This window comes from Pyrus communis, chromosome 10, assembly GCF_963583255.1.
Source record: "Pyrus communis chromosome 10, drPyrComm1.1, whole genome shotgun sequence".
In the NCBI taxonomy this organism is placed as follows: Eukaryota; Viridiplantae; Streptophyta; class Magnoliopsida; order Rosales; family Rosaceae; genus Pyrus; species Pyrus communis.
The window spans coordinates 16,148,683-16,220,771 of record NC_084812.1 but is presented as its reverse complement, the minus strand read 5'-3'; the positions used below and the strand labels follow the sequence as shown (position 1 = coordinate 16,220,771).

The following is a 72,089-nucleotide window of genomic DNA, read 5'->3' as shown; positions in this document are numbered from 1 at the left end:
AAGTCAACAACGTGCTCAACGCGATATCAACGAATTTTACTCCTCGGCTGGGCTCGGCCGACGAGTTGGCATGCCTCGCATTCAACCGAATGACGTAGTTAGCTTATTAGTTACTTGGCCTGCGCACCACGTAGGTTTTGTAATTTTTAGAGTCAACAGGTCGTCATTTCAATCAGGTTAAGGAATGGCACTATCTTAATTGATTAAAAAAATTTAAGTAATTTTGATCAAGGAATTTCGAGTTCGATCTTTCTACATGATGAGGATCAAGGAACTTCAAGTCCAATCTCTTTATATGATGAAGATCAAGGATCTCACGTCCCATCTTTTTATATGATGAAGATCAAGGAACATCACGTCCGATCTTTTTATATTTTCATCATAACAAAATGTAGTACAATAAATAAATCATTGCAAAGGGAGATATATTTTACCCATTGTAAATAAATTGCTTCAGATAAATAAAACTTGTGAGAAGGGTTTTAATTCAGCACCCTTCACATAAATACCAAGCTTAAAGCAAATGAAGATAATTTCACCCAATGTACATATTTAAATAAATAAAACTTGTGACAAGGGCCTTAATTTAGCACCATTCACTTAAAATCAAAACTTAAAGATAATGACTCTTGTTATGAGAATGGCAACAATACCATTCCATTCACCTACATAGGAAGGGCAATGAATCTGCATCAATCATATTATAAAAATATTTAGTATATTGTATAGAATTGGTGATTTTATCACACCAATTATATTAGTAACAAAATTAAAGAAAAAATAAATATTAACTTACTATATTGCATTTCTTCTTTCTAACCGTGGTCATGTATAGGATCATAATCTTTGTAAAATCCTATTATTTGCTCAGGAGGTAGCAGTAATGGTTCTAACAAGTTTTGGAGTTAAGAGTAGTGTTTGAGAATTATGGGAAGATCAAACCGTTGGATCTGACCCAAATTTTAGCACCATTTACTTAAACATCAAAACTTAAAGATAATGACCATTATTATGAGAAGGGTGACAATATCGCACTATTCACCTACATAGTAAGGCAATGAATCTGCACCAATCATATTATAATAATATATAGTATATCGTATAGGATTGGCAATTTTATCACACCAATCATATTAGTAACAAAATTAATGAAAATAAAGAAAAGTAAATATTAACTTACTATATTCCGTCCCTTCTTTCTAACCATGGACATGTATAGAACCATAATCTCTGTAAGATCGTATTAGTTGCTCAGGAGGTAGTAGTAATGGTTCTAGCAAGTTTTGGAGTTAAGAGTATTGTTTGAGAATTATGGGAAGATAAAACTGTTGGATTTGACCCAAATTTTGGTATGGTATGGATGAGAGGATAATAACAATTTCAATCAATGAAGGGTTTCCTTCCGAGGTTAGAAAGTTGGAGTGTAAAAGTTGCTAACATGGTTGTTACTTTTTTTGCGGATTTCAAATTTGTATTTTTTTTGCTTCTGCCAATAATAGTATACAATCATTTGACAAGATGTATATTTTCTTTAAGAACAAAACAAAGGTATGCAATTAAATAAAAGGTTTTCTTATCTGCGAGATTCCAGTCGACAGAGGTGAGAGGTGGGTAGTGCTTCATCGAATTCATTGCGTTGTGCTTTCCACTGACCCGAGAGCTTCTCGTGCTAATAATGTGTTTTGAAATACATGATATATGTGTAGAAGTATATAAAGTAAATAAGGCATAATATTTACGAGGTTTGGCAAATATGCTTACGTTCTCGAGCCAGCAGCAGTAGTTTCTTTCATTATCTGAAATAATAGGAGTACAGAGGTAACTCTCTCACTGTTTTTGTCTCTTCTCTCTAGTCTTGGCATAGCTTCTTACTCTCTCATGGCGATGACGAGAATTCTGTGCTTACAAATGAGCTCTCCACGGATAATTAGCAAATGGTATAAAGTACAAACAAAATGGCTTTGCTAGTGATTTGTGAATTATCCACCACTTTGTTAGTGTTTTTACCCCTAATGCTTTGATGTTTACACCACTTATGCTTTGTATTTTCACATGGATGAATCTAAATCATTATAGTTGGCCATCCATATTTACATCTGTAGAATTATCAGAGATAGGCCAAGGCTAACTTCCAACAACACCGATATTGTCTCCAACTTGATAATTATCACCTACACAATCTGTTAGATGTGGAGTTTTATCACAAAAGGCCTTGGTATTAGTTAGAGTCCGGTTAAGATAATTAAACTATTACTTTTCTTTTTCTACGGCCGATGTGGGATTCAACACGCCCCCTCACGTGGGACCCAATTAGTTTTCTTTTGCTTTGATACCAACTTAAAAATAAAGGGTTTATGGTGAATTTATATTTCTTTACAATCTCACAATTCTAAAGTACTACTTCAATTCTTTATTCTTCTCCATAAGGTGGTATTTATAAGATTACAAAAGACCAATACAAGGAAATAAATCAAAACAATCCTTTGTCAACAAGACAAGGAAACCTAGACCAAATCAAATAATATCAAAATCATATAAAATTATAATTAAATCCTAAAATACTTTCCCTTTTATTTTCCAACACCCTCCCTCACACTCATGGTGTGAAATCATGAGTTTTCCAAGAAGGAAATCTTCGTTGAGATGTTGTAACTAACGCCAATCTTTTCAAAAGCTCAGCAAATCACAATCCGTCAGAACTAACGCCTCTTTTCGAATGCCTAGCTGGAACTAGCACCAATCTTTTCGGAAGCCCAACTAGAACAAATTTCTCTTTTCGAAAGCCCGACTAACAAATCATAATCATCGGAACTAACGCCTCTTTTCGAAATCCCAACTGGAACCAACGCTAATTTTTTCAAAAGCCCAATAGGAACTAACGTTTTTTTTTGAAAGCCCATTGGAACTAACGTCTTTTTTCGAAAGCCTAACCAATAAATATCTTGATATGTTAGAACCAACGCCTCTTTTTGAAAGTCTAGTTGGAATAAAAGCTAATCTTTTTGAAATCTCAACTAAAACTAACGCCTTTTTTTCGAAAACCCCAACCATCAAATCTTTTTTTTTTCTACAATTCTTTTTTCATTCTTTTTTTTTTCTCTTCCTCAAACTCATAACTAAACTAAATTAAAATAAATAAATAAAAACAAAACCCAAAAGCCTTCATGATAGGAAACTTATCTTACCTTGACAAAACTTTTTCTTTTCTTCTAATCTCTTCTCCAAGGCAGCAAAAACCACAACCTTTTTATTTTTTTATTTTTTTCTTCATGTCAATGAAATTTATCTAAATTTTCACTCTCAGGTTCATGCTATGGGTGCAGGAAGAAAATTAGCATTGTGTACCTGATAGGAGCATATTTAGGTGACTTAGTTAGCCTGTTTTCGTACATTTATGTTGTTAGTTCATAGTTATTTTAGTAGTTTAAGCTATTTTCATGTGTTTTTAGGTTCATATGGCTAAGGAAGCAAAAATGTGCATTTTGGAGCAAAATTGGACTTGGAATGGATAGCATATGCTTGGAACAAAAGGAATGGACAAAATTGAAGACCTAAAGATGTTAGGATTCCTAATCAAAGAAGGATTCCTAATCAAAAGAGGAATCCTAGTCAAAGAAGGTTTCCTACTTGAAGTAGGAAAGTTAAGCCAAGGTTTCCTATTTTGGTTTAACCTTTCCTAATCCTAAAAGACCTTATGTTTCAGCAACATTAAAGACTCCTATGCATTTTAGGACACAAACCAAGCCTTCCTTGCAACCTAATTACCCTTGCTGTGCATTCCATAGACTTTCCCTTCCTTGCCGTGCAAGGGAAATGCATATTTCCTATTTCGTGTCACATGATTACAATCCTATTTCACCCCACTCTCAGCAGCACCTTACATACATTTTCTATCCTAAATCCTTGCCCAATTACATCCTTAAATCATATTCCCTTTCATACAAATTAATGCCGCAAGTTTCCTTCCCCTTTCCCTTTGATTTTTGACTTTGTGTTTCCTTTTCCTTATGAATTTGGGGGTCTAATCCTTTCCTAAACTATGTAATAAATCTTAGGATTCTTTCTGTCAAATAAATACCAATGCCACACCCTTATTCAACCCTAATCACTTTCTCACACAATCAGCCATCCTTCATCCTGTACAGCCTTTGCCGCAGCTTTGTACCATTCTTCCACCATTCACACACCTCCATACCTTCACCGAAACACCCATACATCATCCCTAAACCTTTGCTGCACCCCTATACCAACCTAAATCCATCCATAACCTAGAAATCCATCCAAAATCACCCAAAAACTCTTGTGCCGCAGCTTTACAAGGAAGCAGAAGAGAAGAGGAAGCTGACGTTTGTGCATTCAAGTTGGAGTGTTGGAACGTTTTTAGGTGTAATCTATCTTTTGTTTTCAATGTTTAATTCAATTTTCCCTTGTTTTGTTGTGAACATGAGAGGCTAAACTCGTTTTAGCTAGGGGAGGCTTTGAAACCATGATTATGTTTATGATATGAATTGATTAATTCCAGTTGTGATTTCATAAATTGTGAATGCAATTTACTTAACCGTTTGATGGATAACTTATTCTTGTATGTTGATTAGGGAGGCCTGCTTGATTTGCATGCTTGAATTTGGTGCTAGAATATAAAGGAGGTTCACATAATTGTCATAAACTTATATTCACAAGTAGTTAAGGTTGTTTTCACAATCATGTTAAGTAAATTCCTAGCATGAGTATCATGATGTCATAGTTACAAGTGCTTTGTCAATACTTATGATTTTCATTGAACGTAATGATCTTTGATTGTATCTCTATTATGATGTCATGTAGGGAACTTTTGAAGAATGCTTTGGGTTGTCATATGATGTCATCCAATCCAATAACTATAGGAAAATCTGAGGGTTAATTAGTGATGCCACGGTTAATCTGGGGTGTTGAAGTTCATGATTTATCGGAAAAACAACTGGAAATCAATTTGTGTTTGAATGTATCATGTGTGGAAAATTATCCTCTAGCTATCTAATCATCCATTGTTTTTCTCAAATTCGTCCAAATTGCATTTAAGTCTTTTAGTTACTTGTTTTTACATTAATTTCGTCCAAAACCCAATCCCCTTTACTTACTTGTTTCAAATCTGTCTTAAAGAGTGTTTTTGAGTCTTTTGAGTCAAAACCGATTCTATTTTCATCCAAATTAAGTCCTAGAGTCTAAATTGAGTTTTTTTTTTTTATTGTTTTGTGTTGTTTTGAGTCTTTAAAGTTTGTTTTGAGTCATATAAGTTTAGTTAAGAGTCTTTGAGTTTGTTTAAATGTTTTTAAACATATTTTTGTATCTTTGAGTCAGTTTTTGTTAGCTTAGCAATCCCTCATAATCTCCGGCCTAGAACGATCCCTACTTATATCTATACTACAATTGTCAAAAAGAGGGTTTAATTTGAGTGCTATTATTTAACACATCAGTACCCATAAGAAAGCCCTCACAACAAAGTTCAACAAAAAATCGAACTCTGCTTTAATACCAAGTAGAATTATCAAATAGACAGGCCAAATGCCAACTTCCACCAACACAGATATTGTCCATAACTTGGTAATTACCACTTGCACAATCCATTAGGTGTGGGGTTTTATCACAAAAGGTCTCAGTATTAGTTAAAGTCGGGTTAAGATATTTAAATTATTACTTTTCTTTTTCTACCATTGATACGGAATTCAATAACATCTACATTTACAACAGGAAGAAGTTGTCAATAGTGTAAAAGCTTAAGAGCTAAGTAAACAAGAAAGAGAAAGAAGAAAGGGAAAGTTTGTTAAAATTGAATATTCTCTTTCATTCAACTTGTTTAGAATAATTACAACTATTGGTATTTATATATTAGTAAAATTCCTCTCTACTAACTAACTAAGACCACTACCAATAATACATAGACACTTGTAATAATCCTATGCACTCATAATCTCATCAACTTTATCATCCCCCTTCAAGCTCATATGACAAAGTGCCAAGCATGAGATTGAAGCAATTTCGAGTGAACTAAGGTGAACATAAGCCTTTAGTGAACATGTCGACATATTGATTTGCAGAGGTAACAAACTGCAAAAGAATTGTCCCTTGTTGAACTCTTTCACGAACAAAGTGACAATCAATCTCAATGTGTTTGCCTTTAGAGTGCAAGACAGGATTAGTGGCAAGAGCCATAGTTGAATGTTATCACAATGAATAACTGGAACAGTAGAACAATCAACATGAAAATCTTTGAGTAGTTGTTGTATCCAGATAACTTTAGCAGTGGTTGTAGCCATTGCTTTATATTCAGCTTTAGTGGACGATCTACTCAATGTATGCTGTTTTTAGAACTCCAAGAGATAGAAGTATCACCCAAAAATATGACAAAACCAGTAGTTGAATGGTGATCAATAGGATCCCCCGCCCAATTAGCATTTGTGTATGCTTTGAACTGAGATGAACCTGATTTAAAACACAGTCCTAAATTCATAGTACCTTTGAGATATCTCAAAATAGGTTTCACAGCAACAAAATGAGTGTCTAATATTGAGTGCATAAACTAACACACTTGATTGACAGAGAAAGAAATGTCTAGTCTTGTAAACGTGAGGTACTGTAATGCCCCAACAATACTTCTGTAGGTACTAAGATCAGAGATTGGGTCACTACCCTGATTCAAAAGCTTCTAATTAGGATGACAGGGTGTGAGACAAGGTTTACAATCCATCGTATGCATCTTTTGGAGCAATTCTTTGACATACTTGGCCTGATGAACAAAGAGATCCTGAGCCTGATACTCAATCTGTAAACCAAGAAAATAATGCAAAAGACCTAGATCATTTATTTCAAACTCTCTGGTTAATTGAGTAGTAATACTCTGGACTTCACATCATCACTGCCAGTGAGAATGATATCGTTAACATAGAGTAAAATGACAATGATTAAGGAACTATCACACTTAACAAATAGAGAAGGATCTGCATATGAGGATTGAACCCTAACTTAAGTAAAAAACCTGAAAACTTGTCATTCCAGGCTTTGGGAGCCTGCTTAAGACCATATAAAGATCTCTCCAATTTGCATACATAATCTAGACAGCTAGAATCCACAAACCCTTGAGGCTGAGACATGTAAACTTCTTCCTCAAGAAATCCATGCAAAAAAGCATTCTTGACATCTAACTGTTTAAGCTTCCAATTATGAGATGTGGCTAATGATAGAATTAATTAAACCGTGGTTGCTTTAACCACATGACTAAAAGTTTCATAATATTCAAGACCAACCTCTTAAGAGTACCATTTAGCCACAAGTCTAGCTTTGTACTTAGCCACTGAACCATCTGGATTTTTCTTAATCTTCTAAATCCATTTGCAACCTACAGATTTTTGTCAGGTGGTAAAGGCACAAGTTTCCAAGTTTGTTGTTGAACAAGAGCATCCATCTCTTCTTTCATGGCAGTTTGCCACTGAATAGACTTAACTACATTAGCAAAAGACTGAGGTTCCTTGATTTCAGAGTCTTTATCTACTTAAATAGAGAACACCTTTTTTTTAACAATCATATACTTAAACCTAGTTTGCATGGAATGACAATTCTGTGAAATAATAAACACTGGTTGCAAATTATCAACTTGAGATACTGTAGTGCTGGATGAAATTCTGAATACACAGAAGGTATGATTGCTGAAGAAGAACCATCACTTGTGGAGGAAAGAACAAGATCACAAGAACTATTGGGTTGAGAAGATATGGACTGAGTAACATGCTGTGATCTACAATTAAGAGTAATGGGATGTGGTGAACCAATAAATAGGAATGTTGTGGGAACACAAGATGTATGAATGAATGTATTTGGATGCACAATAGATACTGGTAAGGAAAAAATGACCAAAATCAACTTTGGGAGTGAAACACAAAGTATCAGGGAACGAATGAAACCTGGATTCATCAAATATAACATTTCTAGACACCAACAATTTTTTATCTTTGAGATAGAAACATATATACCCTTTGTATTGTGTAGCATACCCCATTGATAGGAGCATATTCATGCGACTTAATTAGCTTGTTCTCGTGCATTTATGTTGTGTTTACTTAGCTATTTTAGTGTTTAAGGCTACTTTTGTGTATTTTCAAATTATAAGGCCAAAGTGTGCAAGAAGATGCAAATTGGAGTCTTTTGGAGCGAAAGAGGAATGAATGAGTTGAAGATTTGAAGAAACGACGAATTCCTACTCCAACGATGAATTCTTACCAAAACGAGGATTCCTACTCAAACAAGGTTTCCTATTTGAAGTAGGAAAGTTAACCCTAGGTTTTCCGTTTTGGTAACCTTTCCTAAACTTAAACGTCCGTATTTTCTAGCCACTTTGAAGGCCTTGTAGGCACTTTAGGACACAAAACCAAGGCCCTAGCCCAATTACACAACCTTGCCGTGCCTTAACCCTAATTCCCTTCCCTTGCCATGCAAGGGGGGGGGGCACTTTTGTCCAATGTTGTGCAATTAAACCCTATTTCCCTCTCCTAACCTAACCCTAGCCGCACCCTTTAATTATTCCCTCTTTAATTTCTGATTTAATTCCCTAATTCTAGCAGCCTTTGAATTAACTTTAATTTAATTTTAATAAGCTAGGGTTTATTTTCTAAAACCCTACACATTTTTACAACCTACCCGCACATTATTCTATATTTTCCCATTCATTCTATTCAGCCTTGACACATTAATCCTAGCAGCCGCAAGAACCTAATCTTTTCACTCTAAGCCGTGCATCCCACCATTCCATTCCAGCTATTCCCAAAAGCCGTGGCCCCCCCCCCCCCCAATTTATCATAAAAACCATAAAAAACCAAAAAAAAATCAAGGCCGCAGCCACCAATTATTTTCTCCATCAGCCGTGCCTCCAATCCTCAATTCCAGCCTTCCCCCATCTTCACGCAGCCACCATTCACCCTAATATTCTATTCCATGTTTCCTCCCTAAACCGCAAGCCTTCACACAAAAACCAAAAAAAAAACATCACAGCCGCAGCCACCCTTCCATTCCTTCCGACACCACCCCATAACCTTGCCGAACCCCTAAACCATCCTAACCCCATCTATAAACCAGCAACTCACCCCAAACCATCCAGAAATTCCCTAAACACTCTCTGCCGCAGCAAGGAGAAGAGGAAAGAGGAGCTTCGACGCACAGAAATTCAAGTGGATTCGTTGTGCGTTCTAGGTGTAATCAATCCTTTGTGCTTTATGTTTAAATTCAATTGTATTTCTCTTTCTGTGAACATGAGAGGCTAAACCCCCTAGTTAGCTAGGGGGTGATTCGAAACCATGATTATATATGTGAAATAAGTTGATTACTTCCAATTATCGTTGCATAAGTTTTGAATACAATTTGCTTAACCGTTTGATTTAGAACTTATTCTTGTATGTTGATTGAGAGTGCACGCTTAATTTGCATGCTTGAATTTGATGCTAGGATATAAGTTTGTTTCACCTAATCGTTATGAATTTATATTCACAAGTAGTGAAGGTTGCTAGTCACGATCATGTTAAGTAGATTCCTGGCAAGCGTATCATGCTTTTCATAGTTACAAATGCCTTGTCGATGCTTATGATTTCCAAAGAACGTAATGATTCTAACTTATATCTTTATCATGCTGTTCATATTGAGAATTTGTTAGGAATAATTTGCTTGCGATGCATATTCATCCAATTCAATGATTCTAGGGAAATCTGAAGGTTAATTTAAGCGGACCTAATTAACTTGGAGTGTCGAGGTTCACAACTTATTGGATTGATAATTGGAAATTGATTTACGTTGCATATATTTCATGTGTGGAGAAGAACCCCTTAGCTATCCCATCATCCATTGATTCATCCAAATTTTGTCTTAAAATCTATTTTCTTTACAATCTGCCCATTTAGTTTAAATTCATCCAACCACAATCCCCCCATATTTTGTTGAGTCGTAGTCATTCGTATTTGTTTTATTTTGTGTTTTTAAGCATTTGGAGTCATAAACACTTTCAAATTCGACCAAATTCAATTTTAGTTTTTGTGTTTTTGAGTCAATTTAAATTAGATTAGCACCCCTAGTTAATCCCCGATTAGAACGATCCCTACTTACTTCATTACTACAATTGTCACAAATAGGGTTTAATTTGTGTGTCAACATAAGTTTCACATCACCCATAAAAATACACTCAGTAGTTTTAGGTTAAAGTTTGTTGGTTCTGTAGGGTTTCAAGGAAGGATAACACAAACACCCAAAAATTCTCAAATGTTCAAGCTTAGGTGGAGAATGATATAGCATTTCAAAGGGAGACTTCATATGTTGGAAATGTGTAGGCATTCCGTTTATGAGAAATGTAGCAATAGCACATGCATGAAACTAGAACTTTGAAGGTAATAAGGCGTGTTGTATAAGTGTAATAAACAACATGTCAATTTTTTCTCTTAGCTAACCTATTTTGTTCTGGGGGTATAAGGATAAGATTTTCAATGGACAATGCATTTGGTAAGAAGAAACTGCTTAAACTGGGTACTAACATATTCCCACCCCTATCACTTTGCAATGTTTTCACATGAGCAGCAAAGTAATTTGAAACAAATGCAAGAAAGTTGACAAAAACAGTGAACACTGTAGCTTTATTAATCAATGGAAAAATCCAGGTATATCTTGTACATTCATCTATAAGGGAAACATAATACTTGTAATCTTCTGTAGACATACTAGGTGAGGGACCCCAAACATCAGTATGAATTACTTCAAAAGGAGTAATAGACTTTGAAGCAATTACAAGAAAAAGTAATTTTGTAAACTTGCCTTGCAAGTAAGCTTTACAGGCATGAGATTGAGAATTACAAGGAAAAGATATACGAGATTTGCTAAGTGCTGCAGTGACTACTGAATGTGTAAGATGTCCTAATCGACAATGCCACAATGTAGAAGAAACCTTTTGACCCACAAATGCAACTGCAGTAGGAAAATGGGAAATAGACCTCTGTGGTTTGAGTATGGGAAGAGGATAGACAACATTATTACTCAGTCTTTGGAATAGTATTCTCCCAGTGACCTTGTCCTGTATACAGAGAGAAACATCAACGATACATCGACACTTATTATTTTTGCACAACTGATTCATAGATAGTAAGTGTTGAGACAATTATGGAACATGCAACATAGAGTTCAACTTAAAATTATGTGACCTAGTGGAAAGAGAAGATTGTTCAATATGTTTGATAGCTAAAGTTTCCCCACTAGCACTTGTCAATGTGTCATTGGATCATGAGTTATTACCATGTGCAAGTTTAATAAGTCTGAGGTCATATGGTTGGTTGTTCTAGAGTCAAGAAGCCAGAAATCCTGTTAAGGAATTGAGGGTGATGTACCAGTTCGTGCTTGCATATCAAGATGAGTATTTGACTAAGGCATAGCAGATGGATACATCTGTGGCTTGGTAGAACATTGAAATTGTGAACCTTAAGACTGTCGAAATAAGCCCTGAGGAGGACCAAATGGATTCCACATAAGAGCTTGACCATATTGCCCAGTAGTCATTTGAGCAGGCATAGGTGAAGAGAAACCCTAAGAAAAATGTCTTGGTAATCCTGGAGAAGTCTTATTCCTATCAAAGCATGTAGCAGCAACATGACCAACTCTATGGCAAATCTGACACCCATGTTGAAAGCAGTTCATTGCAAAGTGGCCTTTGTGATCACAAATTCGACATATTTGATTTGGATTATAAGCCTGGTACATAGATTGTTATGTTCCATTGTTCTGAGAAGAATTGGATATGTCATAACACTGAGACTGGGTATAGCCTCCTTGACCATTATATTCTCTTCCAAAATTGTTGCCATAAAATTTCTTCCATTTTCCTTTACCTTTGTAATTGGTGCCCCTAAAGTTGTTGTATGAACCATAACCATGTTGAGTGACAAAAGTCATGGGAACATTAGTCATATATAAGGCATAGGTAATTTTGAAAACCTTGAGGCACCTGCTGAAAACCTTGAAGTGACATAGGTGACATTAGCATAAATGGCAGTGAAAAACTAAGAGTACCGGCAAAACCTTGATTCATTGTTGATTCAGACTTTGTTCTTGATGAACCACCATGATCAAAACTAGATCCAGAAGCTTGAGTAAACATGAAAAACATCAAAGGAATTTGTTTAGTAGCTTCATCCAAAGTGGTTTCTTCTGCGTTCAATTGAGGTCTCAATTCTTTGAGTGAAACAAGATTCTCCCTTGCATGAATGACTACCTTAATTGTATTATACTCAATTGGTAGACCTCTCAATGCAACAATGGCAATGTCCTTATCAGAAATGGTTACACTAGCAGCAACTAGTTGATTTATAAACTCATTGATCTTCTGAAGATATGCATTAACAGATTCAGGTCCTTTCTTGATATTCTGCAGGTCAATCTTGAGTTGAACAATATTGGTTCTAGTGACCCTAGAAAATCATTCTCAAATATCCATCCACATCTCTTTGGAACTCTGACACCAATAATATAAGACAAAGCAGAGGGAGACAATGTAGTAGAGATCAAAGTCATCAAAGCTTTATCATGAATCTTCCATACTTTGTCTGCATTAAAGACATGGTGATTGTTATCAAAAGGTTCTTCCTCATAATCAAAATTTGTAAACTTATTAGGACATGGAATAGAACCATTCAAAAATTTGGCGATTCCATTTCCTTCCAATAGTAGATCCATTTGAAAGTTGAAGGAAATATTTGTGACAAACAAGTTAATTTGAGCAACATCTATGCATGCAATTAACAATTAAAGGTGGAATCATGCTTGTAGGCACTCAAAAACAAAACTTTACCCGTGAAATTCAAGGCCTAGTAATTGTGTTGAACCAAGGCTCAACTCAAATCTTAAAGAAAATAGTTGAGAAACTTTTATACCTTTGAAGCACCTCTTTGCATAAGCAAAGGCTAATCACCCAAGTGAGAGGGCCTTCATTCCTTACTTCTTAGCTCTATGGATTTCTTTAAGTTTCGACACCAAGGAGAGACTTAAAGAAGAGATGAGTGACCTTGGAAGAGGATTAATACTAGTAAATCCCCTCCAAGGGGGCCGGCCTCTTAGAGAGAAAAGAAGACCTTTTGTTTTCTCCAATTTCCTCAAGAAAGAACCCTAATGAATTTTGGCTATAAAGTCCTTTATCTAGTCACTTCACTTAAGTGACAAAAAGAACCAAAACCCTTTCATTCATGATATGGCCGACATTCTAAAGGCTTTGGGCTATTTGGGCCCTTTTGAGTCTTTAGTCATTAAGTTGTCATACAACTTAAGTTAATGGGCTTAACAGTTCTAAGCCCAATGGGCCTTGAGGTCCAATAATTACTCAAAAGTTAAAACGAACTTATTCACTTGATTAATTAACATATTAATTAATCCTAGCCATTAATAATTAAACCATTTAATTATCCTTACTTATCTCCATTATTTCTTCAATCTCTACCTTACGCGGTGTAAGATCCATTAGGTTCCATTTAGTGAGACAGAGGGCAATTAGAACTCTTCAAATCGATTGTGAATTGAAACTTACTTTCAATTCTCCCTTTAGTGATTATACACCTTTAGGGCTTCCACAAACCATGAGTGATACCTAGCAGTATGTCATGGCTACCCAAGCTAATCAGAAGAGGTGGATAACCTATTCTGTTTAGGATTACAATGCAATACGGTCTTTCTATAATACAATACTCTTGACCACATTGTTTGGTTTGATTGTTTATTCATGTGTACTATTCAATGTGATTCTCTTATATGATTACCTTGAATGTGATTTAGAACGAATTCCTAAATCTCATTCATACTCTGGCTAGAGATTCTTAATCATATCATAGAGTATTCTCCCTCAAATGGTTTAAAGGTTAAAGATCCCTTGTTGTGCATTCACTTGCCTCCATGTCTAAGGGGTTTAACCCTAACTATGCCGTGGACACCCTTCGATGGAGTGACTTTGATATAGTCAAAGATCAAGGACCTAACCACAAGGCAACTATGATGCCTCAGGTCAAAGGACTACTTTGCATTATCCCAACCATGAGTTCTCATATGACATGAGTATGAGAACTCCTAGTTGATCGTGTTCAGTGGACTCATTCTTTATTGAGCACCTACGTGCTTGTCTTGGTGTCAGTCACACCAATGACTCGAGACCAGTCACTATCTCTAAGAGAAGACATAGCATGTACTGATCTTAACGGACTGTCAATGCCCAATTGGCAATCCTATGATCAGGAACGTTTAGGATATGTATACAAAAGAAAATGGTCTCATAAATCTAACTTCTTTAGATCACATTCTCCCAATTACATATTCCTTGGACTTATCGTTTAAGCATATAACATTTATATGAGACGCCTTTAAACAATAATCTTTGCCCTTTATATTAAACTAGATTAGTTTAACATGTGAAATGTATGTAAAGTATCATCATATGATTGGCTTTAGGCACATTTCCAATAAAAGTTCCATGTAACATAGTTGGAATCATCAAGTTTCATCGTGATAGTATTCCCAACACTCAGAATTAAAGCCAAAATAGGTGATTGTGTAAGAGCTAATTGAATAGAGGTCACCATAGCTTTCAACAATTTGTATGTAAAACTTCAGCAATCTTGAGACAATTTTAGTACTCAAGAATAACACATAAACACAATTGAAGAAATCAATAGTCTTGTGAATACGAAACAAGAAACCCCCAAATCTTAGGGTTACAGATTCTCAGAAAATTGTTAACAATGCACAAATCAAACACGCTGAGCAGAAAGAAACGAAGGAATCAACAAAACCTAATGCACAAAGGTGATCAAGAACCTAGCAATTCAAACGACAGAAAAATGATCAACAAATCACTGACAATCCAGTACGAACAGCAAGCAAAAACCAATACGCAACTGGAGAGGACGAAAAACTGATGATCAGAGATGTCACCGCACACCGATCACAACCGGAGAAGAGTGGCGGAAGCACGAAAGGTCGTCAACTGAAGGCGTGAGCCACTCCCGGCTATGATACCGTGTCAACAGTGTAAAAGTTTAAGAGCTAAGTAAACAAGAAAGAGAAAGTAGAGAGGGAAAGTTTGTTAAAACTAAATATTCTCCTTCATTCAACTTGTTTAGAATAATTACAACTATTGGTATTTATACATTAGTAAAACACCGCTCTACTAACTAACTAAGACCACTACCAATAATACATAGACTCATAATGCTATGCACTCATAATCTCATCAACTCTATCAGGAGAGAGATAGGATCTGAGAAAATGTACTCCAAAGAACGCAAGTTGATTTTTATCAAAATGCTTGTAAACAGTTCCAAAAATAAAATGATAGTTAAGAGGCATGTATACAAGGATACTCGTCAACGCGTGGACATCTTCAGTAGCCACATTGCTCCTAAAACAATCAACCACCCGTGCTTCATTTGCAGCTGCCTCATCCTGGGCAGCACTGTCATCAGCCACCCCTGCCTGGATTGCACTACCTTCAACCGCACCTATCTGGGTAGCCTGATCCTCAATTGCTCCACCAACAATGCTCTTAAAGAAAAACTTAAGGAGATCCTCATCAGAAATATCAAAAAGCTCGAGGTCCTTATTAGAGAAAACGTAGTTAGACGGCATGCCAAAGAAATTATCAATATAGCCAAACTTGACCTGGGCAAAAACAACCTCAAGACTGGACTTCTCGCTCTTCAGTTGCTTATTCTCCTCGATTAAGTCAATACGAGTATTTTGTAACTCATTTAGTTCCTTATTCAAGTTCTCATTGGCAGACAACGCTCCTTGCAGCACCACTTCCATGGACTCAAGTCTACTGATGGCCTTCTTAAGTCGAACAACATCATTATGCATGGTGAGCAGTTGTACATCCTTGGCATACGGGCAAACCGAAGCTTTGAAATAGCATGCTCGAGGTCCTGCACTAGCATCGCTTGGACATCAATCTCTTTCTCTACAACACCATACTTCCCTTGGATCACATCAAGCTGAGCCTTTAAGTCATTGATATCTTGGTGAACGGTCTCAAGTTTTAAAAGGCAAGTTCATACTCCAACTCTTTAATTTACTCAACAACTGAGCAAGCTTTAGCTACCATGGCTGCCGTCATCTCCCTAATAGCCTTGGCGTCATCTTGCTCCATACTCGGCTACTAAGATCACAGATTTCTGCATTATAGCGAGTAGGGAACCCTTTCATGACTGAACCTCACATCTCAAGAAGAAACTAGAGTCAACAACCTTGCATACGCCATCAACAAACTTGGCACATACTTCCGTGTCCTTAAGTAGATCGAGCTTCAACAGCGCATGGATCTCGAAAAACTCTCCTAAGGCTAGTTAGCAGGCTGATCGCGGATGCTTATGTGGGCAGGCACTTTCTTCTCAACATGAGGGGCCACCCTAGCACCACCTTGGAAGTGGAATTACCATCCTCGTTCTTCGCCGCTGCACCTTCCTCCAAGATCAGATTGGACTTGGCCACATAAGGCTGTCTCAGAATAAAAACAGGCATAGGGGGTGCGATAGAACTCATTCACTGCACAATCCTATCAGCAACTGTTGCAGCAACTTCCTCGGAGCAGCAAACTTCACAGGCTCAGATCCAGCAGCCTTTTTTTCACATTGGAAGCAGTTAAGTTAATCACAAGCCTCCTAGCAATGGATGAACCCTTGTAGGCACAGAGGAAGTCTTTGCTTCTTCTCTATAAACGGCTCTCGAGCAAGCGACAAAGATCTCTTTATCCTGCCTCCACTGGCAATAGGCACCATAACAACGATCATACGAGCAAACACCTCATTCTCGATCATTCTAATTTCCTCTTTTAGCTGTAGTCCACCTTTCTCTTGTCGAAAAAGACTGAATAGCCAGCACCACTCGCAATACCTAAGGCAATGTGCACCTTCTGCATGTATGGAGAAGTCTTAGGATTTGAGCCAATTTCTAAATCTACATAAACAGATAAGCATAAATCAGAAGGCAGTGTAAGTATAAAGCAACTTAGAGACTAAGCATCCCAATCAATAAGGACAGGTGCCCCAGCACTACTTATTTTCTTTTCTCCCACACTGCATGGGCCCAAGCCCAGCAGCCGAACACTAGCGCCAAGATCCAGCACACGGGCACGAGCCTAAGTGCTGTCACCTGGAAGGCACATCCTTTCCTCTTTCACATAGCAGCCTAACGTGCCGAGCCGACTCAGCCGCGCCAACCCCAGCGACGCGCTAAGCTAACCTAATTGCCACAACAGCAACACAGCAGCCCCATGGCTGCACAATTTTGCCAAGTCCTCGACCACCGTCGAGCCAAAAATTCAAGCCCCGAGGCTTTAAAAAATCAAGAAGAAAGAGAAAATTAAAATTTTCTTACCTTGGAGAAGAAGAAAAACAACAAAACACAATTCTTCGCACAGGTAAGCGAAGAAGATTGCTAGAGGAAGAGGAACAAATATCCTTAGGCTTTCTCTCTTTCTTGCGGGGTTTTAGTTGCACTCCAAATTTATCTAATCCCCTGCTTAACGCAGACTTATATAGGTTTTGGTGGCAATTACATTTCGTTTCCTAGAAGAATTTAAATTCCAAATAAAAGAGGGAATCTACATCAAATTGGGACAAAAACTCCATTGCAGCTTTGGATTCCTACACCTCCTTCCCGTTCCTGCTAGCAGCCTAATAGGTGTGGGGGCATCTGTCGAGCCCAAAATAATCCCAACACGTGGATTATTTCCCAAGAAATACAAGACTGCCTCTATTAAAAGAGAAGGGAGCAGTCTCATTCACCACACGTAGCTGAGGTAGAGCAAGCAGAGATCAACGATTGCTCAAGGCACCCCTGCCCGTACTAAAAGTCGAAGGTATTTATGACAGAATTATCCCTTGTTCCTATCATAATACATTCATAATCAGAGAAGACCTCTTTTAAGCAAGTAATCCTAATCCCATTTATTTAGGATATTTACCTAATTACCCCTAAGATATTTATTTACACAAATATCTTGGAATATTCCCACCAAACTTACCACATAGGGCTGCCCACCCCTAAACCTTAGAGGGCCGGTCCCCTTCCTCATTCTCTCCTATAAATACCAACTTTATATCCAAAATTCAAGAGCCTTTTGCTATCCACAAACTTCTAAAACACAATCTTTTCAAAATTCCAACTTTGGCATCAGAGATTCTTCTGCCAAAGCCCCCCCCAATCATCGTGGGTGAAAGGAGGGATTAATGATTCTAAAAATGCATTAATGTTTAGATTTATTACGTAGTATAACAAATTTGAGATTGATGCTTCTGCCAAAAAAAAAAAAAAAAAAAAAGAAACATTAATGCTATACTTTTCTTAAAACTCGTAATTGTTTATCACTTACCAAATGAAAATCTGAAAGGGCACTACAAGAATAGTTTGTATAAACATATAGTATTAATGATAAAATTTGCTCAGTTTTTGTAATAATACATGCAAAATATTTAAAGGAATGTTATTTGATTCCAAATTAATTTACTTATATTTTGAATAACAATATAGGTAAAATATGTGGACATATGTATTGGTAATAAAATGTGTCCACATACGGAATGACACACCCTGATCCGGAATGTCCACTAGGACCCTGAATCGAGCTGTGCTGGCCGACACCACGAAGGTAACAAAGCCATAAAGTGTGATAGTGTATTAAATGTGAATAAACTAAAACCTAAAAATGCTCAAGTACACGAGTGCGCGATGAGCGGGTTTGGACCTATTTCACGCGTGATACAGAGCATAGGTGAAGTACACTAAGATAAGATAATGTTTATACCATCATAAGAAGACATATGTACTGAAAAGTGCCACGAATCCTCATCGATACGGAAATCTGCTACTAAAACCTGGAGGGGTGCAAATATAGAAAATGTGAGTGAGCGAAACAACACTTCTCAAATCAATTTCAATTACCAAAGGCGGTAACCCCTCGCCATAATACCTGTATAATTTCCCAGAAAAAATAATAGACGTGACTATAACTCAAAACCAAAACCAAAATAACCATCTCACCGTTATGCCATGTCAAATAACTCAACAAGAATAAGTAAACCAAGTGATATAAATCAATATGAAAAGGTATGTCATCTGGATCCACCTATTGTGGCCTGTATGGTTGAACAAATAGCTCATCAACATGCTAGCCAAAGTCACCTTGCGTGACCTGTATGGCTTATCCATATCTCATCAATTAATGTTAGCATATAAGTTGGGAGTCACCTATAATGACCTGTACGACTTAATCAATATCTTATCACATATCTCATCAATCAATGCTAGCATATAAGTTGGAGTCACCTATAGCAACTTGTACGACTTAATCAATATCTTATCACATATCTCATCAATCAATGCTGGCATATAAGTCGGAGTCACCTATAGGGACCTGTACGACTTAATCAATATCTTATCACATATCTCATCAATCAATGCTAGCATATAAGTCAGAGCCACCTATAGTGACCTGTACAACTTATCCATAGCTCATCAAACATGTCTGCACATAAGTCGGAACCACCTCTAGTGGTCTGTACGACAAGACTAGGTGTAAATAAGTACGCTCAAGTGTTATGATCATGTGAAGACTATGCGAATAATCGCGGATCACCTATGAGTCGGAACTACCTATAGTGGTATGTACGATAGGATTGTGCACCTACCTTGGATCCAAGGTGAGTGTAAGGTGCGGGAGGTGAACATCACGTGAAGGACTATGCCCTGGCCACGGGCGGGAGCACTAACACCGGCGTGCAGGTTTATGAGCTCTCAATGCATCTCAATACAACATGTACAACTCGTGGACAACCAGTACAACAGTGTCAAAGTTGCCTAACACATAAATGTAGTCAAACCATAACTCCATCGATCCGACTAATACTATAAACACACCTGAACTTACCTGGGTGTCCTGCGTTCACCTTTGCACTTCAAAGCATTCACAATAATTATCTGCAGGTAACACTGTGACATCCCACATCGCCCAGGGGAGTGATCCTTGTATGTATATTCCCATCTCTACCTAGCGCGAGGCCTTTTGGGAGCTCACTAGCTTCGGGTTCCATGGGAACTCCGAAGTTAAGCGAGAAGGGGGCTAGAGCAATCCCATGATGGGTGACCCACTGGGAAGTTGCTTGTGAGTTCCCAAAAACAAAACCGTGAGGGAATGGTAAGCCCAAAGCGGACAATATCGTGCTACGGTGGTGGAGCGGGCCCGGGAAGTGATCCGCGTCAGGCTGGGATGTGACAATTTGGTATCAGAGCCTAACCCTGGTCGTGGTGTGCCGACGAGGACGTCGGGCCCCTAAGGGGGGTGGATTGTGACATCCCACATCGCCTAGAGGAGTGATCCTCGTATGTATATTCCCATCTCTACCTAGCGCGAGGCCTTTTGGGAGCTCACTGGCTTCGGGTTCCATGGGAACTCCGAAGTTAAGCGAGAAGGGGGCTAGAGCAATCCTATGATGGGTGACCCACTGGGAAGTTGCTCGTGAGTTCCCAAAAACAAAATCGTGAGGGAATGGTAAGCCCAAAGCAGACAATATCATGCTACGGTGGTGGAACGGGCCCGGGAAGTGATCCGCCCCGGGCCGGGATGTGACAAACACACATGGACATACCAAAATGTAAATCTAAAATTCAACCATATCATAATATTTCCAAATATAAAAACATATATACAAATGGCATAATATGCGTAAGCTGTAACACCCCACTCCTAAACTATTTATTTCGAGAATAATTATTGGGAACAAGTCCAACTAAATATTAGTTTAATTAACCATCATTACTTACAATTCTTTACTTCACTCTCTCAATGCCTGGGCCGGGGGGGGGGGGGACCATTCCCGGGCCGGGATGTGACACGGAATCATCCACAAAATAAAGGAATGTAATTTGATTAAAAATAATGTATCCACTAATTTTTGTTTATGAGTTTTAATTTGCCTATTATTTTTTTAACTAAAATAATGTATCCACTAATTTTTGTTTATGAGTTTTAATTTGCCTATTATTTTTTTAACTAAAATAATGTATCTATGTGACATCCCGTCCCGGAAATATCGAAACGCACGTGTGAAATTACAAATTTGCCCCTAGTTCGTTTTCGTCACGTTTAGTGGTGTTTTGTGGGGGTGTTGGCGTGTGTTGGGCCACACACACACTGTCACACTCTCCCTCTCCCTCTGTCATTTTCCCTGTCTCTCTCTCTCCCCCGAGCTCCCTTTTTCTTCTCATCCACCATAAACGTACGGACGCACACCAAGAACCCTCAAACCTTAGCAGATCGAGGAAACCAAGGACACAGTTGAGCTCGTGAGGTCGAGGGGAACACAGCCATACCATTTTCAGGTGAGAACTCCGACGTTTTCACGTCGATTTCACAAACTCCGATTTGTGTACTATTCATGCAAACTTAGTCTAGCATGTTTTTGGACTTTTGAAGCTTATAGGTGTCTTAGTCTAGCATGTTATTCCGGCTTTTCTGACAGATACTCACCAGCGTAGGGTCACCTTCGGGTGTACTTTTATCGCAACTTTTCTTTTGGACTGCTGTAGTCTTGCTCTGAATTTGTATCTCACTCGCTAGCACTGTTTTAGTACTTTGTATGCTAGTTTTTAATTATTCGTACTTTTTATATTACTACTTTATTAGCTACCGCACGTGCACATAGCTTCGTCACCTTCGTGTGACGGCCAGCACACTTCGATCTCGGTCGGGGTGTGTCAGTTTGGTATCAGAGCTTAGGTTTGGCAGTCTTGTGTCCTTGTGAGTATTCTAATGGTTTTGGTGTCTTCTGTCAGAATTATGCCTCCTCGTCGGGAACCACGTCGTTCTTCTGAGTCTAGCTTCCCCGATGTTGCTCAGTTGGGGGAAGTTATTGCTACAGCCCTTCAGTCTGCGATGCGCCCTCCCCAGAGGACTCCTCTGGAGACTATGTACAATTTGAAGTTGGATAAGTTCAAGGGTAGTGAGGGCCATGAGGGCACAGAGCGCTGGCTAGAACACATAGAGAAGATTTTCCGTGTACTGCATAATCAGGGGAACTTGCCTATGAAGAGGTGGGTCGAGACGACCTCATGGTTTCTGGATACGGAGTCGGCAGCTTGGTGGGAGCAGGAGCTTCGTAGGTTGACTCCAGATCAGAGGACGAATTGGAATGTTTTTACGGATTTGTTTAAGAGAAGGTATGTGCCCCCTGAATACATTGACCGTAAGAAGCAGGAGTTCACCGAGCTGAAGCAGCGGAAGATGTCGGCGAATGAGTACTACCGCAAGTTTACTGATCTGTCCCGCTACCATCCTGATGTTAATGGTAATCCAGCAGAGATGCTTCGTCTTTTCCGTCTGGGCACCAGGAAGAGGTGGCGTTATATGGCGACTACCACACACTGTGAGTCCTACCAGGATTTCTATGAGATTTTGTTGAGGATTGAGGACTCTGAGAACATGTCGAGCGACACTGATGAGGAAAATGACGGCAATCAGAAGAAGGATGACAAAGGTAAAGGTCAGGCATCGCTCGGGCCCCGGCAGACTCAGAACTTCAAGAGGGGTGGTGCGAGTTCGAGCTCTTCGAGTGGTGGCTTTAGTGCCACTGGACAGGGTCGTGGAGGTAGATTTTCTGGTGGCGCTAGAGGCCAGAGGCAGGGCGATGGTGGTCGAGGTAGAGCCCCAGTTTGCCGTAGGTGTAACAACCGGCATTTCGGCGAGTGTAAGCGTGGTAGCAGTGGTTGCTTCACGTGTGGACAGATGGGACATAGAGCGGCGAATTGTCCCCAGGGTCAGCAGCAGAAACCGCAGCAGACCTTTATGCCACCCCCTGCACCGCTCCAGTAGATCCAGGGTCCTAGTAGCTACGGCCAGACTGGTCGAGGTGGTGCTTATCACTATCAGGGTGATGCTGTCCCTTATGCTCCGGGGCAGTATCAGTATCCCCAGGGTGGCTATCCTCAGTATTCGGGCGGCTATATGCCGTATCCTCCAGCTCCAGCGGGTGGTTCTCAGTGGTATCAGGGAGGACAGTATCAGCAGGGTGAGATTGCTACCAGCAGTGCAGGGTCTTCGAGACAGTCGGGTCAGCCCAGCCAGGGGCGTGGTGCTCAGGGACGCGGTGTTCAGGCGAGCAGAGGCCGCGGCGGACGTCAGCAGGGCCAGGGTCGTCTTCACAATATTTCTCTGCAGGATGCCCAGAACAACCCATACTTGATTATGGGTACGTTGAACATTCTTGGTTGTTTTGCTAGAGTCTTAATTGATTGTGGAGCTACACATTTCGTAATTTCTCATACATTTGCTCAAGTGACGCAACCTCGCCCCACACCTCTAGGGTACGATTTAGAGTTCGCTATGCCTAGAGGAGAGAGATGTGTGTAGATTGTGTGTACCCAGGATGTCCAGTGATTGTAGAGGGTGTTGCTTTGTCAGCCGATCTTATCCCGTTAGATATTGTGGACTTTGATGTGATTCTGGGCACGGATTGGTTGCATTTCTATCGTGCCAACATTGACTGTTACGGGAAAGTAGTTACGTGATAGGAGCATATTTAGGCGACTTACTTTGCTTGTTCTCGTGCATTTACGTTGTGTTTCTTTAGTTATTTTAGTCCTTTATGCTTCTTTTGTGTGTTTTCAGGATAATAAGACGTGTTTGACGAAAGGATGCATTGTGGAGTGTTTTGGAGCACTATTGGGCTAAGGATGGATAGCTTATACTTGGAGCCCAAGTGTTGGATGAAATTGAAGGCCTTGTATGCACTTGAAGACACAAAACAATGGCCCTAACCCAATCACATAACACCTTGCCATGGGCTTAACACAAACACCATTCCTTGCCATGCAAGGATGAGCAATTTGGGTCCATTTCATGTACTTAAACTCTAGCCCAATCCACAATCACTTCAAAGCCATGCAAAACCTTTTAACACCCTTTAATCATCCCCCTTTAAGTTATGATTTTATTTCCTAACCCTACATGCATTATTTATTAGCATCTTCACATGCATTCACACACACTTTACACATTCAAACACTAGCCAAAAACGTGAGCTCCCATTCCCTTATGCCATTTTCAGATTTCCACCCACTAACCTAGTCATCAACACATGCATTCACTTCATCATTACACCACCACTCATTCTTTAATCCACATGCACATTCAATCATTCACTCAAGCACCCTTGTGCCATGTTTCCCCCTTTGTTCCCACCCATCACATGCATCATCATCAAACAAACAAGTCTATGCCGTGACCTTCTTAGCCATTTCCAGCTTTTCCCTTTACATTTCACATGCATTCCATACTTCCCTTGCATTTTCAGCCATCACACTTCATCATTGCAGCCACCATTCACCCTAATTATCAATCACATACTTTCCCATTGTATAATACATCCACATGCATCTTTAACCAACAAACATTGCAGCCACAACACTCAAACACAATCAATGCCGTGGGGTACATTACAATTCCAGCAATTCCAGCTTTCCAACCTAGCCACATTCACATGCATTCACTCATAATCATTCACCAAACTTGCAGCCACATTTCCACCTATTCCAAGCCGTCATGTTCCCTCTCATTTACCTATAAATAAGCATGCAACCTAGCCACAATTGATTCATTCATTTCACAACACAACACACAACACAAATACACATCCATTGCCGTGCATATCCTTCCAATCTGTGCAGTTTTTATCCTCCATTGCAGCCACTATCCAACCACTTCCCATCCCTCCAAAACACTTCACATAATCCCCAAAGCTCACCTTAGACCTTGTGCTACAACAACGAGGAAGATAAGAGTGCCTAAACGTTCATACAATTCAAGTTTGAGTTGTTGGAATGTTTAGGTGTTTCTTTGATTTCAATGTTTAAATTCAATTTTCTTTGTTTTGTAATGGAAGAGAAGAGTGCCTAAACGTTCATACAATTCAAGTTTGAGTTGTTGGAATGTTTAGGTGTTTCTTTGATTTCAAAGTTATGAGGAACTAAACCCCCCTTTAGCTAGGGGGTGATTCAAAATACATGTTTATGCTTACAATATGAATTGATTACTTTTGGTTGGAATTTCATAAGTTGTGGATTCAATTTGTTTAACCGTGTGAATGAATATGACGCTAGAATATAAGTGAGTTTCACCTAATAGTTACGAACTTATATTCACAAGTAGTGGAGGTTGCTTATAAACAATCGCGTTAAACGAATTCTTGGCATAAGTTTCATGCGTATTCCATAGTAACAAATGCCTCATCAACACTTATAATTTTCATTGAACTTAATGATCTTTGTTGAATGTCTCTATCATGCGTATTCCATAGTTAGGGACTTTGATTAAGAATAATTTGGTTGTAATGCGTATTCCATTCAATCCAACGAATCTAGGGAAATCTGAAAGTTAATTTAAGCGGACCTAATTAACTTGGAGCATTGAGTTTCATAATTTATCGAAAGACCAACCGAAAATCAATCTTGTATGCAAGTGTAACATGTGTGGAGAAGAACCCCTTAGCTATTCCATCATCCATATTTTCATCACATTCATCTTTACTATCTGTTTTAAATTATAATCTTTCCGTTTAATTTAATCTCGTCCAACCACAATTCCCTCCCCCCTATTTTGTTAAGTCTTAATCATTTGATTTGTCTTATTTTATGTTTTTAAGTATTTGGAGTCTTTTGAACTTGTTTTGAGTCTTTTAGTTTGTCTTAGTGTTTTAAAAGTTAGTTTTATTTATTTGAGTCAAGTGTTTAGCATCCCTAGTTAATCCCCGGTTAGAACGATCCCTACTTACATCATTACTACAATTGTCACAAATAGGGTTTAGTTTGTGTGCGTATAAATCACGCACCATTACGTTTCACCGACCTGGACTATCTGTGGTTACTTTCGTGGGTGAGCAGAGTGGGGTGAGACATGGCGTTATTTCGGCGATGCGAGCGAAAAGGTTGTTATCTAAGGGTTGTCAGGGGTATCTAGCTCATGTGGTGTTAGATGAGGCTGTTCCTAACAGAGTTGAGGACGTGAGAGTGGTCAGACACTTTCCTGATGTATTCCCCGAGGATTTACCTGGTTTACCCCCAGATCGAGACGTGGAGTTCACTATTGAGTTGCTTCCAGGTACTAATCCTATTTCTTTAACTCCTTATCGTATGGCTCCCGCGGAGTTAAGGGAATTGAAAGTTCAGCTGCAAGAGTTAGTGGATAAGGGTTTCATCCAGCCTAGTACTTCCTCTTGGGGCGCTCCAGTTTTGTTTGTGAGGAAGAAAGATGGAACTTTGAGGCTGTGCATCGACTACAGGCAATTGAATCGGGTGACGATTAAAAACCGTTATCCATTGCCTCGTATCGATGATTTGTTCGATCAGCTGAGAGGTGCTTGTGTGCTCTCTAAGATTGACTTGAGGTTTGGTTACTATCAGCTGAAGCACTTGCTAAACTTAGCATACAATTGGTGTTCCCTCAACCTCTTCAACACCAAAGTAAGATGTCGAACATGCTCCGCCTTCGACTTAGAATACACCAGAATATCGTCAATGAAGACAATAACAAATCTATCCAAGTAAGGCTGGAACACCCGGTTCATCAAATCCATGAAGGCAGCTGGTGCATTCGTCAACCCAAATGGCATAACCAGAAACTCGTAATGACCGTAACGAGTCCTGAATGCCGTCTTAGGGACGCGTTCTTGGGGCACATCATTTCTGCTCAGGGTATTTTGGTGGACCCTTAGAAGGTTGCAGCTGTGGAGAGTTGGGAGCAACCGCGAACCGTCATCGAGGTGAGAAGTTTCCTTGGTTTAGCGGGGTATTATCGAAGATTCGTTAAGGATTTTTCGGTGATTGCCTTACCACTGACGAGATTAACGAGGAAGGATGTTAAATTCGAGTGGGATGATAGGTGTGAACAGAGTTTCCAGCAGTTGAAGTATTGTCTCACTCATGCACCTGTTTTGGCACTCCCAGACGATAGTGGTGATTTCGAGGTTTATAGCGATGCTTCCTTGAATGGTCTGGGATGTGTATTGATGCAGCATGGTAGGGTGATTGCTTATGCTTCGCGGCAGTTGAAACCCCATGAGTTGAATTACCCTACGCATGATTTGGAGTTGGCTGCTATCATCTTTACGTTGAAGTTGTGGAGACACTACCTTTACGGAGAGAAGTGTAGGATCTTTACAGATCACAAGAGTCTCCAATATCTTTTTACTCAGAGGGAACTTAATCTTCGTCAGCGGAGGTGGTTGGAGTTGCTCAGCGATTACGATTGCATGATTGATTATCATCCTGGTCGTGCGAACGTAGTGGCTGATGCACTTAGCAGGAAGTCACAGGGCTGTATTAATGCGTTGTACGCGAGTCGTGTTCCTCTTTTGGTGGACTTGCGTGCTACGGGAGTAAGGTTAGAAGCAGAAGATCGAGAAGTGGCGTTACTTGCTAATTTCCAAGTTAGGCCAATTCTTATTGATCGGGTACTTGAAGCTCAGGTAGCTGACCAGGAGACTCAAGAACTGATTCAAGCTCGAGATCAAGGAAGGAGGCGAGACCTTAGAGTTCGTGATTCGGATGGCATGTTGATGCTAGAGAGTAGAATGTTCGTGCCTAATAGTGTGGAGTTGAAGAAAGAAATTCTCGATGAAGCACATATCTCGACTTACGCCATGCATCCAGGAGCTACTAAAATGTATCATACCATTCGACCATTTTATTATTGGCCGGGTATGAAGATGGAGATAGCTGAGTATGTGAGCAGGTGTGCTATTTGTCAGCAGGTTAAAGCAGAAAGGAAGAAACCGTTTGGGTTGTTGCAGCCGCTTCCCGTTCCAGAGTGGAAATGGGAAAATCTCACTATGGATTTTGTGTACAAGTTGCCGCGTACACAAAATGGCTTTGATGGCATTTGGGTGATCGTTGATCGACTTACTAAATCGGCACATTTTATTCCAGTGAGGGAGAAGTATTCTTTGAGCCGGTTAGCGGAGTTGTTTATCTCGAAGGTTGTGAAGTATCATGGTGTCCCAGTGAGTATTGTCTCGGATCGTGATCCACGATTCACATCGAAGTTTTGGGTGGCTTTTCAGGAAGCTTTGGGCACGAGATTACTTTACAGTATGGCGTATCATCCACAGACAGACGGACAGTTAGAGAGAACTATTCAGACGTTGGAGGATATGTTGCGAGCTTCGGTGTTGCAGTTTGGTGATGCTTGGCACCAGCGGTTAGATCTGATGGAATTTGCTTACAACAACAGTTTTCATTCGAGCATTGGCATGGCGCCATTTGAGGCTTTGTATGGCAGATCTTGTTACACACCGTTGTGTTGGTCAGAGTTTGGAGAAAGAATGTTAGTGGGTCCGGAGATTGTCGAGGAGACTACTCAGAATGTTCAGGTAATTAAGTCTAACCTGAAAGCAGCTCAGGATAGGCAGAAGAGTTTAGCGGATCGGCATGCTGCGGACAGAGTGTATGAGGTTGGAGATTGGGTATTTCTGAAACTTTCACCGTGGAGAGGTGTCGTGCGGTTTGGAAAGAAGGGGAAGTTGAGTCCCAGGTACATCGGACCATACATGGTCACAGAACGAGTTGGTGAGGTAGCTTACAGGTTGGAGTTGCCTCCGGAGTTGGCTAGAGTGCATAATGTCTTTCACGTGTCTATGCTCCGACATTATGTTGCTGATCCATCTCACGTGATACCTCCTTAACCGTTAGAGATTAATCCAGATTTGACGTATGACGAGGAACCAGTGACGATCATCGATTGGAAAGAGAAGGTTTTGAGGAACAAGACGGTGAATTTAGTGAAAGTTTTGTGGAGGAATCATTCAGTCGAGGAAGCTACGTGGGAGACAGAAGATCGGATGAGGGATTTGTATCCTCGGTTGTTCTTTGACCACTAGGGGTCGTTGCTTAGTTGTTTTGAATTTCGGGATGAATTCTATTAAGGTGGGAAGGTTGTGACATCCCGTCCCGGAAATATCGAAACGCACGTGTGAAATTACAAATTTGCCCTTAGTTCGTTTTCGTCACGTTTAGTGGTGTTTTGTGGGGTGTTGGCGTGTGTTGGGCCACGCACACACTGTCACACTCTCCCTCTCCCTCTGTCATTTTCCCTGTCTCTCTCTCTCCCCCGAGCTCCCTTTTTCTTCTCATCCACCATAAACGTACGGACGCACACCAAGAACCCTCAAACCTTAGCAGATCGAGGAAACCAAGGACACAGTTGAGCTCGTGAGGTCGAGGGGAACACAGCCATACCATTTTCAGGTGAGAACTCCGACCTTTTCACGTCGATTTCACAAACTCCGATTTGTGTACTATTCATGCAAACTTAGTCTAGCATGTTTTTGGACTTTTGAAGCTTATAGGTGTCTTAGTGAGGTCCCAAGGAGCCTCGGAGTGCTTCGTTGGACAATTTTGGACGTCGGGATAGCTTGGTTCAAGTTGGCCGGTTTTTGAAGTTGTGGACAGGTATGATCTACTGGTTTTTAGCCTTTAAAAGTAGTCTATCGTGATTCTACTAATCCTAAGCTTCATTTTGGTTCAAGAATCATGAAAAATGGTTGAGAAACGAGTGAGAAAACAAAGTTTGAAATTTTTCCAGTTTTCCGGCGCCGGCGACGTCGCCGGAGGCTCGCCGGAGAAGGTGACGGAATATTTCGTCAATTCTGACGGAATATTCCTGACGCCGTTGACGGAATCCGTTAGAAATAACGGAATATTCCTCACGGCGTCAGTTGACGCCGTCCGTGTACGCCACACGTGCCTGCGCGTGTGGCCGTGCCTTGGCCGGCGCGTGGGGGCGCGTGCGGCGGAGGAAAAGTTTTCTAAAAATATGGTTGTGATCCTGAGGTTGTGTAGAGCACGTTGGTATATTCATTTGTCCATTTTGAGCAATGTATGAGAAGTTATTACGAAAGTTAGGTTATGTGCTTTAAAGTTAACGTTTTTATAGTTGTTTCGCATATAGGTGACACGTACCCCGAGGACGAGCGTTCGCACTCGAGGCAGGGGGGCTACGACCCTTCCACTTATCAGTGAGTAGGCTTTTGTTTTCCGTATATACCTATATACATTTATATTCCCAGAATTTGATTAAAAAGGGTTATTTATGTTATGCCATGCACCATACTATTATTGTTTATGCATCATCACATGCATTAGTAGTGGCATACATTTAAATATGTGTATTTGGTGCTGTGGACGCACAGGTAAGTGCCAGGTAAGTGTTATTCACGTTTATATTTCAGTGGTGGTTAGAGATGCTTAGAGAGCTCATAACCTGCACCCCCGGTGTTAGTGCTCCAGCCCAAAGTAGGGCACAGTCCTTCACGTGATGTTCACCTCCCGCACCACACGCTCAGCTTGGATCCAAGTTAGGTGCACAGTCCTGTCGTACAGACCACATTAGGTGGTTCCGACTCGTAGGTGACCCGCGATTATTCGCACAGTCTTCACGTGATCATAGCACTAGAGCGTATATATGTATTACACCCAGGCCTGTCGTACAGACCACTATAGGTGGTTCCGACTCGTGGGCAAGTTCAGTTATTGAGTTTGAGATTTGAGCTCTATATGCAGCCGTACAGGTCACGTTAGGTGACTCCGGCTGCCAGATGTTGTGCTATTGATGTTATTTATACCTGAGCACTTGCATACCATTATGAGGTTTTGACATGGCACATTGTTGAGCATGATTGGCATACCCTTGAGCATGTTGGGCATATCTATACATACGTATATATGTTATTTTCTGGGAAGTATACAGGTTTTACGGCGAGGGGTTAGAATGTATTTTTGCTAAATGGTTTTCAAAGAGCTTTGTTTTTGCCCACTCACGCTTTTGTTTTGCGCCCCTCCAGGTTCTAGTTGCTTAGCGGTTTCGGTGGTCTCCCAGAGGGTTCTTCCGGCTTTTCTGACAGATACTCACCAGCGTAGGGTCACCTTCGGGTGTACTTTTATCGCAACTTTTCTTTTGGACTGCTGTAGTCTTGCACTGAATTTGTATCTCACTCGCTAGCACTGTTTTAGTACTTTGTATGCTAGTTTTTAATTATTCGTACTTTTTATATTACTACTTTATTAGCTTCCGCACGTGCACATGACTTCGTCACCTTCGTGTGACGGCCAGCACGCTTCGATCTCGGTCGGGGTGTGTCAATCTACAATATAATTTTTACAAATATAATATATCCACTACTTTCTGTTTATGCATTTTAATCTACGTTTTTTTTTTTTTACCAAAATAATGTATCTACAATACATATATTAATATTTTTTTTACCAAAATAATGTATCCACTACTTTTTGTTTATGAAGTATAATTTACCTATTGTTTGAATCAAAATAATGTATCTACAAAAATTTACCTAACATGTGCAGAAATCTTATTTGATTCAAATATATATAATGCAGGTGTATTATAACAAATTAATTTACCTGCCTATAACAAGCAGACATGTAGTTTGATGCATAATGATAAAAAAAATTATGTTACACCTCTGTTTATACAACAATTAAAATGTGCTTGACATATATAACCATACATGAAAAATACCTGCAAGTTAGAGAAATGTTAGACAATTCAAAATATGTTATATAATTTTTAAATAATTGGAATAAATTAATTTACCTCCCAGTTAATATGGATATAATTAATGCAAACTATATCACAAAAAAGGTAAATATGTAGTATGATATGAATATAATTAATGCAATACAATATAAACTTTTTTTTGCTACTTTTTATTTGGCATAAATTCAGGGATTTGGAAAACGGACAAGAAAGTATAAGTGGTATGGGTGTAAATAAGTTGTACTAGTAGGTCAATAATACTCTGATGTGGTTAAATAATATCTTTGAAAAAATTATTTTCTCATCAATCCTATGGATGACCATATTAGCCGATCCAATGTTGATACATATCAAGGCAAACTTTACACATGTGGCTGGTCTAACTCCTATAAATACCTTATCTCTGCTAATTTTTTATAAGTTTTTGCCACACAATTAAACCCTAGAAGCTGACATAACGAAAATTCATTTCTGATAAGTAGTGTGTTTAGCATTTCCATCCTAGGTCATGGGAATTGAGGTTTTCAAGAATTACGTACTTGACCAATTAAAAAAAATAAATAATGATGTACACAAATTTCGCCAAATATAAAGTTCCACGTTATATGAATTTGACTGATGTGAAGACGCACGTGGAGGAATGGCTATATTTCCGACCGTGTGATAACATTGTACAGGAAGTTTTAATTTCAGTTTTACCCTCAACCTCGTCTAAGTTCACCCCAAAACTTTTTTGACATTTTAATTTCAGTTTTACGCTTATTAATGCAACAAACCCTACAGAAAAAGCTAAAACACAAAAAATAAAAAACCCAAGAGAAACCCACCGCACAACCACCACCCTCACAGATCGACAACCCAAAAAACTGCTCCTCTTACTAATGCAGAATGTTTATCATCTTTTCTTACTACATCTTCTGCAGCAGGCTAAATTGCAAATGCTTTTCTTATCCTTCTGCATATGATCTTTTATTGTTATTGTTCCTTGGTAACTTTTGCCCTGATATATGCCCAAGGAAAAAACCTAGAGAAGCGGATTGTCAAGTTGGTGCGGGAGGGATCGACAGAGGATGGTGGTCGGTGGGGTTGTAAGGTGGAATTTTTTTTTTTTTTCTAGGGTTTTATCCTATGCCTATTTTATTTATATGTGGACGGCCTTGTATTAGGAAGAGTAAAATTGGAAATAAAGGTATTAAATATTTTTTTTCTTTTTTGGGAGTGAACTTAGAAATGGTGTGGAGTTTAAAGAGAAAAACTCTTATTTTACTCATTTAACGACGACCTTGGCTCACAAACAATCAGCCCAGGCTACCCTAGCTACCAAATGGCAATTGAAAGAAATGATGGGTAATGAAGATGATCGACAACCCCTGGCAACCATGACCGAGCTGCTTCAAGGAAAGAAGGCGATCGATCACGATTTTGAAACCACAATTGAAGAACCTGAAAAGCGAATCAAACTCCTTCTCCGGCCTAGGGAGATGAAAGCTCGCTTCTAGCACTTCTGGAAAGAAGCCGAAAGCAAACTTCCTTTGCTACCCCCACAAGAGCCATTGATTAAAGTCAAATGGAATCACCACCCGTCGTTTCTCGGGGAGGTTTTGGAATACATGTGAAAGTTTCACAAGAAGCATTCAGCTAATGATTTGTAAAGCCTACCAAAAGCAAGCCAAAAGTCTCTTAATCTGGCATTAACCTGACCCGATGCCAAACAAATCATCCAAAAGTGGTCGAATCTGGGAATGAAGGCTAGTTCCAACATATACGCGAGGCCTGAGTTCTCGACTTTGAGATAGAACTATAAAATGATATTAATACTGCCAATCTTCCTTTCTCTCTCAAGGACCTACAATATCTGCGGTACCATTTTGAAGTTTTCTTAGCTGTTTCCCTCTTTGGTCTTACAGATGATGAAGAAAAGTGCGTGGCGCATTTAGATGCATCGCGTATCAAGAGCGAACTGAACGCAAGACCAAGTCCCAACGCTAAGAAAGCCAATGGTTCAAAACGAAACAGCTTCAACAAAGATGCCGTATGAACGTGTTTTCGCTCCAACCAAAGATGGCCAAGCGAGTAATGCCCATAAGCGAGACATCTCGTCCAAAAATCCAAAGGATGAAGATTACCACCTAATGGGCCCTTCGATCCTCGACAACACAGAAATTAGCATGGTCCATGTCTTACTCGCAGAATTCCGGCCGACCACACCCCAACGAAATTTCCTAGATGGTGAAGTGATTGTCGAGGGGGCCACGCAAGTTGATTTTGTGGTCACCAAAGAAACTGAGCAAATAAGCAAAGAGGATAGACTTAAAACGGCTATAACCGAAATGTTTCCCCATTCTTCATTCGTTAATCTTCATCACTTGAAGTCGTTGTATGTCATGGTCCATATTGAAAGATACCCGATTTCCCAAATTTTTGTCAACTGTGGAGCAACGGTTAACATCATGCTTGTTTCTATAATGAAAGCATTACATGGCTCCAAAGACGAACTCATTTCATCAGGGGTAATTATTAGCAGCTTTGTCGACGACAAATCTTAGACTAAGGGAGTGCTTCCTTTAGAGATGAATATCGCAGGTCGAAATCACATGACTGCATTTTTTATAGTTAATTCAAAGACCGAGTATAATGCTTCACTTGGTCGTGACTAGATCCACCAAACTGGCTATATCCTCTCATCATTATATCAAGTCCTCATCTTCTGGGACAGCAAATCGGTTGTAGTTTATTCGGCTGACAATCAGTCATTCGAAGCTAATATGATTCAAGCTTGCTATTACAATGATTATGTCGGCTACATCACCCTGCAAGGTTTCAACGAAGAAGGAAGGCCGACTCGGATCTCAGTTCAGAAAGCCATCGAGGTTGGCACCTAGACTATTCAGCAAGATTCGGCGAGACTTGGGTTGGCTAACCTAATTGATAATTATGATGCCTAATACTAAACAAGATAGACATCGAGCCATGGTTTCATCTATCATGGAACGCATGTTGCCCCATTAGTATACTATTTCCAAGCAACTGAATTCTAGTGTGAACTTAGTAGAGTTCCTTATCGAATGAGACAACGGTCCAGTCCTATCACTTAATAAAGTCCAAGCTGCCCTAGCCGAGCTCAAAGACAGTTGACCCCAAGTTAAAGATTGATAGAAGCATATTCATGCGACTTAAATGGCTTGTTCTCGTGCATTTACGTTATGTTTCTCTAGTTATTTTAGTCCTTTATGCTTCTTTTGTGTGTTTTTAGGTTCTAAGGGCTTAGGGAGCAAGAAAGTGCATTTTGAGGCTATTTGGGGCACTTTTGGGCAAGGATTGGATAGCTTAATCATGGAGCAAAGAGGATGGACGAAATTGAAGCCTTGTATGCTCTTTGGGGACATCAAACAAAGGGCCTAGCCCAATCAAACATATTATGCCATGCAAACCAACCTATTTTAGGCCCATTCTATGTACTTAAACCCTAGCCCTTTAAACTAGCCCTATTATCACTTATCACTTTCATTCACTTATCACTCACCACATATCATTCATTTATCACTTAACATATCATTCACTTATCACTTATCATTATCATAATCATCTACACATTTCAACCATTTAAACATATGCATTTCAACTCACATGCACATGCACCACTAATCCCTTCACTTTCATGCCATCATTTCTTCCCCCCCCCCAATGCCGTGCACTCCTTGAGCATTTCCAGTTTTTCCCCTTCTCTTTGTATTCACAAGTCACATGCATTCACTTCATCATTACACCACCACTCATTCTTTAAATCCACATGCACATTTAATCATTCATTCAAGCCCCCTTGTGCCATGTTTCCCCCTTTGTTCCCACCCATCACATGCATCATCATCAAACAAACACTCAATGCCGTGCACTCCCACTTCATCATTCCAGCTTTCCAACTTAATTCACATGCATTCCATCCTTTAATATCCAACCCACATGCACTTTAATCATTCAATTACCCCATTCACACACCTTTTCTTCAAAACTAACCCAAGCATTCCCTTGTATTTCCACAATCTTAATCAGCCAACACATGCACAAATCCATCCATGCCGTGGGTTCCCTTTGCTCCCCTTGTGCAATTCCAGTTTTCACATGTGTCCTAGCTGTTTTTCCATCATTCCTCCACACAAATGCTTAAACAAACAGCCATATGTTCCCTCCACTACCCCTATAAATACCCTAGCATTCATTCATTCATGCACATCTCATTTCATACACTTCACACAACACAAACACAACCCTTGTGCCGCAAATTCCCTTCCAATCTGTGCAGTTTTTATCCTCCATTTCAGCCACTATCCAACCACTTCCCATCCCTCCAAAACACTTCACATAATCCCCAAAGCTCACCTTAGACCTTGTGCCACAACAACGAGGAAGAGAAGAGTGCTTAAACGTTCATACAATTCAAGTTTGAGTTGTTGGAATGTTTAGGTGTTTCTTTGATTTCGATGTTTGAATTCAATTTTCTTTGTTTTGTAATGGAAGAGAAGAGTGCCTAAACGTTCATACAATTCAAGTTTGAGTTGTTGGAATGTTTAGTTGTTTCTTTGATTTCAAGGTTATGAGGAACTAAACCCCCCTTTAGCTAGGGGGTGATTCGAAACTATGTTTATATTTGCAATATGAATTGATTACTTTTGGTTGGAATTTCATAAGTTGTGGATTCAATTCGTTTAACTGTTTGATTGATAACTTATTTATGTATGTTCATTGAGATTGCAAGCTTAATTTTCATGCATGAATATGACGCTAGAATATAAGTGAGTTTCACCTAAACGTTACGAACTTATATTCACAAGTAGTCGAGGTTGCTTATAAACAATCGCGTTAAACGAATTCTTGGCATAAGTTTCATGCGTATTCCATAGTAACGAATGCCTCGTCAACACTTATAATTTTCATTGAACTTAATGATCTTTGTTGAATGTCTCTATCATGCGTATTCCATAGTTAGGGACTTTGATTAAGAATAATTTGGTTGTAATGCGTATTCCATTCAATCCAACGAATTTAGGGAAATCTGAAAGTTAATCTAAGCGGACCTAATTAACTTGGAGCATTGAGTTTCACAACTTATCGAAAGACCAACTGAGAATCATTTTTGTATGCAAGTGTAACATGTGTGGAGAAGAACCCCTTAGCTATTCCATCATCCATATTTTCATCACATTCATCTTTACTATCTGTTTTAAATTTTAATCTGTCCGTTTAATTTAATCTCGTCCAACCACAATCCCCCCCTTATTTTGTTAAGTCTTATTCATTTGATTTGTCTTATTTTATGTTTTTGAGTATTTGGAGTCTTTTAAACTTGTTTTGAGTCTTTTAGTTTGTCTTAGTGTTTTAAAAGTTAGTTTTATTTATTTGAGTCAAGTATTTAGCATCCCTAGTTAATCCCCGGTTAGAACGATCCCTACTTACATCATTACTACAATTGTCACAAATAGGGTTTAGTTTGTGTGCGTATAAATCACGCATCAAATTTTGGCGCCGTTGCCGGGGATTGGCAAAGTTGCTAATCCCTTGTCTTGAGTCTTGTTTAAATTGTTTAGTTTCTGTTTTGTTTTAATTTTTCTTTTGCACCGTGTGTATGTGTTTTTGTGCCGTGTGTGGCAACTTGTTTTCTTACTTGTGCCAAGTCTATTAAGTTGGTTACTTATCTTGTTTACTTTTGTGTGTAGGTACTAGTTTATGACCCGTAGATCACAACCTGTTCGTGAGCATATCTCCGACTTTGACGGTGATTTCGAGAGGACTTTGAGAAGGAACAAGAAATTGCAAGAGTCTAATCCTCCTAGTCCCGAACCTGAAGTAGAAGAGGAAGCCACAGATTGGGTTAAAGAGGAAGTACCAACCATGGCCGTGGACAATCGAACCATTAAAGAGCTTTCTGCCTCAGGTGTGGCCAATGCAGCCCCTCTTTGCATTCAATACCCCGCGGCTGCCCAAGACAAAACCGATGAATTCAAATTGAAGTCAAGCTTGTTGCACCACATTCCGAAGTACCATGGGCTTTCCATGGAAGATCCCAACAAGCATGTCAAGGAGTTCGAGGTGGTTTGTTCGAGCATGACCCCCGTCAATGTGGATGGGAGTATATTGAAGATGAAGGCCTTTCCATTTTCACTTATGGACAAGGCCAAAGATTGGCTCTACGAACTAGCCCCGGGAACTGTGACTTCGTGGGAGAGTATGAAGCGTGCTTTCTTGGAGAAATTCTTCCCTACTTCGAGAGTGATTCTCCTACGGAAGAAAATTAGTGGTATTCAACAGAATCATGGTGAGACATTCCCGGCTTATTATGAGCGCTTCAAGGGCCTTGTAGCTTCATGTCCTCAACATCAAATGAAGGAGGAACTTCTCCTTCAATATTTCTATGAGGGCCTCCTTCCTATCGAACGTCAAATGCTTGATGCATCAGCAGGAGGAGCATTGGTGGACAAAACACCAAGGGATGCCAAGATTCTCATAGCCAACCGAGCGCTCAACGCTCAACAATATGAAGGAGTGGGTCAAAGGGAAGCCCCACGACAACAAAGTGTAAATGAGGTGAGTGCTATTTCTGAAATTCAATCACAACTTGCTAATCTTACTTCTCTTGTTTCTCAGGTTGTGATTGGTCCAAAAGCACAAGAACACCAAGTTTGTGGCGTGTGCTCAATTCAAGGGCATCCATCCGACAAGTGCCCTCAACTAATCGAGAATGGTGGGTGGGAATCTGCCAATGCAATTGGTTTCCAAGGACAAAATCAAAACAACCCATACTCGAACACTTACAATGTCGGATGGAGGGACCATCCAAACTTCAAATGGAGGGAGCCACAACAAGCTGCCCAACAAGGAGGATTTAGGCCAAACCCCCTGGTTTTTATTCCAAGCCGTATGCACCCCAACAACCCCAACAACCCCAACAACCTTCGGCATCATCTCATTCAGGTACGTCCTTGGAAAGTGATCAAGCTATGCAATTACTAACCTCTATTTCGCAGGGATTGCAAAATCAAAACAACCGGATAGCAAATAACGAGAAGGAGATGATGGATATGAAGAAACAAATAGGGCAGATTTCTGAGTTCCTTGGACAGATTAGAGAGCAAGGAAAGCTTCCTAGCTCAACCACAGTCAATCCAAATGGAGGATTCGAATCCGCCAAGGCCATCACCCTAAGGGGTGGAAAAGAAGTTGGGACCGAGCCAAACAATCCCAAATCTGCCCAGAAAGTAGATGAAGAGACGACACAACCTGAGGCAGATCACCCTAACTCGGCCAAATCAGGTAATTTAAGTTCAAATTCATGTACTTCACGTCCTAATCTGCCCAATGTACCTTTTCCTAGCAGGTTCATGCAAGAAAAAAAAGGAAGAAAGCGAGAAGGACATTCTTGAAACGTTCCGGAAGGTGCAAGTGAACATACCGCTTCTCGATGCAATCAAACAGGTTCCAAAGTATGCTAAATTCCTCAAGGACCTATGCAATACAAAGAGAAGAAGGGCAAACAAAGAGGTAGTGAAGGTAAGCGAGAATGTGTCCGCTGTTTTGCAACGTAAACTGCCTACCAAGTGCAAAGACCCCGGTAGTTTCACGATTCCTTGTGTGATTGGACATAATCGTTTTGAACATGCCATGCTTGATTTAGGTGCATCCATAAATGTCATGCCTTATTCTATTTATGCATCTATGAATTTGGGTGAATTAAAACAAGATGGTGTAATTATACAATTGGCCGATCGTTCTAACGCATATCCAAAAGGAGTTTTGGAAGATGTGCTTGTGCAGGTGAACCATTTAATTTTTCCGGCTGATTTCTACGTCCTAGACATGGAGGATTCAACCCATTCTACATCTTTGCCGATTCTCCTTGGTAGGCCATTCATGAAGACGGCCCGAACGAAGATTGATGTATACAAAGGCACCTTGACAATGGAATTCGATGGGGAAGTGATTGATTTTAATATTTCTGAAACTATGAGATATCCCGTTGATGATCATTCTTGTTTTTCCATTGATGTTATCGATTCTTTGGCGCAGGTATACCTTGAAGAATTGAACGAGGACGCCCTGGAAACAACCATCACTAAGGCCATAGAGCGCAAAAATGAAGGATTTGGGCCAATGCAAGGCCACGGCAAGGAGGAGGAATTCTTTGCAATGGGTTCTAGTGAAGAAATAATTGAGGTTGTGGCAGCCCTTGAGTCATTGCCACAACAATATGGTAAGGTTCCACTCTCACTTTCAAATTCAGTTTCCACTAAGATGCTACCTTCTGTTGTTCAGGCACCATCGCTTGAACTTAAGCCGTTGCCGGACCATTTGAAGTATGTGTTTTTGGGAAAAGGCGAAACATTGCCCGTCATCATTTCATCAAGTCTCACGGCAATGGAGGAGGAGAAGCTTGTGAGGGTGCTGCGAGAGCACAAAACGGCCATAGGGTGGACTTTGGCCGACATTAAAGGAATAAGCCCTACCAGATGCATGCACCGTATACTCCTTGAGGAGGGGGCTAAACCAACTCGAGAGGCTCAGCGCCGTCTCAACCCTCCAATGATGGAAGTTGTGAAAAAAGATATTATCAAACTTCTTGATTGTGGAGTGATTTATCCGATCTCTGATAGTCGTTGGGTGTCACCAGTGCAATGTGTTCCAAAGAAGTCTGGAGTGACAGTGGTGAAGAATGCTGAGAATGAGCTTGTGCCAACCCGCATTCAAACAGGTTGGCGAGTATGTATCGATTACCGGAAGCTAAATGCCATGACTAGGAAAGATCACTTTCCTTTGCCATTCATCGACCAGATGCTCGAAAGGTTAGCCGGTCATGCTTTTTACTGTTTTCTTGATGGATACTCTGGATATAACCAAATTGTGATAGCCCCGGATGATCAAGAGAAGACCACATTCACATGTCCCTTTGGAACATTTGCTTATCGTCGCATGCCATTTGGCTTATGCAACGCACCGGCCACTTTCCAAAGGTGTATGGTAAGTATATTTTCCGATTTTGTTGAAAAGATCATTGAGGTTTTCATGGATGATTTCAGTGTATTTGGGAGTTCATTTGATAATTGCTTGGATAATCTGACCTTAATTTTGAAACGATGTGTTGAAACTAACCTTGTCTTGAATTGGGAGAAATGTCATTTTATGGTGAAACAAGGTATAGTTTTAGGACATATTGTTTCAGAAAAAGGAATTGAAGTAGATAAATCGAAAATAGACCTTGTACGTCACTTACCCTCTCCTACTTCGGTTAGAGAGGTACGTTCGTTTCTTGGCCATGCAGGGTTCTATAGGCGTTTTATCAAGGACTTCTCCAAGATGTCCAACCCTCTTTGCCGATTGCTTCAAAAAGATGTTCCATTCAAGTTTGATGAAGAGTGTAATTCGGCATTTAACCAACTCAAGGAGAAGCTAGTCTCGGCCCCCATTATTGTACCTCCAGATTGGAGCCTTCCGTTCGAACTCATGTGCGATGCATCCGACTATGCATTAGGAGCTGTTCTAGGACAAAGAAGAGACAAGCGGCCGCATGTCATATACTATGCCTCTCGGACTCTCAATGATGCCCAATTGAACTACTTCACGACGGAAAAAGAACTTCTAGCTGTGGTTTTTGCTTTAGATAAATTCCGTTCATATTTAATTGGAACTAAAGTAATCGTTTATTCTGATCATGCAGCTTTGAGGTACTTGCTCACGAAAAAGGAAGCAAAGCCGAGCCTTATCCGATGGATGCTTCTTCTCCAAGAATTCGATATCGAAATCCGGGACAAGAAAGGAAGTGAAAACGTGGTGGCTGACCACTTGAGCCGTATGGTGCATGAAGAGGATGCCGTGCCTATCATAGAGACATTCCCAGATGAGCAACTGATGTCCGTCAAGGTAAGTGAACCCTGGTATGCTGATTTGGTGAATTATTTGGTGTCTAAACATATTCCTAGAGAATTACTTAAACACCAATGTGATAAATTAAAGAAAGAGGCACGGTTTTATGTGTGGGATGACCCGTATTTATGGAAATATTGCCCTGACCAAGTTATACGTAGGTGTGTGTACGATTCTGAGTTTAATGCTATTCTAACCTTTTGTCACACTTATGCTTGTGGGGGACACTTTGGCACTCAAAGAACAGCACTTAAGGTGTTAGAATGTGGTTTTTATTGGCCTACCATCTTTAGGGATGCTAGAACATTTTGCATGTCTTGTGATAGATGCCAAAGAACGGGAAATATTGGTCCTAAACAGCAAATGCCGCAAACCCCCATTTTTAGTGTTGAAATCTTTGATGTTTCGGGTATTGATTTTATGGGTCCCTTTCCTTCGTCACATGGGTTTATTTATATATTGCTTGCTGTGGATTATGTGTCGAAATGGGTGGAAGCAAAAGCCACCCGAGCTAATGATTCTCGAGTGGTTGCAGATTTTGTGAAAACTAACATTTTTGCAAGGTTTGGAATGCCACGAGTGCTAATCAGTGATGGAGGTTCCCATTTTTGTAATCGAACCATCGAGGCGTTGCTCAAGAAATACAATGTCACACATAAGGTGGCCACACCTTATCATCCTCAAACGAGCGGGCAAGCCGAGGTTTCGAATAGGGAAATCAAGCAGATTCTTGAGAAGACTGTGGGGCCTACAAGGAAGGATTGGAGTTTGCGCTTAAATGATGCATTGTGGGCGTATCGCACTGCCTACAAAACCCCCATTGGGATGTCACCTTTTCGGCTCATCTATGGGAAGCCATGCCATCTTCCCGTCGAACTAGAGCATCGTGCACATTGGGCCGTCAAAACGTTCAATATGGACCTTGATGCCGCAGGTTTACATAGGAAGCTTCAATTATGTGAGCTTGATGAAATCCGAAATGAAGCATATGAGAATGCCCGGATTTACAAGGAGAAAACAAAGGCATTTCATGACAAGATGATTCGTGCCAAGACGTTCTCTATTGGGCAGAAAGTGTTGTTGTTCAATTCTCGCCTTCGGTTGTTTCCGGGTAAATTGCGTTCCAAATGGGTTGGTCCTTTTATTGTCACTAATGTTTTCCCTCATGGTGCAGTACAAATCAAAAGTTCAAGGACGCAGCAAGAATTCAAAGTGAATGGGCATCGATTGAAGCCCTATTACGAGATGTTCGAGGAGCATGTCGTGGAGGAGGTACCCCTCCATGCCGTGGAACCTAGTCAAGCTTAAACGGAGGTACCGTCCGGCTGCAAGACGTAAAAGAAAGCGCTACTTGGGAGGCAACCCATGCATTCAACAAAGGAAGACGTAGAAAGCACTCCAATTCCAGATTCCTAAAAACTCTTCTCTTTGTTGGATTTTCGTTTCTGCCTTGTTAGGTTGTTTAGTTATTATTGTTTGTTTATTAATTGTGTGAGTCTATGATTGTAACATTGAGAAAATGTTTGATTTATTGATAGGCACTGCTAAACAAAGAAAGATAGAGCCTTCACAGAGGGCGTTTACTTGAAGCCCCACTACGAGGCGTCGGAGCAGAAGGCGTCGGAGCAGAAGGCATCGGAACGGAAGGCATCGAAGCAGAAGACATCGAAGCGGGAGGAATAGAAGCGGGAGGCATCGGAGCGGAAGTCATCGGAGCTAGAGCATTCCAGGCCTCAATACTTGGCCAAACGCTAGATGACCCAGGAAAAAGGTGCCTCTGGAGGAAAGACGAAAACCTTTGACGGTCACTTTGAATCCGACCTTCAGACTCTTGCAGTTCATCAAGCTTCCTCTTCATACCCGACAAATAGTTATTTGCAAGCACATGCAAACTTCTATTCTCATACTTAAGCTGCTGGATCTCCTGCTTGAGACTTTCCACCTTTGCCATCAATGATTCCACCTGACGGGAGCGGGCAAGCAGGCGTTGGCTCATGTTGGACACAGAACTCGCACATTAAACACTAAGTGCGAGGGACTCTTGAACGGCCAACTCATCAGACCGTCCTGACAGCAGCCTACTATCTTTTGGAGTGAGGAGGTTCCTAGCTACTATTGTAGCTGTTGTGGCGTCCTGCATCACGGAGTCTTCACCTGTGAGAGGACCGTTAGAAGAAAAGAAAGAAGGGTGCCATACGTTACCTTGACGCGGCGCGCCCGTATCACTGCTAAGGCTCAATTCCAAGCTAAGGTTCGATGAGTTTGCCATTTTTCAAAAGTGTTCAAAGAGAAGGGATGGAGTTAAATTTCAAAGGGCCGGAGTCGATTTTCAAGAATGGGAAATCTTCAGAGTGTGTTTGTTGTGGTGATCGATAGCTCAATAAAAAAGCCAAGGCGACGCGTCCACCAATTCAAAAAGCCGGAATTTCCGGCGTAATTTAGGCGACGTTTTCTCGGCTTTTCAGAAGGCGCGTTCAAACTTTGTCAAAAGATTTCTTCTTTTCAGACAACACGTGGAGGCCATCATCACAACTACACATCTTTAGCCGACAAGCGCAAAGTTCGGCGACGCTTTCTCTGCTTTTCAGAAGACGCGTGCAGCTTTGTCAAAAGGAGCCGCATCTGCACTACCACGTGTCGCTCAGAAATCGAAGGGGCGCCTGCTCAGAAATCGAAGAGGCGTATTCAAAAATCGAAGAGGCGCCACTATTTCAAAAAGCCGGAGTTGCGGGATCAAAACGTTTGTCGACAAAGGTAAAAAGTACCACCACTTGCTATTATCTCTATATATGTCGACCTTCGTCTTTTATGGCAGGGCAAACCTGAAGAAAATGCCCAACTCTCCCTCACCTCTGAGGGTGCACTCCCCACAAAGCCTTTCGAAATACTCAATTCTTTCTTCTTCCCCAAAGATGATATCAGATGTCTGGAGTACAGATGACCCAGGAGGAAACAGCACAACAAATACATGTGCTGATTCATTCACCGCTTCTTCAAAAGCAAAGGTATCTCATATCATCAAGGTCAAAAGCAAAAGTATCTCATATCATGCTCTTTCCCTGTCTTTTTCTTTGTCCTTGTTCTTACTCGCATGGCAAAGTAAAAGAAGCAATCAGCCGGCACTTGGAGTCAGTCTTCCGTTCTGGAGCCAACTGCCTGTAATCTATTCCTGATTGCTTACCTAGCGTTGCTCTCGAGTAGTCATCTTCAACGGTTGATACACTTCCGGAGAAGGGACCACTTCTGCAAAAGGGAGCGAGTAAGGCAAGTGAAAATGATACATTGAAGCATGTGGAGACAAACATAGGCTGAGTTATCCTCCAACCCTTTTCATTACGAATTGGAAAGATTGAACAAAGAAACAGACCAAAGGGGTAAGCTCAGACCTTCGGGGAAGACGAAAAGAATCCTCCAGCCCAGTAGCACAAAGGAAAATCAACGATGGGCGGCAACCAGTTCGAGAGTAAGCCTGTGGAATCAACAAAATCAAGCATCAATGCAATCACCAAGGAGAAGATGGAATTTACATTCCACAACCAGATTTGCGTCCCTAAACTCTTCTCTTTGTTATTTACATTATGCCATGTTTAGTATGTTTAAGTGCTTTTTGTGTGTTTACTTATGTTTTGTGTGAATCTATGCTTAAAACATTGAGGACAATGTTTGATTTAAGTGTGGGGGGGTAACTAATGTTGTTAATGCAAATTCGTGGGATTTTATCACCCATAACTTCAAATGTTGTTCCTTGCTGTTTTAAGGTGTTTTTAAGTTGTTTTAGAGTGTTTTAGTGTGTTTTGTTTTATAACTCCGAAAATCACATAAAAATTTGAAAAACATTTTTTTTTTGAAAAGCCTAAAAAGAGTGTTTTGAGTTGTTTTTGTGTCTTAGGGTACCTTCCAACGTTATGATAAGGATTTGGTTTGTAATTGCATGACTGTTAAAAAGAGTTATTAACATAGAGAAAAGTTTGATTTACTCTTGGTATATGCTTGGTTATGGTTATAATGTATGACTTCACATGCAATCATAAAAGAAAAATTCGTTTTAGTAACATGCTTGAAGGAAGGAACTCAAACAAACGCTACAACCCTGTGAGACTCGAGCCATTACCTTCTTTGGAGAGTTATTTTCTGTGATTCTTTGTTTTCTAAAAGTTGTTGCATGATCTCATTATTCCTTGCTTGGTTGCTACTTAGAATGCAATTGTATCATGATAGAACTAAATGCTAGAACTTATATCCGTTTCATTCAAAGCATGACATTGATTTGCATAACATATATCAAGATGAAGTTGTGTAGTTGCCACCATAACCAAATAGCCTTACTTCCCATATTTCGTATTTGTTGTAAGTTTTAAACCCCGTTGAGCCTCGTTTAGCCTTTATTCTTTGTTAACCCACATTATCCTTACCTAGCCTAGTTTAGGACAATCCACACCCTTGTTCTTAAATGATAGTGAGCATGATTTAAATGAATTCCTTTTGAGTTACATTATGAAAGAAAATGAGTGTGGGGGAGAGAATGTTTTGTTCTTAAGTGTTTATGTATGTTTTGAGAGTCAAAAGAAAAAAAAAAAAAAAAAAAAAAAAAAAATTGTGAAAAACATATGAAAAAGATAAACAGAAAAGAAAAGAAAGAAAGGAAAAAGAGCTTGTTCCCCCTTGTTCAAAAGTTGAGTTTTCATTCAAAAGTGAATTCTACGTTAATTCAAATGCTTTGCTCGCTATTTCTTTAAGAACCTTTGTTTTCCATATCCCTTCTTTGTTAGCCAAACACCTTTAGCTCCGTTTCAACCCTTATGCTTCTATCTTGAGTGTTATGTGTTTCAATTTGTGGAGTTTGGAATTGATATGAGCTTATGGAATCACTGGTTCTCATTCTAAGTAGTAACATTCCATTCATGAGATCATATCTAAACATGTAACTAGTTTAGGGTGTGTGTGAGTGTTCGTTTTTATGTTCACATCAATTTTCTCACATATAACTAGTTTAGGGTGTGTAGTCAGAAAATCTGAGTGAAAACTGAGTGCATATCTTGTAAGGAATTGAGCAAATTCTCTAAGGCATGTTACTACATTCAAAACATGGTTTTAAATACTTAATTGTGAAATAGTATGTGGTGAATGTGATTAAGAATGTAATTAAGTGTGAAGATGACTAAAATCTGTGGGAATGATGATTTTTAACTTGTCATGTGCATTGGAAATCCCTGAAACGATTGTTTGGAAGGTGTAGGTTGTGTTTTACGTGTTTAGTGTCGTTTTGTTTATTTGTTTTTATTCTGTTTTGCTCGAGGACTAGCAAAAGATAAGTGTGGGGGAGTTTGATAGAAGCATATTCATGCGACTTAAATGGCTTGTTCTCGTGCATTTACGTTATGTTTCTCTAGTTATTTTAGTCCTTTATGCTTCTTTTGTGTGTTTTCAGGTTCTAAAGGCTTAGGGAGCAAGAAAGTGCATTTTGAGGCTATTTGGGGCACTTTTGGGCAAGGATTGGATAGCTTAATCATGGAGCAAAGAGGATGGACGAAATTGAAGCCTTGTATGCTCTTTGGGGACATCAAACAAAGGGCCTAGCCCAATCAAACATATTATGCCATGCAAACCAACCTATTTTAGGCCCATTCTATGTACTTAAACCCTAGCCCTTTAAACTAGCCCTATTATCACTTATCACTTTCATTCACTTATCACTCACCACATATCATTCATTTATCACTTAACATATCATTCACTTATCACTTATCATTATCATAATCATCTACACATTTCAACCATTTAAACATATGCATTTCAACTCACATGCACATGCACCACTAATCCCTTCACTTTCATGCCATCATTTCTTCCCCCCCCCAATGCCGTGCACTCCTTGAGCATTTCCAGTTTTTCCCCTTCTCTTTGTATTCACAAGTCACATGCATTCACTTCATCATTACACCAACACTCATTCTTTAAATCCACATGCACATTTAATCATTCATTCAAGCCCCCTTGTGCCATGTTTCCCCCTTTGTTCCCACCCATCACATGCATCATCATCAAACAAACACTCAATGCCGTGCACTCCCACTTCATCATTCCAGCTTTCCAACTTAATTCACATGCATTCCATCCTTTAATATCCAACCCACATGCACTTTAATCATTCAATTACCCCATTCACACACCTTTTCTTCAAAACTAACCCATGCATTCCCTTGTATTTCCACAATCTTAATCAGCCAACACATGCACAAATCCATCCATGCCGTGGGTTCCCTTTGCTCCCCTTGTGCAATTCCAGTTTTCACATGTGTCCTAGCTGTTTTTCCATCATTCCTCCACACAAATGCTTAAACAAACAGCCATATGTTCCCTCCACTACCCCTATAAATACCCTAGCATTCATTCATTCATGCACATCTCATTTCATACACTTCACACAACACAAACACAACCCTTGTGCCGCAAATTCCCCTCCAATCTGTGCAGTTTTTATCCTCCATTTCAGCCACTATCCAACCACTTCCCATCCCTCCAAAACACTTCACATAATCCCCAAAGCTCACCTTAGACCTTGTGCCACAACAACGAGGAAGAGAAGAGTGCTTAAACGTTCATACAATTCAAGTTTGAGTTGTTGGAATGTTTAGGTGTTTCTTTGATTTCGATGTTTGAATTCAATTTTCTTTGTTTTGTAATGGAAGAGAAGAGTGCCTAAACGTTCATACAATTCAAGTTTGAGTTGTTGGAATGTTTAGTTGTTTCTTTGATTTCAAGGTTATGAGGAACTAAACCCCCCTTTAGCTAGGGGGTGATTCGAAACTATGTTTATATTTGCAATATGAATTGATTACTTTTGGTTGGAATTTCATAAGTTGTGGATTCAATTCGTTTAACTGTTTGATTGATAACTTATTTATGTATGTTCATTGAGATTGCAAGCTTAATTTTCATGCATGAATATGACGCTAGAATATAAGTGAGTTTCACCTAAACGTTACGAACTTATATTCACAAGGAGTCGAGGTTGCTTATAAACAATCGCGTTAAACGAATTCTTGGCATAAGTTTCATGCGTATTCCATAGTAACGAATGCCTCGTCAACACTTATAATTTTCATTGAACTTAATGATCTTTGTTGAATGTCTCTATCATGCGTATTCCATAGTTAGGGACTTTGATTAAGAATAATTTGGTTGTAATGCGTATTCCATTCAATCCAACGAATTTAGGGAAATCTGAAAGTTAATCTAAGCGGACCTAATTAACTTGGAGCATTGAGTTTCACAACTTATCGAAAGACCAACTGAGAATCATTTTTGTATGCAAGTGTAACATGTGTGGAGAAGAACCCCTTAGCTATTCCATCATCCATATTTTCATCACATTCATCTTTACTATCTGTTTTAAATTTTAATCTGTCCGTTTAATTTAATCTCGTCCAACCACAATCCCCCCCTTATTTTGTTAAGTCTTATTCATTTGATTTGTCTTATTTTATGTTTTTGAGTATTTGGAGTCTTTTAAACTTGTTTTGAGTCTTTTAGTTTGTCTTAGTGTTTTAAAAGTTAGTTTTATTTATTTGAGTCAAGTATTTAGCATCCCTAGTTAATCCCCGGTTAGAACGATCCCTACTTACATCATTACTACAATTGTCACAAATAGGGTTTAGTTTGTGTGCGTATAAATCACGCATCAAAGATCCATTAGACAACATAAACATTGGAACAACCGATAACCCTCGGCCTTTATTTATGAGTTCTTTGTTGCCCTAACCTATGAAAGCCGAGCTTTATAAACCGCTTGAAGAATTTAAAGATTGTTTAGCTTGGAGTTACCATGAGATGCCTGGCCTGGACCAAACACTCGTCGAGCACGAACTATACATCAAGGTTGGTTGTAAACCTTTATGCCAACCCGTCCGACAATTCTCGACCGAAGTTCAGCTCGGCATAAAAGATGAACTTGTTCAACTTTTAAAAGCTAGTTTTATTCAGACAACTCGATACGTCGAATGGTTGGCGAATATTGTCCTAGTTTTAAAAAAAAGTGGTGCTCTACATATTTGCATTGATTTTTGTAATTTGAACTTGACAACCCTTAAAGATGAATATACAATGTTAATTTCAGACTTGTTAATCAACGCTGCAGAAAACCACAAGATGTTATCTTTCATGGATAGCCATGCTAGTTATAGCCAGATTTTCATTACTAAGGCCGATGTCCACAAAACTACTTTTCGTTGCCTCAGGACACTCAGGACCTACGAATGGGTCGTCATGCCCTTCGAACTTAAGAACGCCGGTGTTACATATCAACACTCTAAGAATACCATTTTTTAGATTCTGATTGGCACAATCGTTGAGGTATAAATCGATGATGTTGTGGTCAAATCGAAGCACCGTTGAACACATTTAGATGATCTTCGGCCAACTTTCCTTCATGTGAGCCAACATAATCTTAAAATGAACCCTACCAAATGCGCCTTTGGTGTATCGGCAGGCAACTTCTTGGGTTTCCTTGTACATCATTGTGGCATTAAGGTAGATGAGAATAAAGCTCGAGCGATCCTTGATGCTCCACCCCTGAAAACGAAGAAGCAATTACAATCTTTACTCAGCAAAATTAATTTTCTTCGTCATTTCATTTCTAACTCAACGAGGAAAATGAGGGCTTTTTCCACGTTCTTGATGAAGGAAAAATTTGTGAAAACAAGTTCATTTGAGCAACATCTATGCATGCAATTAACAATTAAAGACAGAATCATACTTGTATGCACTAAAAAACAAAACTTTACCCATGAAATTCAAGGCCTAGTAGTTGTGGTGAACCAAGACTCAACTCAAATCTTAAAGAAAAGAGTTGAGAAACTTTTATACCTTTAAAGCACCTCTTTGCTTAGCAAATGATATTCACCCATGTGAGGGCCTTCTTTCCTTAGTCTCCTTGCTCCTTGGCTCCATGGATGTGGATGGAGGAACTTTGCTTCTTGGCTCCATGACTTCTTGGATATGGATGAAGGAATGGATTCTCCAAGTTCCCAAGAAAGGGAACTTCTAAGTTTCCACACCAAGGAGAGCATTGAGGAAGAGATGAGTAACTTAGGAAGAAATGGATGCTAGTCCATTTTTCCTAGGGCAGCCAGCCTCCTAAGAGAAGAGAGAGCTTTTGTGTTTTTCTCTTTTCTCTCTAGAAAACCCTTATGAGGGAATGGGTTATAATTTCCTTTCTATAGCCACTTACATTGAGTGGCATAATTGAAATGAAAACCAATTCTCCCTCACACTCTATGTTACATTGAGTGGCATAATTGAAATTAAAACCAATTCTCCCTCACACTCTATGGCCGACCATGTGGGTTCATTGGCCTTTCGTGCCCTTTGTGTTTTCAAGTTGTTATACAACTTGAGTTATTAGACTTGACATTCAAAGCCCATTAGGCCTTAAGTCCCAAAACTAACCTAAGGTCTAAAATGAACTTATTCATTTGATTAATTAACATATTAATTAATCCTAGCCATAAATAACTAAACCATTTAATTATCCTTACTCGTCTTCGTTATTTCTTCAATCTCTACCTTACACGGTGTACGATCCATTAGGTTCCTTTTAGCGAGGCAATGGGCGATTACAACTCTTCAAATCGATTGTGAATTGAAACTTACTTTTCAATTCTCCTTTTAGTGATTATACACCTTTATGGCTTCCACAAACCATAAGTGACACCTAGCAGTATGTCATGGCTACCCAAGTTAATCAGAAGAGGTGGAGAACCTATCCAGTTTGGGATTACAATGCAATACGGTCTTTCTCTAATACAATACTCTTGACCACATTGTTTGATTTGATAGTTTATTCATGTCTACTATCCAATGTGATTCTCTTACTTATATGATTACCTTGAATGTGATTTGGAACGAATTCCTAAATCTCATTCATACTCTGCCTAGAGATTTTTAATCATATCATAGAGTATTCTCTTTCAAACAATTTAAAGGTTAGAGATCTCTTGTTGTGCATTCACTTACCTCCATGGCTAAGTGACTTAACCCCAACTATGATGTGGAACCCTTTGACGGAGTGACTTTGACATAGTCAAAGATCAAGGACCTAACCATAAGACAACTATGATGCCTCAAGTCAAATGACTACTTTGCATTGTCCCAACCATGAGTTTTCATGTGACATGAGTATGAGAACTCCTTGTTGATCGCGTGCAATAGACTCATTCTCTATTGAGTACCTACATGCTTGTCTTGGTGTCAGTCACACCAATGACTCGAGACCAGTCACTTTCTCTAAGACAAGACATAGCACGTACTGATCTTAACAGACTGTCAATGCCCAATTAGCAATCCTATCATCAGGAACGTTTAGGATACGTATACGAAAGAGAATCGTCTCATGAATCTAACTTCTTTAGATCACATTCTCCCAATTACATATTCCCTGGACTTATCATTTAAGCATATAACATTTATATGAGACGGCTTTAAACAATAATCTTTTCCTTTTATATTAAACTAGATTAGTTTAACATGTGAAATGTCCATATAGTGTCATCATATGATTGGCTTTTAGGGCACATTTCCAACACTTAAAACTTAAGGATTCTGATAAATTCAAATGGTGCAAAGAACATCAGGATGCTTTCACGCAAATCAAGGTCTCCCTTACTGCCCCACCTGTCCTCATGCCACCTCAACACGGTAAACCTTTTAAGTTATATATCTCGACTGCCGAGGAATCCATTGGCTATCTTCTTACGCAAGAAAACGACATTGGGCGGGAGTAGGCCATTTTTTATCTCAGCCGAGATCTTAACTCAGCTGAGATAAATTATTCAGCCGTCGAGAAACTCTCTTTTGCTTTATTCTTCACTGCGTCTAAACTTAGGCATTACATGCTTCCTTCTGTTACTCAGGTCATCTCCCAGATAGATGTTATTCGCTATATGCTCACTCGGCCGATAGTAAAAGGCCGAATTGGGAAATGGACAATGGCGTTGTCTGAATTTAGTTTGCAATATGTGCCCCAGAAAGCTGTCAAAAGACAAGCATTAGCTGATTTTTAACTCAACATCCTTCTCCATATGGTTTTGGGGACAACGACGTCAAAATTGGAATGGTGGAATGATAGGAGCATATTTATGCGACTTAAATGGCTTGTTCTCGTACATTTACGTTATGTTTCTTTAGTTATTTTAGTTCTTTATGCTTCTTTTGTGTGTTTTCAGGTTCTAAGGGCAAAGTATGCAAAAGGATGCCTTTTGGAGCCTTTTGGAGCAAATTAGAGATTGGAATGGATATCATATGCTTGGAGCCAAAAGGATGGACGAAATTGAAGACTTGAAGTAGGAAAGTTAAATCCTAAAAAGACCTCATGTTTGAGCATCATTGAAAACTCCTACGCATTTTAGAACACAAAAACAACATTCCTAGCAACCTTAGGACATTGTCGTGTGTTTCCTTGTGTCTCCCTTCCTTGCCATGCAAGGAAGGGCTTTGTTCCCTATTTTAAATACTTAAACACTACCACTTATCATTCACCACATATCATTCACCACTTATCATATCATACATTCATTTATCACTTATCATAATCATTCACTTATCACTTAACATATCATACACTTATCACTTATCACTCATAATCACCTACAACATCCACCTACTTCACCTACAACATCCACCTACTTCACCTACAACATCCACCTACTTCACCTACAAATGACATAGCCATATGTTCCCTCCACTACTCCTATAAATACCCTTGCATTCATTCATTCATGGAGATCTCATTTTCATACACAACACATTACAAACACATTCTCCCTTCCCTAGCCGTGAGCTTCCCATCCATTCCCTTATAATCCAAACACCACTCCTCATCCATTTCCATAATCCCCCAAACCTCACCTTAGACCTTGTGCTACAACAACGAGGAAGATAAGAGGGCCTAAACGTTCATACAATTCAAGTGTGAGTTGTTGGAATGTTTAGGTGTTTCTTTGATTTCAAAGTTTAAATTTAATTCTCTTTGTTTTGTACGTATGAGGAATGGAAGAGAAGAGTGCCTAAACGTTCATACAATTCAAGTTTGAGTTGTTGGAATGTTTAGGTGTTTCTTTGATTTCAAAGTTATGAGGAACTAAACCCCCTTTAGCTAGGGGGTGATTCAAAATACATGTTTATGCTTGCATTATGAATTGATTACTTTTGGTTGGAATTTAATAAGTTGTGGATTCAATTTGTTTAACCGTTTGATTGATAACTTATTTATGAATGTTTATTAAGAATGCGCGCTTAATTTTCATGCATAAATATGACGCTAGAATATAAGTGAATTTCACCTAATCGTAATGAACTTATATTCACAAGTAGTGGAGGTTGCTTATAAACAATCGCGTTAAACGAATTCTTGGCATAAGTTTCATGTGTATTCCATAGTAACGAATGCCTCGTCGATGTTTATGATTTCCGTTGAACTTAATGATCTTTGTTGAATGTCTCTATCATGCGTATTCCATAGTTAGGGACTTTGCTTAAGAATAATTTGGTTGTAATGCGTATTCCATTCAATCCAACGAATCTAGGGAAATCTGAAAGTTAATTTAAGCGGACCTAATTAACTTGGAGCATTGAGTTTCATAATTTATCGAAAGACCAACTGAGAATCAATCTTGTATGCAAGTGTAACATGTGTGGAGAAGAACCCCTTGGCTATTCCATCATCCATATTTTATTCACATTCATATTTACATTCTGTTTTAATTGCAATTTGTTCATTTAGTTTAATTTTGTCAAAACCTAAATCCCCCTTTACTTTAATGTCAAATTAGTTAGAAATCAATTTAGTTTGTGTTTTTAAGAGTTTTGAGTCTTTTGAACTTGTTAGAATCTGTTTAGTTTATGTTTGAAAGTATTTTTGAATTCTTTGAGTCTAGTTTAGTGTTTTATATTGTTTTTACGTTTTTAAGTCAGTTTCCAAGAGATTAACAATCCCTCCTAATCCCCGGTCCAGAACGATCCCTACTTGCACCTATACTACAATTTGACAAAAAGAGGGTTTAATTTGTGCGCGTATAAAACTCGCATCGAATTTTGGCGCCGTTGCCGGGGATTAGCAACTTTGCTAATCCCTTGGTTCTTTTCTTTTTTTTGGTTTAGTTGTTTTCGTTTTAGTTTCTAACTTAGTGTTGTTTTCTTTGTTTGTTGTTACTTTTGATATTTGATTTAGTTCTCTTTCTTTGATTTTAGGTACTAGAGAAGTAAGATATGGATTTTGCTAGCATTCAAGCTCAATTGGCAAATCTTACTTCTAAATTGTCGCCGTATGCCGAAAGGACCACAATGCAGAGTGTCCCTACATTTGGTGCTTCATATAGGCAAGGATTTCAAGCCAATCAATGTCCACAAAGAGATTGGAGGGATCATTCAAACTCTATATGGTGGGAAGATCAACAAGTTCAACGTGAAGCATATTGGCAACCATATGAGGAGTTCTATTCAAGACCTATGCAGCCACCACAACTTCATATGCAATATGCTCAATTAAATTCAAGTTCGCCAATAGATTATAATCAAATTCTTAATGAAATAAATTCTTTGGCGCAGGGGTCACAAAATCAAGCCAAGGAGGCTCAACAAGAAGCATATTGGCAACCATATGAGGAGTTCAATACAACACCTATGCAGCCACCACAACCTCCCCCACAACAATTCCAATCAAGTTCAAGTATGTCCATGGATAATGATAAAAATTTTCAATTACTAACCTCTTTGACGCAGGACGAACAAAATCAAGACAAGAAGTTGGGTAAATTGGACGAGCAATTTGGGCAGATTATGGAGTTCATGAAACAAATTCAAGAGCAGAGTGAACTCTCCAACTCAACTATTGAAAACTCGAAGGAAGATTTTGAAATCCATAATGCTATCACGTTGGGAAGTGCTATGGAGGTTGGAGCTGACCTAAAAATGTCCAAACATAGCCTAGAAGTGGATGAAGAGCTGCTAATTGAGGAGGAGGAAGAAGACATGCACACGGCAAGGGTAGAACAACCCTTGCCGCAGCCCCCTAAGCCCTCTAAACCACCCACCACTAGTAAGGACGTCCCAATTCCATGTTATTCTGATGTTATTCCACCCAATGTCCCTTTTCCTAGCAGGTTTTTGATTCCCAACCAAGAAGAGAGTAAAAAGGACATCGTGGAAGCCTTCCCAAAGGTGCAAAATGCTATTCAAATTCTTGGTGCAACACAGCAAGTTTTAGATGGTGTTGAATTCTTCAAAGGACTTTGTACACCAAGAAGAATGATTCAAGAGAAGGTAGTGGCTGGAGAAGATGTAGAAGGTATCAAAGAGGACATATTTGAAACCACAATTCCCAAGGAAGTTGGATTTTATGACACGGGACAAGTCATAACTTTCGAAGGGGTGTTTATTCTGGAGTTCATTTTGGAGCACACAGGTAAGCCGCCTCCCCGAATTTCAATTTTCTTTTATACTAACATGTGGTTAATGATTCAGGCACCCAATCTGGAATTTAAACTATTACCGGATCATTTCGAGTATCACCGCCCATTCAAAGATAAATTCCATGCCGTTTGATTTTATTTATGTAAAAAAAAAAAAAAAAAAAAAAAAAAAAAAAAAAGATACTAAACATGGAGAAAGATGGAGCCTTCACAGAGGATGTTTACATGAAGCCCCGCTACGAGGCGTCGAAGCAGAAGGAATAGAAGCGGAAGGCATAGGAGCGGAAGGCGCAGAAGCGGGAGGCATCGGAGCGGAAGCCATCGGAGCTAGAGCATTCCAGGCCTCAATACTTGGCCAAGCGCTGGATGACCCAGGAAAAAGGTGCCTCTTGAGACAAGCCGCAAGCCTTTGACGGTCACTGTGAATTCGACCCTCAGATTCTTGCAGCTCATCAAGCTTTCTCTTCATGCCCGACGAATAGTTATTTGCAAGCACATGCAAACTTCTATTCTCGTACTTAAGCTGCTGGATCTCTTGCTTAAGACTCTCCACCTCTGCCATCAATGATTCCACCTGACGGGAGCGGGCAAGCAGGCGTTGGCCCATGTTGGACACAGAACTCGCACACTGAACACTAAGTGCGAGGGACTCTTGAACGGCCAACTCATCGGACCGTCTTGACAGCAGCCTACTATCTTTTGGAGTGAGGAGGTTCCTAGCTACTACTGTAGCTGTTGTGGCGTCCTGCATCACGGAGTCTTCACCTGTAAGAAGACCGTTAGAAGATAAGAAAGAAGGGCGCCATACGTTACCTTGACGCGGCGCGCCCGTATCACTGCTAAGGCTCAATTCCAAGCTAAGGTTCGATGAGTTTGCCATTTTTCAAAAGTGTTCAAAGAAAAGGGATGGAGTTAAATTTCAAAGGGCTGGAGTCGATCTTCAAGAATGGGAAATCTTCAGAGAGTGTTTGTTGTGGTGATCGATAGCTCAATAAAAAAGCCAAGGCGACGCGTCCACCGATTCAAAAAGCCGGAATTTCCGGCGTAATTTTGGCGACGCTTTCTCGGCTTTTCAGAAGACGCGTTCAACTTTGTCAAAAGATTTCTTCTTTTCAGACAACACGTGGAGGCCATCACCGCAACTACATATCTTTAGCCGACAAACGCAAAGTTCGGCGACGCTTTCTCTGCTTTTCAGAAGACGCGTGCAGCTTTGTCAAAAGGAGCCGCATCTGCACTACCACGTGTCGTTCAGAAAGCGAAGGGGCGTCGTTCAGAAATCGAAGGGGCGCCTGCTCAGAAATCGAAGAGGCGTATTCAGAGATCGAAGAGGCGCCACTATTTCAAAAAGCCGGAATTGCGGGATCAAAACGTTTGTCGACAAGGGTAAAAAGTACCACCACTGGATATTATCTCTATATATGTCGACCTTCGTCTTTTATGGCAGGGCAAACCTGAAGAAAATGCCCAACTCTCCCTCACCTCTGAGGGCGCACTCCCAGCAAAGCCTTTCGAAATACTAAATTTTTTGTTCTTCCCCAAAGATGATACCAGATGCCTGGAGTAAAGATGACCCAGGAGGAAATACATGTGCTGATTCATGCACCGCTTCTTCAAAAGCAAAGGTATCTCATATCATCAAGGTCAAAAGCAAAAGTATCTCATATCATGCTCTTTCCCTGTCTTTTTCTTTGTCCTTGTTCTTACTCGCATGGCAAAGTAAAAGAAGCAATCAGCCGGCACTTAGAGTCAATCTTCCGATCTGGAGCCAACTGCCTGGAACCTATTCCTGATTGCTTACCTAGCGTTGCTCTCGAGTAGTCATCTTCAACGGTTGATACACTTCCGGAGAAGGGACCACTTCTGCAAAGGGGAGCAAGTAAGGCAAGTGAAAATGATACATTGAAGCATGTGGAGACAAACATAGGCTGAGTTATCCTCCAACCCTTTTCAATACGAATTGGAAAGATTGAACAAAGAAACAGATAAAAGGGATAAGCTCAGACCTTCGGGGGAGACCAAATGAACCATCATGCTGCCCAGTTCAAGAAGTAGCACAAAGGAAAATCAACGATGGGCGGAAACCAGTTCAAGAGTAAGCCTGTGGAATCACAAAGATCAAAGCCTCAATGCAATCACCAAGGAGAAGAGGGAATTTACACTCCATAACCAGATTTGCGTCCCTAAACTCTTCTCTTTGTTAATTACATTCTGCCATGTTTAGTATGTTTAAATGTTTTTTGTGTGTTTACTTATGTTTTGTGTGAACCATATGCTTAAAACATTGAGGACAATGTTTGATTTAAGTGTGGGGGGGTAACTAAGTTTATTTAATGCAAATTCGTGGGATTTTATCACCCATAACTTCAAATGTTGTTCCTTGCTGTTTTAAGGTGTTTTTAAGTTGTTTTAGAGTCTTTTAGTGTGTTTTGTTTTATAACTCCGAAAATCACATAAAAATTTGAAAAACTTGTTTTAAAAACCCTAAAAAGAGTGTTTTGAGTTGTTTTTGTGTGTTTGTGTCTTAGGGTACCTTCCAACACAATGATAAGGATTTGGTTTATAATTGCATGATGGTTAGAAAGAGTTATAAACATAGAGAAAAGTATGATTTACTCTTGGTATATGCTTGGTTATGGTTATAATGTATGACTTCACATGCAATCATAAAAGAAAAAAAAATTCGTTTTTGTAACATGCTTGAAGGAAGGAACTCAAACAAACGCTACAACCCTGAGAGACTTGAGCCTATAATGTTCTTTGGAGAGTTTAATCTGTGATTTCTTGTTTTCTAAAGTCGTTGCATGATCTCATTATTCTTTGCTTGGTTACTACTTAGAAGGCGTTTCATCATATAGTTCCAAATGCTAGAACTCATGCCCATTTCATTCAAAGCATGTTATTGATTTGCATAACACATATTCAAGAAGAAGTTGTGTAGTGACCACCACCATAGCCAAATAGCCTTACTTCCCATACTTCGTATATGTTGTAAGTTTTAACCCCGTTGAGCCTTGTTTAGCCTTTATTCTTTGTTTACCCACATTTTCCTCACCTAGCCTAGTTTAGGACAATCCCCACCCTTGTTCTTAAAAGATAGTGAGCATGACTTAATTGAATTCCTTTTGAGTTACATTATGAAAGAAAATAAGTGTGGGGGAGAGAATGTTTAAGTGTTGATGTTTTGAGATTCAAAAGAAAAGAAAAGAAAAAAAAAAAAAAAAAAAAAAAAAAAAAAAAAAAAAAAAAAAAAAAGAGAAAAGAAAAAAAATGAAAGAATAAGTGATTGAAGAAAGGTTCAAAAACACCAATTCTGGGTGTAAATTGTCTAAACTCTCCCTTTTTGTTCAAAAGTTGAGTTTTCATTCAAAAGTGAATTCTAAGTTGATTCAAATGCTTTGCTCACTATTTCTTTAAAAACCTTTGTTTTCCATATCCCTTCTTTGTTATCCACATACCCCAAGCCCCGTTACAACCCTTGACTTCTATCTTGAGTGTTGTGTATTTCAATTTGTGGAGTTTGAACTTGGTATGGGCTTATGGTGTCACTGGTTCTCGCGTCTAAGTAGTAGCATTCCATTCATGAGATCATATCTAAACATGCTTATTAACTCCAGAAAATGCTTTCCTTATTATAACATATGTGAGTGTTCGTCTACATGTTTACATCAATCTTCTCACATATACCTAGTGTTGGGTGTGTAGTCAGAAAATCTGTGTGAAAAACAAGAGTACATCTAGTAAGAAATTGAGGGAATTCTCTAAGGCATGTTACTACATTCAAAACATGGTTTTAAATGCTTAATTGTGAACTAGTATGTGGTGACTATGAGTAAGAATGTACTTAAGTGTAAAGATGGCTCAAATCTGTGAGAATAATGATTTTTAATTTGTCATGTGCATTGGAAGTCCCTGATACGATTGTTGGAAGGTGTAGGTTGTGTTTTGTTCTTTTTGTTTTGTTTTTCTGTTTTGCTCGAGGACTAGCAAAAGCTAAGTGTGGGGGTATTTGATAGGAGCATATTTATGCGACTTAAATGGCTTGTTCTCGTACATTTACGTTATGTTTCTTTAGTTATTTTAGTTCTTTATGCTTCTTTTGTGTGTTTTCAGGTTCTAAGGGCAAAGTATGCAAAAGGATGCCTTTTGGAGCCTTTTGGAGCAAATTAGAGATTGGAATGGATATCATATGCTTGGAGCCAAAAGGATGGACGAAATTGAAGACTTGAAGTAGGAAAGTTAAATCCTAAAAAGACCTCATGTTTGAGCATCATTGAAAACTCCTACGCATTTTAGAACACAAAAACAACATTCCTAGCAACCTTAGGACATTGTCGTGTGTTTCCTTGTGTCTCCCTTCCTTGCCATGCAAGGAAGGGCTTTGTTCCCTATTTTAAATACTTAAACACTACCACTTATCATTCACCACATATCATTCACCACTTATCATATCATACATTCATTTATCACTTATCATAATCATTCACTTATCACTTAACATATCATACACTTATCACTTATCACTCATAATCACCTACAACATCCACCTACTTCACCTACAACATCCACCTACTTCACCTACAACATCCACCTACTCCACCTACAACATCCACCTACTTCACCTACAACATCCACCTACTTCACCTACAAATGACATAGCCATATGTTCCCTCCACTACTCCTATAAATACCCTTGCATTCATTCATTCATGGAGATCTCATTTTCATACACAACACATTACAAACACATTCTCCCTTCCCTAGCCGTGAGCTTCCCATCCATTCCCTTATAATCCAAACACCACTCCTCATCCATTTCCATAATCCCCCAAACCTCACCTTAGACCTTGTGCTACAACAACGAGGAAGATAAGAGGGCCTAAACGTTCATACAATTCAAGTGTGAGTTGTTGGAATGTTTAGGTGTTTCTTTGATTTCAAAGTTTAAATTTAATTCTCTTTGTTTTGTACGTATGAGGAATGGAAGAGAAGAGTGCCTAAACGTTCATACAATTCAAGTTTGAGTTGTTGGAATGTTTAGGTGTTTCTTTGATTTCAAAGTTATGAGGAACTAAACCCCCTTTAGCTAGGGGGTGATTCAAAATACATGTTTATGCTTGCATTATGAATTGATTACTTTTGGTTGGAATTTAATAAGTTGTGGATTCAATTTGTTTAACCGTTTGATTGATAACTTATTTATGAATGTTTATTAAGAATGCGCGCTTAATTTTCATGCATAAATATGACGCTAGAATATAAGTGAATTTCACCTAATCGTAATGAACTTATATTCACAAGTAGTGGAGGTTGCTTATAAACAATCGCGTTAAACGAATTCTTGGCATAAGTTTCATGCGTATTCCATAGTAACGAATGCCTCGTCGATGTTTATGATTTCCGTTGAACTTAATGATCTTTGTTGAATGTCTCTATCATGCGTATTCCATAGTTAGGGACTTTGATTAAGAATAATTTGGTTGTAATGCGTATTCCATTCAATCCAACGAATCTAGGGAAATCTGAAAGTTAATTTAAGCGGACCTAATTAACTTGGAGCATTGAGTTTCATAATTTATCGAAAGACCAACTGAGAATCAATCTTGTATGCAAGTGTAACATGTGTGGAGAAGAACCCCTTGGCTATTCCATCATCCATATTTTATTCACATTCATATTTACATTCTGTTTTAATTGCAATTTGTTCATTTAGTTTAATTTTGTCAAAACCTAAATCCCCCTTTACTTTAATGTCAAATTAGTTAGAAATCAATTTAGTTTGTGTTTTTAAGAGTTTTGAGTCTTTTGAACTTGTTAGAATCTGTTTAGTTTATGTTTTAAAGTATTTTTGAATTCTTTGAGTCTAGTTTAGTGTTTTATATTGTTTTTACGTTTTTAAGTCAGTTTCCAAGAGATTAACAATCCCTCCTAATCCCCGGTCCAGAACGATCCCTACTTGCACCTATACTACAATTTGACAAAAAGAGGGTTTAATTGGTGCGCGTATAAAACTCGCATCATGGAAACACGTGATAATTATTAGACGATGTATTTTGACGGTTCTAGTACGTCGACCTTGGCTGACATTGGAATTGTCATCCAATCCCTTGATCACTACGATGGTATTTTTCTCTCAAGTTCGATTTTGACTGTACAAACAATCAGGTTGAATATGAAGCCCCCGTTATCGGCCTTAATGTCCTTCACGACTTGAATGCAGCCCGCATGCTTATCCTCGGCGATTCAAAACTCATGATTAACCAACTCAATGAGACTTTTTGTTACATGAGTTATACTCTGTTGCCCTATCATATGGTTGACAGCTATTTAGCTGAATCAATTGCAGGCATTACGTTCAAGCACATCTCAAGAGTTCGAAATACTGAAGCAAACGAGTTGGCTCAAATAGCCTCCGGAGCACAACTCCTGGGGGCCGAACTGGGCCGGGTCATGCCAGTGGTGACACATCTACACCCGGCCTTGGTTAATCAACAAGTTCTCCAACACTACCACGTAATCTATACACAAGTTACGTCCCTACCTTCGTTATTGGAATGAGAGGATCCTATAGATATCTACACGGTTGAGACATTACCAGACAACTGGAGAAGATTAATTATGCAGTATCTTAATAACCCCAATGGCAAACACGACCGCAAGACAATGGTACATGCCACAAATTACATAATGTACCAGAATGAACAACATCGAAAAGAAGAAGATGGTATTTTGTTATTGTGCCTCAGCCCAGAAGAGGCTGCCAAAGCTATTATAGAGATACATGAAGCAATATGCAAGGCTCATCAATCCGAACACAAAACATGTTGGTTGTTCCATCGACACGATTATTTTTGGCCAAGTATGTTAAAAGATTACATTGAATACGCGCGAGGTTGTGTACAATGTCAAATCTATAGGCCCATATAGAGGGTCCCGGCTAAATTACTTCACTCGGTCACCAAGCCATGTCTGTTCAGAGAATGGGCCGTGGATGTAATCGGCAAAATTAAGCCATCTTCCGGATCAACAAAGCATGCATGGATCCTTGTAGCGACTGACAACTTCACCAAATGGGTCAAATTAAAATCATACGTTGAGTTAACATTTAAAGAAATTTGTAATTGTGTACAAGAAAACATCGTGACAAGATTCAGCGTACCAGAAACAAGTATAATGGACAACGGCACAATTTTTACAACCGACAGGTTTAAAGAACACACAACAAGTTTGAAAATTCGGCTCGAGCAGTCCACGTTATATTACCCACATGCAAACAGACAGGCCTAAGCAAGTAATAAAGTTTTAGTCATTATCCTTAAGAAAATGATAAAAGAAAAGCATGGTATGTGGCATTTAAAGTTAAACAAGGCATTATGAGCATATCGAACTTTACTCCGACCAGCAACAGAGACGACCCCATATGCATTAACTTATGGACACGACGCGATGCTACCAGTCGACCTAAGCATAAACTCGTTACGAGTTATTAAACAAAGTAGTTTGTTCAGTGCAAAGTATAATTAGGCCATGAGGCAAGAGTTTATGGATTTGGAGAAAGCTCGGCTCGATGCTGATAGAAGCATATTTAGGCAACTTAGTTGGCTTGTTCTTGTGCATTTACGTTGTTATTTCTTAGTTCTTTAAGTCTTTTAAGTTATTTTCGTATGTTTTCAGGTTCTAAGGGCTAAAGGAGCAAAGAAGTGCATTTTGGAGCCTTTTGGAGCACTTTTGGGCTAAGGATGGATAGCTTATGCTTGGAGCCAAAGTGTTGGACGAAATTGAAGGCCTTGTAGGCACTTTAGGACACAAAACAATGGGCTTAACCCTATTTCCCTTCCCTTGCCGTGCAAGGGAGAGCATTTTGGGTCCATTTTATGCACTTAAACCCTAGCCCTTTAACCATTGCAGCCCTATTCTGATTTATTCACTTTCATTCATATTTTATTTCACCCTAATTCACCCTAGCAGCCACCATAACATTATTACACAACCTTGCCGTGCATAACCATTCATTTCCAGCTTTCCCCCCTTACAATTCCAGCTTTCCCCCTTCATTATTGCAGCCACCATTCACTCTTTAATCATTCACTCACATGCACCCATCACCTAGAACATCCCTTTGCCGTGCACCCCCATTCAACATTTCCAGCTTTTCTCCTTCATTGCAGCCACACTTCCACATGCATTCCCTCTTTAATCATTCTTTTCCTAGCTGTTTTTCCATCATTATTTCAGCCACATGCACTCTCAATCATAAGAGCCACATGCACTCTTAAACAATCAGCCACATATTCTCCCATTCCCCCTATAAAAACCCATGCATTCATACACAATGGAGACACCAAGAACTTCCCTTTGCCGTGCAAAACACATTCATTCCAGCATTCTCCCCTTTGGCCGTGACTTCCTCTTCCAATTCCAGCATTCCAACCATTCCTCACTCCATTCCACATACAAACACCACCCCAAAACCTTTCCTTAGACCTTGTGCCACAACAAAGAGGAGGAGAAGAGGCTTAAACGTTCATACAATTCAAGTTTGAGTTGTTGGAATTTTTAGGTGTTTCCTCTCCTTGATTTCAATGGTTAAATTTACTTATCTTTGTCTTGTACGTATGAGGAACTAAACCCCCCCATTAGCTAGGGGGTGATTCGAAACCATGTTTATGCTTGCAATATGAATTGATTACCTTTGGTTGGAATTTCATGAGTTGTTGATTCAATTTGTTTAACTGTTTGATTGATAACTTATTTATGTATGTTTATTGAGAGTGCACGCTTAATTTTCATGCATGAATATGACGCTAGAATATAAGTAAGTTTCACCTAATAGTTATGAACTTATATTCACAAGTAGTGGAGGTTGCTTATAAACAATCGCGTTAAATGAATTCTTGGCACTAGTTTCATGCTCATCATAGTAACGAATGCCTCGTCAACACTTATAGTTTTCATGATGCTTAATGATCTTTGATTGTATCTTTATTGTGCTTTTCACGTAAAGGACTTTTGGAGAATGTGGTGAATTGCGTTGCGCTAACCCATCCAATTCATTAACTTAAGGAGAACTTGACGGTTAATTTAAGCGGACCTAATTAACCCGGGGTGATGAGTTTCATAATTTATCGAAAGACCAACCGAAAATCATCTTGTATGCAAGTGTAACATGTGTGGAGAAGAACCTTCTAGCTAGCATTCATCCATATTTTCATCACGTTCATATCTACATTCTGCCCTTAATTGCAATCTGTGCTTTTAGTTTAATTTCGTCAAAACCTCATTTCCCCCCATATTTTGTTTAGTCTTAGTCATTACAATCTATCTTATTTTGTGTTTTTAAGTATTTGGAATCTTGTGGACTTGTTTTGAGTTTTTGTTAAGTGAGTTAAGTGTTTTAAAAGTTAGTTTTATTTATTTGAGTCAAGTGTTTAGCACCCCTAGTTAATCCCCGATTAGAACGATCCCTACTTACATCATTACTACAATTGTCACAAATAGGGTTTAATTTGTGTGTGTATAATTTTCGCATCAGATGCCTATACATTACTAGTGGTGTAGAAAAATATTGTTGAACAAGCTTATAATCAACGAGTTAGGCGAAAGACGTTCGATGAAGGTGAGTTAGTGTGGCAAACCGTGTTACCAATAGGGATTAAGGATCCCAGATTTGGGAAATGGTCGCCGAATTGGGAAGGACCATTCATCTTCTACAAAGTTCTTAGCAAGGGGGCATACCACCTCAAGGATTAAACTGGTTTAGTTCATAAATTACCAATCAATGGGAAATTCTTAAAGAAATATTATCCTATCACTTGAGAGATGCAAGAATAAAGGTTTGTTTCATTAATTTTCAAAGGGCGTACACACAAAATTACAAAAGAAATCGAACGGCCCACAAGTTGACACCAAAAAATAAATCCTAGGGAGTCGAAGGAAGAAAAGCTTCAAGAACGGCTTTCAATTCTAGCCACTTCACTTCACCCATCGTAACCTCAACCTGTCGTGTTCTTTTGTCTGCCTTTAGTTACTATATCCGCTTTCGCCAACTGTGTACTCTGCCAATTGAGGTTTGTTCGACTCAAAATCCTTTTGGAGCTCAGAAGCAACGGCTAACCTCTGACGATGAAGTTCGACCATTTGGTGGTCAAGGTTGGCCAGTTTCTCCTTCTTTGCCTTTATTGCCTTGAGCCTTGGTTAGATAGCTTCGCGAGCGACCATTGCAGCCTTGAGGTCATGCTTTGTCTGAAGAGCCCTCTTAAAAACAGTGAAATATTTTCGAGTTCTTTCCAGGACAATTGACAGATGAACAACACTTTTGTTGCTTAGTAGGCCGTCGGTTGCAAGGTTGTTCAAATACTCTCTCACAGAGTCGAGGTGTTTACACTGGAGGATTTGTAAGGCTGAGAGAGAGAGAAGTTCATATAGCTTGGCAAGGGCGCTAGACTCTGCCGGGTTTACAGAACGCCCAACCGTCCCCGAAGTGCTGGAGAGAATGACGTCAAGCTCGTCTTCCCATGAAGGCTGCACAAAAAAGAGTTGTTAAAGAAAAGAGAATTCACAAAGATGCCAGAGAAAGAATATGTTTTAGACCTGTCGAGAAAAGACTTCTGCCATGTCTACTGGTTTGTTGGTCGAACCTAGAGAGCTTAATGGTCGAGCCCAGTGTTCAAGGTAGTTTTTCAATTCATACGACCGATGAAGGTTATCTACGTTTGATGGCCACTAGGGTGGCCAGGAAATATAAATAACGCCTTTTGGCACATGGAATTTTCAGTGAAATAAGTGACTGGGCATCTGCATTTAATGTTTTCTTGGTTTAGAGTTCTAAGGCAGGAAGTTAATAAAATAAAATGATGATGAGTCTTACAAAGGTCGAAGAGGCCTTCTGAGGAGGGATGCCGAGGTTCTATTCTTAGGGATGAACCGGCATTTCTGCCATCACTTTTAGCTCAACAAGAGGCGTCGTTTCGTGTCTTGGACCTACTTCAGCCGCATGGGGGTTAACTTGGCTAGCCGCCTTGACTGCTAACTAGAAATCACCCAGAGGAGATGCGACACCTTTGCCTTTGCCTAGAGGCAATGGACTTGTAAATGGTGGTTCAACCCATTGAGGGCACCTCACCAGCGAAGGTACTTCGCTTTCGTTCTCCTGATTATAAAAAATGATCATTTGTTATTCTGGAGATCTAGTAAAAATGAAAGAAGAACTTTATGAAAGGAAATTGTCATAATTCTTCCTCCAAGATGATCATTGGATTCTTCTTTGGATTGGGGGAGAGGTTTATTTTGGTCGTGGTTCCCGTTTTCTCTAAAGTAGGAACTGATAGGCCAACATCAGCATGGGCAATGGTCAGCTCTAGAGTTACAAGTTCCCCAACCACTGGGGCGACAGCTGGTTCAACTCCAACAACGGCTTGTGTAGTGGGTCGAACCACGGTCATCTAGCCCGTGGTTGGGGTTGAAGGGTCTTGCGATATCTGTATCAAAACCTAGACAACAAGAGAAGGGAGAGCGATACTAGGAGTGGTTGCTCATGTGGTCTTACTTGAAATAACATGAATCTCCCGCTCTCTCTTCTTTGCCTTTTTCCTGATACGCTTTTAGGGCTGGGTAACGTTACTAGTTATCTTGGCCTCCAAGCGAGGCCGTTTGCTCAGTACGATTGGCGCATCAATAGCCACTACTGGAGTTGGAGTGGTTGTCTTTTCGGCTAGGGGAGCCACGATAGTTGCAGCCTTCTTTGGATGAGGAGTGAGTTTCTTCTTGGCTGCGACCATCGCAACCATATCGGCCCGTTTTATTGCACGACCACTTGGAAAAGTTAAACCTGAGTCAGAGTGAATTTTGAATAGATGAACAAAAAAGTAAAAGATGTATACCTTAAGCTGTTTCTTTGGATTTTAGAGTAAGAGTCTTCCTTGGTCAATCGACAAAAAGTTTCTTTGAAGTTTCCTCGGTCGAAGCACCGAAAAAATCCTTGATATAAGCATCCCACCAATTGGTGAAGGTGCTGATACAATGGGTTTCTGGAGTATTCTGCTGAATGTGAAATTTGGAACATCGCTCTTGAAATTCTTGCTGGGCTTCCTTGCATTCCTTCTCTGAGGAGCCAGAAAGGCGTTCTCTGCCCAAGAGTGAGCGAAAGGTAAGGAGTGGTACAGGACTGCCTTAAAGAAAGCCTAATTGACGAGCCATGAAGTGAGGATGGTAAGCCTCTCAGCTAGTTTGTCGAGTATCTCAACCAAAGGGAAAGTCGTAAGCTAGGGTAAACGACCCCCAAGATTGTCGAAGGTCGGCTTCCTCTGCTTCCTCCCATGTCGATGTTGGGAGTTTAATGGAAGATGGATATTTCTAGTAGTGACAGACCAAAAATTCATCATCCGACAAATCTTCAAGGCCGAAGAAATATTTCAAGATGTCTTCAGCCGAGTGAGTCGAAATGGAGCGCGAGGCCAGCTAAAGACCCGTCGCTTCAAAAGAGTTGAAGTTTGGGATTTCTGGCCTCAGCATGGAGAAGTAGACCTGCAGTTAGAGTTGAAAGACCCAGAGTGGGCTGTTCTTGAGTGGATAGATTTTCCCAACAGAGGCCTCAACCAAGCACCGAGTGAGGTTGGCGATGATGGCTGGGCTGAGGGCCAGGACATGGCCACTGGCCAGAGATTTGACCACTGGCATATTTTCGTCCAAACGCTTGTTCGACTTGGTACAAAAGATGAATTTATTGTACCAGTAAAACAAGAAGGCCTCGTGTTCTCCCTTCTTGAGATCTTTCTCCCATCAACTAGCAAAGTGGTTGATTAAGGTGCTATAATTGAAGAAATTTTTGTGCAGTTTGAGCACATCTTCTTTCAACACCTCCTGATCTTTCTTTGTCAAAACTTCGACAACACACTCGTCGAATACTGCTTTCAAATGCAAGTTGAATTGATACTAAGAAAGAGTAGTATTAAATGGGAGACCGGAGGGAGAAATGCTGAGTCTGGTTGTGATATCCAGCATGATTAGACCAACGGGGCCAAGAGGGAGAACCATAGTATTGGTGGCCAAACACCAGAAGCTCAGAATGGCCATCAAGAGCTCTCAGTCCATGTTGATCTCAAGGGTCGAAAGTTTGATAGTGTTAAAGATGCTGAAAGTCTTCCACTCATCACCGAAGTATGGCTCCATTTTGGTGACCTAAGCAACCCAGCTCATAAGGGTCGAAGGTCAGGCTCCTTGAGGTTTGGTCGATTCCTACTTTGACCAATCATACCCTTGGAATAGAGGTTTTAGGCAATGGGCCTTCAGCATTTCGATGATGATTTCTGGGACTTTATCCTTAAAGAGTGGCCCCAGAATCTAGTGAAAGGTGCTTGAATCACCTTTCTAATGAAAGTATTGGAGGTCATTGATGAAGGTTTGGAGGTTTTTTCTGGGTTTCGAAGTTTGGGTTCTTTTTTTGGGCTGAGTACAAATGGCAAGAATTTTTTTAAGTTGAAAGTGTGAAAGGTCAAATGAAGCTGGGCAAAGTATTTATAGGCAATTAGGGGAGAAGATCAACAGTTTAGTTTTAAAAGATGAGGGGTAAATCCAATCTGAGAATTTCATAATCATAACGGACCTTTGGAGTATTCGAGGTTTGCAATGTTCTCTAGTTTAGTAGAAGGAATATGCTAAGGGTTTATTCTTTGGCAATAGATCACTTCTTCAAGGTGGAGGCTCAGCCAAGAATTATAGACCGAAAACCTCAGAAGCGAAGGGCAATGTTTGGGCCCAAAATAATATTTTGGGTCGAGCTTAGAGTCGTTCTCAATCTAGTAACATTCATCTAGAATCTTGTCATAGGCTGTCCAGTTAGGGTTAGCCGATACCTATTACAAAGAGATGCTTTAGATAAGGGTGAGGTAGTCAAACCCTAGTGCAATAGGGAGTCTTAAAGCTAAGGACGCTTAGAATTAGGGGATAAATCTGGTTCGTTAAGGAGCTTGGTTCAAAGTCCTATAGGGGTTAGGATTAGCCGAATCCTGATTAGGTTAGGTTGAGGAGTCCTAGTTCGAGTAAATTTCTAGTTTGTCCATAAGGGCGTTCGCTACTATAAATAGAGAGGGGAGTTTATCATTCAAAACCCCTTCAATTAACACACAAATTGCCCTGCGCAAAGCTTTTCAACAACCCTGAGATTTTTTCCTCTTCCATTTTCTTCTCGCCAACACATCTTCAGTTTGGATAGACAGCACTGAAGCCGTAGAATTAGTCGACTAAGGAGCATCTTCAATTTGGATAGACAGCACTGTGGTGCGAGATTTACTTGACACTCAAATTAAACCCTCGTTTGACAATTGTAGTAGAATGGATAAGTGAGGGATCGTTCTAGACCGGGGATTAGGAGGGCTTGCTAAAACCTTCTAAATTGACTTAAAAACATAAAAACTAAATTAAAATACTCTTAACAAGACTACTATGACTCAGAATGGCTTTGAAAAACTCAAATTGTCTAAAACAATCAAATTGACTCAAATAGAAGCTAGAACTTGATTTAAACGAATTTGCAATTGTTTATGACTCCAAAAGCTTAAAGATACAAAAATAAAACAAATACGAATGATTAAGACTTAACAAAATAGGGGGGGGGAATTGTGGTTGGACGATATTAAATTAAAAAGACAGAATATAATTAAAGGCAAAATGTAAATATGAATGTGATAAAAATATGGATGATGGAATAGCCAAGGGGTTCTTCTCCACACATGTTACACTTGCAAACAAAATTGATTCTCAGTTGGTCTTTCGATAAGTTGTGAAACTCAATGCTCCAAGTTAATTAGATCCGCTTAGATTAACTTTCAGATTTCCCTAAATTCGTTGGATTGAATGGAATACGCATTACAACCAAATTATTCTTAATCAAAGTCCCTAACTATGGAATACGCATGATAGAGACATTCAACAAAGATCATTAAGTTCAACGGAAATCATAAACATCGACGAGGCATTCGTTACTATGGAATACGCATGAAACTTATGCCAAGAATTCGTTTAACGCACTTATATTCTAGCGTCATATTTATGCATGAAAATTAAGCTTGCAATCTCAATGAACATACATAAATAAGTTATCAATCAAACAGTTAAACGAATTGAATCCACAACTTATGAAATTCCAACCAAACGTAATCAATTCAAAATGCAAATATAAACATAGTTTCGAATCACCCCCTAGCTAAAGGGGGTTTAGTTCCTCATAACTTTGAAATCAAAGAAACACCTAAACATTCCAACAACTCAAACGTGAATTGTATGAACGTTTAGGCACTCTTCTCTTCCATTCTCATACGTACAAAACAAAGAGAATTAAATTTAAACTTTGAAATCAAAGAAACACCTAAACATTCCAACAACTCAAACTTGAATTGTATGAACGTTTAGGCACTCTTTTCTTCCTCGTTGTTGTAGCACAAGGTCTAAGGTGAGCTTTGGGGATTATGTGAAGTGTTTTGGAGGGATGGGAAATGGTTGGATAGTGGCTGCAATGAAGGAGAAAAACTGCACAGAAAATGGAAGGGGAATTGCGGCAATGGATGTGTATTTGTGTTGTGTGAAGTGTTGTGAATGGAAATATGAGATATGAATTGAATGGGTGCAAGGGTATTTATAGGAGTAGTGGAGGGAACATATGGTTGTTTGTTTAAGATGCAAGTGGCTAATTAATGATGGAAAAGTATGTGATTTAAAGGATGCAAAGTGAATGAATCATGAATCATTGTGGATGAAAGGTGGAAGTGCATGTGTTGATGACTAGGTTAGTGGGTGGAAATATGAAAATGGCATATAGGAATGGGAGCTCACGGTTTGAATGTGTAAAGTGTGTGTGAATGCATGTGAAGATGCAATAAATAATGCATGTAGGGTTTAGGAAATAATGAAGAAATGCATGTGAGATGTTTGGAAAGGAAATGGGAACCCACGGCAATGAAGTTGTTTTGTGTTGTGAATTATGATGAATGCATGTGAGTTAAAGAGGGAGAATGTGGTGAAATGATGAAGTAGGAAGGTGGAAATGCATGTGAGATGTTTGGAAAGGAATAAAGAATGAATGGTGGAAATGTGAG

The 72,089-nt window shown here is 39.6% G+C and overlaps 2 protein-coding genes across 2 annotated transcripts; both read left to right on the top strand.

Moving 5' to 3' along the window:
- Positions 1-21,958: 21,958 nt before the first annotated feature.
- Positions 21,959-22,894, top strand: LOC137747928 (uncharacterized). The gene has a single exon (XM_068488054.1). The coding sequence runs from the start codon at positions 21,959-21,961 to the stop codon at positions 22,892-22,894; it is 936 nt and encodes a 311-aa protein (XP_068344155.1).
- Positions 22,895-39,919: 17,025 nt separating this feature from the next.
- LOC137747927 (uncharacterized) lies at positions 39,920-52,596 on the top strand (the record flags this gene model as incomplete). The annotated part of the gene is made up of 6 exons (XM_068488053.1): positions 39,920-40,042; positions 40,490-40,745; positions 41,316-41,373; positions 41,749-42,319; positions 52,168-52,231; positions 52,370-52,596. Coding segments are annotated over 6 exons (1,299 nt in total), but the record flags the coding sequence as incomplete, so codon positions are not given.
- Positions 52,597-72,089: the final 19,493 nt, after the last annotated feature.

Coding starts and splice junctions, on each gene's coding strand:
- LOC137747928 (XM_068488054.1), top strand. CDS start 21,959: ATGCGCCCTCCCCAGAGGACTCCTCTGGAGACTATGTACAATTTGAAG.